General features: G+C 31.7%; 3 protein-coding genes across 12 annotated transcripts; all 3 read left to right on the forward strand.

Moving 5' to 3' along the window:
• Positions 1-14,306: 14,306 nt before the first annotated feature.
• On the forward strand, positions 14,307-23,765 carry LOC129807553 (cytokine-like nuclear factor N-PAC). Its single transcript, XM_055856908.1, has 9 exons — positions 14,307-14,536; positions 14,908-14,944; positions 15,346-15,431; positions 15,487-15,613; positions 15,675-15,806; positions 15,994-16,494; positions 17,955-18,315; positions 22,325-22,414; positions 22,476-23,765. The coding sequence occupies exons 1-9, from the start codon at positions 14,496-14,498 to the stop codon at positions 22,673-22,675; spliced, it is 1,575 nt and encodes a 524-aa protein (XP_055712883.1). The 5' UTR covers positions 14,307-14,495; the 3' UTR covers positions 22,676-23,765.
• Positions 23,766-23,920: 155 nt separating this feature from the next.
• Positions 23,921-45,988, forward strand: LOC129807514 (AF4/FMR2 family member lilli). 6 transcript variants are annotated; one of them, XM_055856820.1, is made up of 17 exons: positions 23,921-24,420; positions 26,743-27,037; positions 31,459-31,573; positions 31,661-32,044; positions 32,115-32,453; positions 34,714-34,772; positions 34,843-34,911; positions 34,979-35,085; positions 36,118-37,153; positions 37,224-37,362; positions 39,852-39,986; positions 40,076-41,046; positions 41,205-41,417; positions 41,494-41,574; positions 42,727-42,892; positions 42,979-43,126; positions 43,819-45,988. In XM_055856820.1, exons 2-17 carry the CDS (start codon positions 27,024-27,026, stop codon positions 43,935-43,937), a joined length of 4,095 nt encoding a protein of 1,364 aa, XP_055712795.1. In that variant the 5' UTR covers positions 23,921-24,420; positions 26,743-27,023; the 3' UTR covers positions 43,938-45,988. The 6 variants fall into 6 exon arrangements, with proteins under 6 accessions (XP_055712795.1, XP_055712793.1, XP_055712798.1 ...); XM_055856818.1 differs by having other exon boundaries at positions 23,921-24,417; XM_055856823.1 differs by having other exon boundaries at positions 23,921-24,417; positions 41,223-41,417.
• A 4,617-nt stretch (positions 45,989-50,605) lies between these two features.
• On the forward strand, positions 50,606-59,339 carry LOC129807595 (ELAV-like protein 2). Of its 5 annotated transcripts, XM_055856975.1 has the most exons (5): positions 50,606-50,848; positions 51,204-51,270; positions 58,029-58,381; positions 58,781-59,038; positions 59,278-59,339. In XM_055856975.1, exons 3-5 carry the CDS (start codon positions 58,177-58,179, stop codon positions 59,322-59,324), a joined length of 510 nt encoding a protein of 169 aa, XP_055712950.1. In that variant the 5' UTR covers positions 50,606-50,848; positions 51,204-51,270; positions 58,029-58,176; the 3' UTR covers positions 59,325-59,339. The 5 variants fall into 5 exon arrangements, with proteins under 5 accessions (XP_055712950.1, XP_055712949.1, XP_055712952.1 ...); XM_055856974.1 differs by having other exon boundaries at positions 50,606-51,270; XM_055856977.1 differs by lacking the exons at positions 50,606-50,848; positions 51,204-51,270 and adding an exon at positions 51,539-51,553.
• Positions 59,340-59,659: the final 320 nt, after the last annotated feature.

A 59,659-nucleotide genomic window follows, 5' to 3' on the forward strand; every position in this document is an offset into this window, starting at 1 on the left:
AAAACAAAAAAGGGCGGTATTCAAAATGGTGGAAGGAGGGGTGGGGGGTGGGTGTCAATGCACCAAGTTGCAATTTTCATACGATATATAACCTTTTCCGAAAACCGCAAGTCGATATCTCTTTTAGTTTAGGAGCTATTAAACTCCTCGGGAACGTAACTTAGCCACCCATATATTCGTGATAAGGAAGTGATGAAACACATTTTGGCCAAATTTGAGGTCGATCGGACGACATGAAATTTTGTTAAGATTATAGTAGGTGAGATTATTAAGAATCTCACCTAATAAAAAGATCGAATTGATCCAAATGCGATCCTTTTGCAAAGGATGGATCGAATTTACATATTCTGTTATGATAAATGTGCATTCAACGTTTGAGTTTGAACGTGTTTCTGTCAGTAAATTTACATCACGGATATTTTGATTTAAATTAAAAGTTTCCATTTTTTCAGAAATTTGATTCCAAATTACTGTATAATATCTTAAGTTCGCAATCGAATTTGCATGAAATCCGAGTTTGCTCACGATAAGAATCTCACTTACAATAAGCTAATGAAGGCTTATCACTAGCTTTAAAATGTGTCGAATACAACTGCATACTGGTATACTTTATTAATTTAAAAAAAAAAATAATTGTTTTTTTCAAGAAAAAAAGAAGGTGCTCGTCCACCTGATACCGTATTACAAAGCATATAAATTAAAAATATCAACTTACGATCTGTGGTGAACTATCCGCATAAGTCGATGTTATCTAAAACCATCCTTTGACATTGTGTTCCCCATTAACTTGGATGAAAAAAGGTGTTTTGTATACATATTTCTTTCGATTTTGTAGCGAGGATTTAAAAAAGTTTTAAAGTTTCGATATTAATGGTCAAACCGGTCAAAACCTTCTTTAATGCGTGTTGACAATGTTGTTCCAGTGAAGAATCCAATATGTAGAATATGTATGTATAATCTGACTATAACATAATTGCACAACTCCAATAATACCGCAAATACATTCGTTGAACTTTACTTTAAATTTATTTTTTATTTCACGAAAATCTACACAAATCTTACTAAAAAATTTAAAACTAACAGTTTAGTTGACTTTTCACACTTATTCTTTAGGTATGATTCCTTCTAATTACACCTATTTTATTATCTAATAGTTTGCAAATACTCTGAAATGTTTTTTAGTTACTTACATTGTTAGAATTGTTAGCATTGTTAGACTTTATTATGACAATTTTAGTTTTTAATCCTTTGTAAATTATAGGAGTTAAATTATGCATTGTTGAATAAATTCACATATCTTTCTTGACACCTTTTATGGATGACTTGAGATTTATATAAATCCCTCCTGACAACTTGTGAGGATTATACAATTCATCCCAATTAGAACGCAACTGAACTAAAGCATTTTGACATTAGAGAGTGTTCTAAGATAACTCAATATTTAATAAAGGGCATAACGTGTGATTTCTCAAAGTGCTATAAATAATTTAGTAGTATATGCAGAAATGCGATTGATAATCACAAGCTTAATTGTATTATCTAAGGCAGTTTAATCAAGGCAGTGGTCAGTGTTACCATATACCTGGTTATTGTCTCACAATCCAACAATTATACAAATTATCGACTCCCTTGCGATCTTATAATTTATATCTTCCTGAATAGTTCTGGTATATTATGTAATAGTTTAACACCATCAATGAATTCTTACCACACACAAGCGTTATACACATCCCTATTTAAGCACGAAGAAACATTAAGTTAATTACCCCCTTCGACCCCATCTCATTATGAAACATTTGGTGAATTGTGGGATCTATCCATATACTTTCCTGCCCTCTTTGACGATTGACTGATGTGTTTCCACACTGAAAATATATTATATTGTATATTTTTTATGACCACAAATATATCAGAACAAGTAAGGGGCATTTGTATGTCCTTTAAATGACCACAAAAACAAAACACGAAATATATGGAGGATACAGCCTGTCCAACACATTCTGTCGAGTGTGCTCCCTAAGAGGCTACAAAAGCTTCTCATTCTCAGCCCAACACATAATTGCTTTAATTTAATGGTCGTGACAGAAGGTTACTTTTGCCACTTTCACTTCACTAGTCTTCGACCCCGCCTTTTAGTCACACTTAACCTTACTGCCAACGTTAATCCCTACTAACCTTATTTGCAATAAACCCATTTAAGATTTAACTCATTTAAATGTGTATAAAACTTGTGAATTCCAATGTATTTAACTCATTATTTTAATTAATTTACTCTTGAGGGGGTAAGCTTTTCATGCTATTGGTTTGAATTTGAAACTAACAAAGATTTCCACCTGTGTTTCTGGACTTTTATTAAGTTATTCGAAAGGTCTTATTTTTACACACATTCATTTTCTACAAATTGTTGTGTCAACGATCTTAAGGCATCTGCAGACTTGTACAATTAAAAAACTGTTTTTTAAGTATCCCTTATAGGGCTCATTATATACTCCTAAATAAATTTTGAACAGCATTTAGTAATTATATGTTTGAATAGATATGTTATATAAGCTGTTACTCTATATACAAGAACATGATGGCAAAATCTGTCTGAAGTAAAGAGATTATCCTTCAAGTTGGGTCGGACCATTAATCTAATCAGTCCTTCATATCTTATTCTATTCCTCTGTCTAGTGTTTGATGTCTGTGAAATCTCATTGGAGTATTATACATTTTAATAGGATGAGGAAGCTCAAAGGACTTGTGGGACTTGTGTTATCTAATACAAGAATATCGAGGTAAGACATTTTCAGTCATGCAATTTAGAACACCTTGTTTATTTCAATCAAAGCAATTGAATATTTATTACCGTGGTACTTATTTCTCATGTGATGAAAATTAAACTTGTTAGACTGTTTATACATTTATATAATATTTATAAATTACATTAAAAAAAACATTCTGAAATAATTTAAACTCCACAAAGAGCCTTTTTCTTTGATTTTAAGGTGCAAACAAGTTTATAAGACGTTTATTTCAGTTCATTTTATTAAAGAGCCGTTCATTTAATCATGAAAAAACAATATTTCGCTCGTATTTCGAAAAATATAATACAAAAACGATAAACAATAAATTATAAAATTATTAAATCCACAAATAAATCAAGAGAAAACTATGATATGTTTCACATAGAAGCAAAGATTTTATGAGCGTTGCATGATATGGTAGAAAGAATTAGAAATGGATGGATGAACCATAAAGGGTTTGAGCAACATATCCTAAGGGAATAAACTATGAATGTACAAGTAATTTATGAAGCAGAATTAATAAAAGGTCCATCGAGATCAGAAGTATATTTTTATATATGAAAACAACTAAGTACCAGTGAAGTAATATTTCTGAATGTCTGTTACAGAAAAAATACCTTTAGAAATCATAAACATAAATTTTGCTGAAAAGGTACTAACACTCGTCTTAGTATCAAAGAAACTTATTTGCCCAGAAATCCCAAAGTTGTTTAAGAATAAAGATATTTAAATATAGCATGAATGGGAAAAGGTACAAACAACTTTTGTAATTTTACTACTAATTAATCATTTGAAATATTATATGAATGAAAATGCTTATTTATCAAGTTAATTCCTGTAAATTTTTTTGATATATTGATTTTTTAATATACAATCAGGCTAATTAAATAAATAATAACATTTGAAAATTTACTGAAATTCAATTCAATCAATTAAACATGTGTTTCGTCTTATCTCTAAATTGGCCCAAGAATTTTCTGTGTCTTACATTACACTCTACCATGCGTTCGCCGTCATCCCAGCGTTAATAACCAGCCTCCAAAGTAAAACGGCGGAAATGCTTTTTCTCAGACTGTTTAGTCTTTTGTAGTATTAAACGATCTTTTCTCTGAGGTTTAATTTAGCGGTACTCACCGGGCTTTATGGGAAGGAGGGGAACTAGCAAATAAACACATGGGAGATTCGACAACGTCATTAAGGAGCTTGTGCGTTTTTTCTGTGTTAATTAGATTAATATTAGTACTAATTAAATTGAATGTTCTCTAAAAAAGAGTTAAAAGAAAGAAATATTCAAGAATCACGAAAATAAATGACAAGACCGATATAACGACACTGTAAGGCTCACTGAACGATCCGGATCTATGGTAGAGATCGGAGGCAGCCAAAATCCCGAAAAGGCCAAAATCCCAAAAGCCAAAATCGCGAATGTTCAAAATCCTGAAAGGGATGAAATTATATGGAGGATAATGTGTAGAATAATTTCCCAAGACACAGAAAATTTCCTTTTGCCCCCAGCAAGCGCGGGTGCAATCGTGGTAGTAGCTATGACACTTTTAAGAATTCGGGATTTTGGCTTGCAGTATTTTTGGCTCATTCGATATTTTGGCTTCCGAGATTTTGGCTTTAAGAATTTGGACTGGGACCCAGTAGAGATATGTTTTTGAGATAGTCTAAAAATATCAAAAAAGATCAAAAAAGATCAAAAAAAGAAAGAAAACGAGAAAGGAAATTTTAAAATGAATGCTATGTAGATTGAACACTATTTTGATAAAAATGGTCAATAAAAATAAAAATTGGTAAGTAATAAAGAAATATTGTTGGCAAAGGGAAAATGAAGAAAAGACTGGTGAGAACAGATTTTGAATTAAGACCCCTTTTCGTTTCTTACAATTTTTATTCACTACTCGGTACGTTTCGGTAACACGATGTCTCATTTATCAAGTATATGTATAATACTTAAGGAAGAAACACTAAGGTTATATATCGTTACACATGACTTACACTGAGATTGGCGAACAAAACTGAGTCGTGGAGCTTATCACAATGGGAAAGATAAATGCAGAAATCGTTCTCAGCAGCCACTACACTCCACCAGACTTAGCCGAAAATTAGAAAGGTATGAGCGACTTTAATTTTTTATATACCAAATTTAGTAATATACTGACCAAAAATGTTTTTAATTTTCATTATAGCTGTTTTGAAATTTCTATGTTATGTAAGAGATATTAAATTAAATATTTTCCATTTTCTAAACAATAACAAGATGCAGAAATTTATTTCTTTTCAGTCTTAGGGGAAATCATGTATTATCAGTGCCCTGTGAGCAAATGCAGGAAAAGCTTTTTGGGTGAGTTATTAGATCTTTACCCTCTTAATGCAGTGCATGATAGATTAAAAGCCAGTGATAAGCCTAAATCAGCTTTTAAATGTGTGATTCTGTCACTGCAAATTAGATTTGTAGGAAAACTTAAGATGTTTTATTTGTAATTAAAGCTAATTTGGTTTTAATATATTAATGGGAGCCTTGAACGTTAGCAACCCACTTTGAGGCACTTCTAAGAAACAAAAAAATGGACCTCGAAGCCAAAGCTGCATCCCATTTGCCTTCTACAAAACTGATACAAATATTCCTCTTAAAAGTGTCTTGATCCAATTTAAGAAATATATAGATACCCATAAACACAAATGGTTTACGTTAGAAGTATCATGGTTAACAAAAAAGACTATTGCTAGTCTTATTCGTCCCTAAATTCCTGACACCTTACAAGAAAAGAAAGTACAATTCTCGCCAGAGTTAGAATTGGGCATATTAGACTCACTAAGTCCTATCTTCTCTCCAGATCTCCTCAGCCGCTTTGTCCTCCTTGCAAAAAACCCCTCACTGTGGAGCATATTCTCAATAAGTGTAAGAAGCTTGAATTGTTTAGAAAAGAAGTTTTCCTAAATTTTAATTCTATCAAAATGCTGAATTTTTCTTAACAATATCTAAAACTTCTTGTCCATTATAGATGAACTTAGAAAAATAATTACTCATTTGTTTCTTTAAATTAATATTTTTTGCTCTCTTTTTTCCTTTTCTATTCAGATTTTTTCAACTCTTCTTTTCTTTTTCTTTTTTTTTAAACTTATTTTGCTCTAAAAACATATTCTACGAAATTTGTAATAGACTGCCCCTGAATTAAATCTGTTATAAATTATACAGTGCGATATTAAGGACAGCACCTAAATAATGAACAAATAATTAAATAAATTAACTACTTATTATGCAAAATTAGATTATACCCATTCATTGTTCACAGAGTCACTAGCTCTAAATTTTCAGTCAATTGAAGAAATATTGTTATAGCATTGGAGAGATGAGTAAGAAAATAATGCCTGATTCATCGTATTGTGGGTGCAGCAAAGGGACAACATTGGAGGATTTCTCATTGTATAATAATCTCTTTGAAAGGTTGCACCAAAGCAAAGTTTTTGCTACATTCTTCTAACCAACATATCCAATGGTGATCGTTCTGCTAGTAAAACAGCACGGTGAAAATTTATATGTTCGACCCAAAATGTCGATACCACATAAGAGAGAAAATTACATTGAATGCTAAAATACAAACTTAACAAAGATTGTAGTAAGGAGACTCAAGTCTCTCTTGGCCCAGGTAATGGTTTTCATATATATTACACTTCGAAAATATAAGACTTTCCGGCAACCTCATATAATGGTGAGTAAATTCAAACTGCACATAGGAAATATTTCTTTTCACATTTAGTCCAGTTAGTTGAGTTCACGGAAGTGGAAAGCGGTGCACATCCAAGAGGTCTCACGCCTCAGGTCCTCAATTTCGTTATTTACCTTCACATAAGACGGCTTGATAGAAGTGTTGTATTGTGCTCAACCATGAGTACTGAATGACCTGAATGGGAGAAGGGACTCTTCAATGATAGTCCAAATTTTCTGACAATATGATGCGAAACTAAGTAAGTGGAAAATGTGATTGAACCCTTTCGGTCCTTCCTACCATTTCTCTAAGAATTTCCTAATGCCATACTATCTACATTTCATAGCAAAACCGTGGTAATCCGCGCAGAAAGCGGCACAATAAGACTAGATCAGCTTATTGTAGATGAGATTTTTAATATGAGACAACTAGGAATACATGTAAATTCGATTGGGAGAGGAAGTTGGGAAATATTATGCAGTAATTTAGAATAAATAGAAATTTTGTATTTAAACTAAAAATATAGTCTAGGATTTGAATGAACTGACAGAAAAATGACATATAGGGAAAAGTTCCCATGCTTTGCACAATCCCAATCTTCATATTGACTAAATATGTGACTCCTCAATATATTTTAAAAACAGTACACTTTGCCTTAGTTTTTAAAATATGACTGCGATGAGTCACATCACAAACCATAAAATCAGACAGATGAAATAAGTCTGAACAAAAAATTAAGTATGGACGAAATATAAATAAAAATTTCCTCTACAATTATGCCAAAGAAATAATCAAAATCAAAGGTTACAATTAATTTTGCAAATTGTAAATTAATTGTTCGACTGTGATGTCCCTAGCGTCCATCCCACAAAGGTCAAGTGTTCTAGAAAGTTGTAGGGTTTTGTAAGAGCTTTCATTTGGACCTTTACTCATCAAATTCGGTCAAGTAGAACCGACGACATAACATTTTTATATCGTGAACTTGAACCTCCATTTTTCTGGATCTATTGTACTACCACAGCGGACCCCACCACTTTTTGTAAAATTCATAGAATATACTACAATAATCGAAAATTTGATCAACGTGCACAATGGTGTTTTTGTAATAAAATACTTTGAATTTTCACGCTATCACTGCACCAATAGTGGTGAATCTTTGAACTTTAATCAAACCGGACTATTTCTTAATTTGACTCCTTACAGTTTGGGTCATGGGCATCCAAGCACTTCGTAAAGCCTTGGACGCTTTGCCACCCCTTTTTCACTTGCGATTTTTGACAAAATTTTCAAAATGTTCTATTTTAGAAACAAGTTTCTTGCTTCTTTTATTTGAAAGGTAATGTTATTCTCATTGTAATATTTCTTTATAAGAATTCATTGACAATAGTCCTAAAATTTGAGCAATTGTTTTTCACCGTCTGCAGTAGTGAAAGACGTCAAAAGTTGTATTTTTCAGGCGTAGACTCCGAATGATGAAAGTTAGCGTTATATGGAATTTTTAGCCTTTTTTTGTCTTGCTGTAGAAGCGAACAACAATTTTTCGAATCCTAGAACGATCCCCAATGAATTCCTTGGATCCATTTTAAGGGGTATAGTCGTGTATGGTAAGGTATGAACCCTAATGCTGATGCATTATTATTTGAATAAACATTTATTGGATTTATTATAATTACACTTTGTACTTTTGAAGAGAGTCAACAAATGGAGTTGGAAGGAGAAAGATCGTGGCGTTCTCAGTTACCACATGGTGATCCTTGCCAATGTGTATGTGGAAGTTGCGTAGACAAATTTTATTAGTGTTTTATTAAGAAATTACGAAGTTTTATTAAGAAATTCGATTTCTTGTCGGGGGACTTTCTTTGCAGATTTCATAATTTTTAGTGTTCAAATACTTAAAATGAAGTAAAATAACACTTAAGATTGCAAGGAATTTTAATGTCTAAAAATGACCAAGATGACTTGAATAAGGAAATCAAATAGGTAAGCCAAAAGTTAAAATTGAATTCTGATTGAAATATCTCAAGTGTAACTAAAAATTCCATTGACTTACCTTGTCAAACAAGCAAAAGTAAATTTGTGAGTCCAGCACATAGCAACCATTCGAGAAGGCACTGGGGAAATCTGAGAAATGGTAGAAATGTTTTTGAAAGTGTCCTTATTCAATACAGCATCGATTGTATCAGTCATACAGTTCAATCTTGTAATATTTATCTTGCATGCGGGGTTTATCAAAAGGACAAAACCATTCTTTGAGAACTCTACCTTGACTTGATTCATATTCCATCTGCTTGTTGTTAATGAATAAATTATTTTCAATATATTAGATGAGATTGAATTATCAAAGAAAGGAGATAACAAAGCGTCCCAACTTTGCAAAATGCTCGAATTCACAAGTATCTTATCGCTACTTTGCCTCTCGAACTCCATATATACATATATACAGGGGCGTAACAACGGGGAGGGGCAGGGGTACAGTGTCCCCCCCCCAACCATCCTCTACCCCCACCCCTGAGAAGGCCAATCTCTGTTTCAAAATTTGCTAAAATTGTCCATTGTTCTTCGCCAAAATCAAAACTCGGTAAAATATTGCCACATTTTTGTGACAAATTAAGAAAAATGTACTAGTTATTTGGTATTTATGTATTGATCTTTAAAAATATACTATTTTTCAAGTTTCAAAGCAATATATCAATAAAAATTATAAGTTTATGAATTCGAGAGCGCCTTTGTAAAATAAATTCAAAACAAAACTTTTTCAAATTTGTCTCTGTGGTTAAAGACTTCTTTTAATTGTAAAGGCCTCTATACATTATTGGGAACAATTTTCGTCAAAAATCGCATTTTTGACAGAATTTTTACATTTCTATCTACAGCACTGCAGGTACTTTCCTTCAAAAACGCATTTTTTAAGAAAAGAAATGTTTAGAGTTTATAAGGAGCAATTTTCGTCGAAAGCTGTTCTTTTAACAGATTTTTTGTACAATTCTTTCTTGAGGAAATACCGTCAATTTCTTAAAATAAAACAATTTTTGACATACATTACTGCCAGTGTAGATACCTTAAGAAACAGTTTCTTGGCTGATCGATTTTCTTTCAAAAGCATTCAAAGAAATATTTATTAAACGGTAAAGTAAAAAAACGTATTGTTTTTCTATTTCACAACAAAATTTTTGAATGAAAATTGATTTTTTTTAATTAATTAAAAGGTTACACAAATTGTAATTTTTATTTAATATTTTAATTCATATCTAATAAAAAATTTGATAATATTTAATTTTTTCGGAGCAACTCAATCTGTCAAGTATTTTTCTTCATCATCCTAACAATCAAATATCATAATTTCTGCATCTATTTACTCTTAAAAAAAATTTGATATATATTTTTTAAATGTAAATCAAAACTCTATACAATATTCATCTAGATTTTAGCTTTGAGTAGTACAATAAAAAATCAAGAAAAACACATTTTTGCAATTTGAAACCAGGATCAACCCTCAAACAATTATGAAGCCTCTTGGTTTCGTTGTTTTTATTAAAAATGATTTTTGAAAATTTATGTCTAATAAAAATGATTGTATTTTCGAAAATACAGAGACGAAAGCCAAAGACTGTCGAGTAAATTTGCATACACTTGACCAAACATCAAAAATTTCGAAGCACGTGATTTCAAGATTTTTTCTAGTTTTTCTTGGTTTAAATTTGAAACAAACTTACGAAAATCGAAAATTATTTTAATTTTTCTTCATATAAGAATTATCAGATACACATTTCACGTTAATTAAGGGAGCACTGCGACAAAACGCTCTAGTGAAGTTCTTTAGACAGCCATTTTGTAATATATTTCTCGAAAAAAATAAAGACTTGATCGTGTCCTTCTCGTATGGAAAATCGCGTAAAACCAGAAAAAGAAAACTGTTAATTTTTTGTCTCCTAATTTAGACTTTTCTCTAACGCATCGTGAATTAAGGGGGGAGTGTCGATTAGAAGGCCAAAACTTAGCTGTTCTTCGGATTCTTTCTTTGAAGGAGAAGGAAACGTTCAAGATTCTTGAATTTTTCTTGAGTGCCTCGTCGCACTACTCCCTTATTTCAGGAAAATCTGTAGTTCGTAATTTTTATCTGAGAAAAAAATCAATTTCCATTAGTGTATTTCATAGTTAAACTAAAAAAACCCGAAGAAAATTGTTAAATCAGAACTTTTTTTTCAAGGTTTTTGAAAAAATATGCGTTTTTGGGACAAAATTTTGACTTTCACATGCTCTAAAAAAAATGAAGAATAAGTTTTCATCAATTCTTTTAGTTCAACTAGAAGAGAATTTAATTCTGAAGAAAATAAGCCTTTATTCATTTCATTTGGTGTATAAGATTTCTTAATCTTTTCCGAAAATTCGACAAAATTTTAAAAATGAGAAGTGGAGAAAACACGCCTCAAATTTTTGGATGTGCGCTCGAGCGCATGCTTTTCTGATCGGCGCTCATTTGTTTTCGGTTCTTACTTCGAATAAGCTTCTGAAATATTTATGGTATATTCTAAGATAGTTTATCTATTGATTTAAACAAGTCGATTTAAATTTTAAAATAAAAAAATATAGACCACTTTTGATCTTCTAATTTACACTCCCCCTTATGGCCTCTACACGTTAGAGAAACTTATGTTCATATGGGAGCAAATTTCCTATTTCCTACGCTTTTGTAGGAAAAATATGGACATAAATATCTCTAGTGTGTAGAGGTCATTAAGGATGAGTATATTTTCAAAAATTTGAAAAGTAAAAAAAAATTGCCCCCCCCCCCCGTGAGCAAATTTCGTTCCTACGCCCCTGCATATATGTATATATATATATATATATATATATATGGGTCCCGCTCAAAATCCCGAAAGCCAAAATCTCGAATTCTTAAAAGTAACATAGCTACTCCCACGATTGTACCCGCGCTTGCTGAAGGCAAAGTGAAATCTTCTGTGTCTTAAGCTGTCTACACATTAGACAAATTATTGAAATAATAGCATTTCAAAGTGACATTGAAAAGAAATTTCAATATTGAAGCGAATATTGAAACCAATATTTCAATAATTGCATACACACTTAACAAATTGATTTCAATATTAAAACTTCAATATTACCAGTCTACACTAGACTACACCTTACTAGACTACACCAGTCTAGTAAGGGATTCACAGATCTTCTGGGATTTTCTTCCGTATTTTTGTCATGTAAAGAAAAACATATAGGGTGCTAGATTTTTTGCATACAACATCGCGAGAAAACTTTTTCGAAATTTATTCAAACGTTTACAATAACTTGTTTAAAAAAAATGTACATGATAAATGATCATAAAAATTACCCTTCTACAGAAAACGTGTTAATTAATTTTAAGTTACATTTTTAATTTAAAATATTAGTACCGTCGTTGCGGGTGACTTTGCACTCGGGGGGTGACTTTGCACTCTGCTGTTCGTGAGAGTTTGAACAATTCTAGCACTTATTGATAGTCTTCGCCGATCCGGTCTACCATGTCAAAGTATATAGGAATATGTTAAGTACCATGTAAGGTACAATGATCCTCAAGAGGATTCTTGTAGTTTCAGTAATAGTCAATGAAATCCTGGTATAGATATTTTGTCAAAAAACGACTCCGTTAAAAAGTTATCTGAAGGTGCAATTCCAAAATCAATTTCAGAGTAATAAATTGCCCAAATCTATTCTAAATTTATCAGGCTAGAATAATCCACTTCGATTTTGTTCATTATTTTTCGTAAATTCCTTTTTTTCACTATAGTCGTCCTAAGAACGCATGATTTTTATTATAAAATTGCAAATAATGGACTTTCTTAAGCTTTATTATAGAAGTATTTGGCCAAAAATTATCCAATTTTTTTTATAACTTAAGATAAAATGACCGAGATCTACAAGATCGTGTGGTCGTCATCTTGATTTGACGATTCTGTCCGCCATTTTGAATAACTGTCAAAACAAAAAACTTATCCGATTGAGCTGAAATTTTAGTATGTTCTAGCTGATGTCAAGACCTTTTCAGAATATATATAAAATCCGACCTAGGTCAAGCGATTGTCTGGATACTGGGGCTCTAAGTTCAAAATTTTGACATTTTCATTAATACAGAACTACGGAGAGCTTCTTTTATCGAAACCATCACAAGAAAGGCAGTATTATCGTTAGGCGATGAGATCTAAATAACAAACAAAAGGAAAAGTAATGTTTTTCTTTATAACAGCATATTATTTGAAGATGTGAAAAACTTTTGCAAAGATGAAAAAATAAAAAAAATAAATAAATGCACTTTTCATTTATTTTTTTTAATTATGTAAGGGTAAATAAATATATAAAATAAAAGCCTCAACCATTTCTACTGGTTACTGAGGCATTTCGTTTAGGTTTTAAAATTCAGGATTAGAAAATAAAGATCGCCAAAATATGAATATTTCAAATTTTTAAACTTTGAGCCTCTGTATCAAGGTAAATACTTGACGTAGACCGGAACATAGGTACGTTCTGAAAAGGTCTTGATATCAGCTACAACATAATCTCAAAAGAAAATTTTGATCTAAAACAAAATAAGCGACAGAAAATTAAAATTGGTCAACAAAAAACGGTTTAAAACTTCCTTCTTTTGCACATTTAAGATTAAAGTGAAGAATGGTTAAAGATATTCACTTGGAGTCTTTGGACGACCTCCCATAAGTCAAATGGAAGATTATTAATACGACCCTCATTTCCATCCGACCCTTCCCCTTAATCTTCTGACAAAACCAGTATGGTGATTTTCTGTAATCATAAAAAAACGATTTTAGCGGTGAAGGGGAGGGGCAGGGAGGAAATGAGGATTATATTAATAATCCTCAGGTTGACTTATTAGGGGGTCATCCGAAGAATCATAGTCGATATCTTTAACCTCTTTAACCATTTATCGCGCATATTACATAACAAGAAGAAAATGAGAAAAATTGGTTTTATTCACAGTTTTATCGCTCTTTTTGTGAAGTTTACATCCATGGCATAACTAAAAGAACTTTCAAATTTCTTTTTTTATACACTAAAAGTTTAAAAGAAATTCTATAGTTAATAATATTAATTGCATCAGAATTTTTAATAATTAAGTATCAACCGCAGCTCTTCTAAAAAAAAGTGCAAAAAGAGGACACCATTTCCTTATCTTAACATCGTGGGTGGACCTCAATATTATCACATGAAGAGTAATTTTTACTTAAGATATTTACTAAAACATTCCGTAATTAATCAAATTATTACGTTTGCCCATATATATGATTTTTTTAGGCCAGCGAGTGTAGAATTTATGGGTTAATTAAATAAAATATTCTACTATTGTATTGAATTTATGAATGATCTAGTACAAACATAAAATAATACAATACAATACCCCTTTCTAACAAAATTTCACAGTTTTATTTGTTGATACTCCAATAGAGTCAACAAATCCAATATAGTCAACAGACCTGAAAATAATTAGTTGACTCCGTTGACTCGGTTGACTCTATCGAGGTCCCACTGTAAATTCGAGTAAAATGTAATTTCATCAGACGGTGGAATAAAATTTTCACTCTTATAAATCTTACATAGAAAAGAAAATATTTTTCTTTTCAGATTCGTTTTCAGCTCTTCTTAATAAAAGATTAAGAAATACAGAAAATATATAAATATTATTATTTTTTTATGTTATCCGCCAAAAATTTGAAATTCGCTGTCAACTCGACGAAATATTCGTCAAATTTTAGCCGCATGAAAAGGCGAATATGACTGTACTCCTTGCCTATTTCAGAATTGTCCAAAGACATTCAGCATTTTCATCTTCAAACAGTGGTTATCGGGATGACTGACAAGCGACGCCATTTTTAGCATCGCGTCTGCTAAAATTTGTTTAGAAGTGAAAAACAGCAAATAAAATCACTTTTAATAAGCAAAAATTAGCAAAAGAAGGTTTAGCTTATTCAGAAGATTGTGCAAAATTTTGTGTAAGATGTCTGACTCTGGTACATTTGCGCTGAACGACTTGGTGTGGTTAGTATTAACTTTTTATATTTTTCTGCTTTAGATGTTGCAATAAAGCATGTTTACAAATTATTTTCAAGTTAAGGCTTTTCTTTGATGTGTAAAGTAAACTTAAAAGATATTTCCGGCCTAATTTATCTGCCTTCGATGGGCCTGGGAATAAATGAAATTCTCTAACCTTAAACTTTAACCAACCCCCCTTTGCATAATTTCTCGCCATCAAAGCACTGGATTTTCACCCGCAAGAGTGCTCTCGAATTAGACAAGGTCACTATAAGCCTCATGTTGGCTTCAAAAAATGTATCAGCATGGTTTTGAAAATCGATTTCAGGAGACCCCAGTATGATGACTTCATTGACGCCCTCTTTTCTCTTTTCCAGGGCCAAAATGAGGGGATTCTCGCCATGGCCCGGCCGGGTAAGTTAGTGGAACAGAAGTTGCATATTGACAACTCCCTACTGATTTGGCGCCATTACAAGGATAGTTGAGCTCGTTGGGCTAATGCATATTGTAATTTTTGAGATCGTAAGATTTGATGAAATAGTGCGATCTTAGATTATTAGTTAACAATTCCTGTACTTCTGAGTTTCATTTCCCAGCCTGACTGCTCTGTTTTACACGTTTCACATGACGCGGAAAAATTGGCGGGAGTTGTCAAAAATTGCTTTTTATCTAGTTTTCTATCATTTTTTTTTCTATTAATACACCTGACAATACTATGCGCTGTAAAAACAATACATTTGTGTAACAAAATAATCAAAATTTCTTTGAAAAAAACAATAAAAAATATTTGTAAACCTTTCAAATGTGATATTTAGGTAGTTGACCCTCCACCAGAATTGAAGAAGATTGCTAAGAAGAATATTCCGGCACAGTGCATTTTCTTCTTTGGCTCCAATAATTAGTAAGATATACAAGTTTTCTTAATTAAAATAAATACTCATAAAGTCCTCTTACAGTGCATGGATCGAGAATTCTTTTATTCGGCCATATGAGCCCTTCAAGAGTAAATTCATTACATCGTACAAAACTGTGGCATTCAAGGAGGCAGTTGAACAGATTGAGAAATATATCAAAGATCCAGAGGTATGTAAACTCAATTCCGTTACTGGATATAAAGTAATAATAATAAATGAAAAATTTACAGACTTTTGAAGCTTCGCTGAAGCAAACGGTACCGGATCCTAATGAGCAGTTTGATAAGCTAAGAGAGGAGGAGGAAGTCGTGGAATCGCCCAAGCCGGTTGTGACGCCCAAGAAGTCAACTCCTAAAAGAAAAGTATGTATTTTACGTGTTGTAAAAAGAACTTATTTAGTTCAATTAAGAATAGTCAATTGATCTTTTTCATATAAAGTAAATTATTTTACAATATTTATGCATATATATTTTTTTATTTGAATTTCTGCAAAGAATTTTGAAAATAATTACCAAAGATGCTTTAACGAATTGTGTTACATCTGTTCAGGAAAAACCAAAAGCAGCTACTCGTAATTCCATCAAAAAGGCTGACAATGACATTATAACACCACCGGATCGTAAACGTAAACGCACGTCGCACTCCGTGGAAAACAATGATGAGAGCCACAATGAGATTGATGGATCATTTAGCCATAGTACAAGTGGGAGGCGCAATGTTGCCGCTACTGGACTCCTGAACAGACCTGCACCGATTCCACGACCCGAAACTCCAGAAATCGATATGAGTAAAGTGTCTCAGACGCTAAAATCCAAGAATATCACCCCATCGTCGCTACGCTTTGGCTTTCTCGGTCTTGGCATTATGGGGTGTGGGATAGTGAAGAATCTAATCAATTCCGGACACAAGGTAGTCGTTTGGAATCGTACATTCACTAAGTGTCGCACCTTTGCTGAGGCTGGAGCCCAAGTTGGTGATACGCCATCAGATGTTGTTGATGCCACGGATATAACATTTTCTTGTGTGGCTGATCCCCAAGCAGCAAAGGACGTAAGTAGTTTAAAACTTCATCTAGGTCTCAAATATGTACTTATTCTAAATTTCTGTGGACTTTTTTTCAAAAAAGAACCAGTTTATTAATTCTGCAACATTTCTATTATTTTTTTTTTAATTTTCAAACTTTAAGTATAATTGACAGATAAACCTAGGTCAGTTTATTGCAGGTGACATTCTTAACGTGAGCAAACTCGGATTGCATGCAAATTGTAACAGGTTATCATAAAGCAATATGGAATCAAATTTCTAAGTAATTGCAAATATTTTATGTGAATCAAAATATCCAGGATTTTAATGGACTGACAGAAAGATGATATTGGGTGGAATTATGGCCCAGAATGTACTCTATAATTTGCCCCAAAACTAGATCTTATCGGTAGGTCTGTAGAGCAATAAATATACTAGATTTCTGTATAAATAACTTTAGCCTATCGGCTCTGTGACCAGAGTAACGGTGGTGGCTTCAAATAGCTCCATATAAAAGACAACTTACCATGGAGGTGGCTGGGGGAGGGGGATCAATGTGCCAAGTTGCAATTGCAATTTTTTACCTTTTTTGCCGAAAACTTCATGTCGATATCTCCCTTAGTTTAGGAGATATTATTCTCTAAACAGTGGCCGCACAGACGTGACCTTGAAGTGGCCTGGAAGTGGCAAAAGACATTTTGGCAAAGTTTGAGCGGGATCGAAAGACCTGAGATTTTCTATTATAATGGTTTTTTTATATTATAATATATTATTTTTATATTATAATATATAATAAATATTATATTGGATTGTTGAGAATTTCGCCTAATTAAAAATATTCAAATTAAAATTAAAATTATTCAAATAATGAATATAAAGTTGTTATTTTTAGAAATCTTAGCTTCTGTTGTATAAAGAAAAAAACTTTTTGGCTTAAGTATATTTATATACTTCATGAACGGTTTGGCCAAATCTAAATGATGTATTAGTAAGTATTCTCCCCATGCAACCAGAGCAAACAATTAAGGGTATTGATTTACTTTTTTCTGTAAAAATCATAATACCAATTGGATTGATAAAGTTTAAATAAATATTTGTTTATTTAGATCTCAGAAGATGTCATTAAAAAAAAAATTAAATTTTAGTATCTCATAACTGGGCTTTAAATCATTCCATTAATCGAAATTTTAGTATTAATACTTATAATATTTGGAATTTTCACACATACGAGTTTCAAGCCCTCTGAGTCATTTTTGCACATTCAATTCTTTTTAATAAGCATAGATAAGCTGAAATTTGAAGAGTATAACTACTTATCGTATTCTTTACATGCAACGAAGTTTTATTGTAACATTCGTCTAAATTATCATCTTTTTTAGGAAAATTCTTTGAAACCTAAACAGTTTACGAATATTACGCAAATCTATGATGCTTTTCTTTCCATTTTTTCTTGCATTTTACAATACATTTACTCAAATTTGTTGCAGATGGTGTTTGGAAATTGTGGAGTGTTACAAGCAAGTTCAGTATCCGAGGGAAAAGGCTACGTGGAAATGACAGGCATTGATTCGGAAACGTCAACAGATATCGCTGATGCAATTGTCTCCAAAGGTGGACGGTATCTTGAGGCTCAAATTCAGGGTTCCAAGGCGCAGGCAGAGGAGGGCACTCTAATAATTTTGGCTGCTGGTGAACGTGTGCTTTTTGAAGAGTGCCAGACTTGCTTCGAGGCAATTGGAAAGAATTCTTTCTTCCTCGGTGACGTAGGCAATGCATCCCGAATGAATCTTGTGTTACAAATGATTGCTGGAATTTCATTGGCGGGCCTTTCTGAATCCATGGCACTTGGTAAGTTAAATCTCATACTTTTTCTACACTAATCCCATCATAGTAAAACATTAAGTCTTAAATTAAAATCAGCCTATGTGGTAAGATGGGGTAACTTGGAATCATATTAAATTTGGAACTGTGGGATTTCCTAAGATTTTTAGATGGCAAAAGAAAAAAAAATAAGATTGAAATACTATTGAATGTAAAGTCTTGTACTTCTTCACAGTTTTTTTGTGCTCTTGACAATTAGAAATAGTGAGAAAATTTTAAAATTCCAAAATAGACATGATTCCAAATTACCACATCTTACCCTAAAATCTGATCCATATCCTATGATAAAAAAAAAATCCTTAGTCTAAAAGTCGCAAGACTCAAGGTTTTTAAGAAGATCGTAAACTAATCATAAATGCAGAATTGGCGGCGATTTTAAGTTTATTGAATCATAGTAAACCTAGAAAAAAGTTCCTCACTACAGTAAACTCTCGCTCAATCGTCTCTTTTTCAATCGGGCACAAAATTTTGTTGAAAATTAGGTGTGATTCCTTCTAATCACACCTATTGTAATCCTCGGATTTTCTCAAATTTCTCCGATCGAGCTGAAATTCACAGGGTATATGTTTTGAACATCCCTGATGCCGAAAATCATAAGCCGGCAATTTCGGGTCCGGCTGCCGTCCGGCCGTCCGTAGTACGCAATATTTCTAGTTTGGACAGAGATATTTTCATAAATTTTTTTTTTTAAATATATCTACGCGCGCGTACGACGATTTCTGCGCTATTAGTTTTTTTGAAAAACCGGTTCTAAACTGGTTAAAAATCACGTTTTGTAGTTTTTCTCGAAATCTAGGTATGCGAGGCTCTAAATGGATGTAAAGTTTGAGGCCTCTATCTCTCATAGTTTCCGAGAAAATGGACTTTAATAACTTTAATAATCATTTTCTTCATTAATAACGATAATATGTTACATACGGTTTAAACGAAATTTGCATTATTTATGTATAAATATCGTTCGAGTTTGCCACAATCCAAATTTGCAATGAAGGAATCGCACCTCTATAAGCTGATCTAGGCTTATCACTGGCTTTTCACGTTCGAATTTAGAGCAAATTTGTTCAAATTCGCTGTAGGTCGCCTTGTTTTATCGCGATTCTTTATATTTGAGCGTTTTTTTGTGGAATTTACAATGATTTTGATGCCCAAATCTCTCGATAATTTGGATGACATTTTGCCCCATATGCCCGATTGAAAGAAAGTCTACTGTACCTACTTTTTTGCATATTAGAAAGTTGTTTTCTGTTCTACCTTATTCTATTCTAAATAATTTGATCACAGAAGGCCAACAAAAGAAAAAGAAAGTTCATTGAAATCGGTTAATAAACATTAGAGATACAATCTGGTCAATTTCGGTATAGTAAGGATCAGGTCGGGATACAATGCAGTGGGATAGGTACAGAAGATGTGACCTATCGTCAGAAAGATCTTGAACTCAGATACAGAGTACTAAAATATAATGTAAATGCAACCCACCGTTTAAAAAAGCTCGTGATCTCAGCTACAAAATAAAAATTTCATCAAAATTGAAAATGGGAGTTCCGAAAAGGACAATATTTCATCGTTCCTAAAAAAAAAATTAAGGAGTGAAGGAGTGAATTAACGTCAGTTGCAGAATTTCATCTATGAGAAAAATTTACAATTGAGGAATTGATGAGCAAACAGAAAGATCATGTCATCAAGGTCATACGCTAATTTTGACATTCAATCGAATGGCCACCGGGAGTCAAGGGCCACCCCATAGGAAGGTCCTTACTTCAGCGAAGGCAAATTATCGCCTTCCACTGGGGTTTTAGGCTTTAGTGCACAATCACATTGATAATAAAATGCTCGCCATAGCCTCACCGTATTTCGTTAATTTGCGCATTTTCATTGTAATTCTTACGCTAATTTTGCATTACCGTATTACCTTATCTCATACTCGGTGGCACTAGGTGAAAATAATATAAGGAAATTGAAGAAATAAAACGAAAATTCGATAAACGGTAAGCAAAAAAAAATCCAGTTTATATTTTGCTCACAGTTTATTGCATTTTCGTTTTATTTCTACAATTTTCTTTTATTATTTTCACCTCACTAGGTGTATCACATAAGTTAATACGGTAATCGAGAATTTGCGTAAGAATTGCAATAAAAATACGTAAATTAACGAAATGCGGTGAGCATTTTACTGTCAATGTGATTCTGCCCTTAACGCGAAAATGAATGCCAATGTGTATTTGGAAATTGTCCTAGAGGATTTATTAAACCCGTATGCATACAAAAATTTCAGTAAGGGGTACTGGAAGTTCGAACAAATATAGACACTGTCGCAGAAATTGTGCACAAAATGAGATTTGGCCAAAAAACAACATTTCGTTGTTCATTTTGGGAGCACAATAACCTCCTTGATCTCTGGATACAAAATAGCTTGACATCTCCAAAAGTTATATTTTTATTGGTCAAATTTAAGACTAAAATAGCGGAGAATTCCGAAGGCTGACAATCGTGCAAACTGCAATGTATTTGTCGACAGACTTATGACTATAATTAAGTCAAAATAAGATCGTCTTAAGATTCCCCAAAAAAAGCTATGTAAGCTATTATGAAGAGGCTTCGACCTCGAGGCAGACCTAGGTTTAAAGATTAAATTTTAATTTAAATTTAAAGATTTTGATTTCTCAATAATGGAAGGGGGGTTGGTTGACGAAACCCGTTTGTCGATATATCTCTAATGTTTTTTTTTTTTTTTTGTAAGGGGACGGACGGAAGGGCCGTTCACGAAAATCGATTTTTACCGCATACAGTAGACTCTCTCTCAATCGGGAATATGGGGCAAAATGTCATCCGGTTTAGCGATAGAATTGATCGTTTTGTAAATTCCACAAAAAGCGCTCAATTATAAAGAATCGCGATAAAATAGGAAGAACTACAGCGAATTTGAGCGAATTAGCTTCATAATTAAACGTGAAAATTGTCAACAAAATTTGTCGCCTGATTGAAAAAGAGCCGATTGAGTGAGAGTCTACTGTATAACTTTCGTCGTCTATGAGTGTCAAAACTTGTAGATCCAAAATATGGACCGCAAAAAAAGCTGGGATTGTACAGCATCTCATTTAAAATGATTTGCATTCTAATTTATTAATAAATTGCACTTTACATAAAACTACTTAGGGTAAGTGTGCCAAATTCCGGCCAGCTTGCAATTTCGGCCATCTTTTTTGTTCCTCGAATTTCCATGATTTTTTAGTTTTTACATACTCTAGAGATTATACAATGCAAAAAAATAACAAAAACTGTAGCTTCGACAAACGAGATGACGTGAAAAAGACATTTGAATAATTCCCAAAGGGCAAGGAACTATGGGAATGAAGGTGGCCGAAATAGGACACCAAAGCTATGTTTACATTTTTATTCATTTTAAAATGTATTAAGAAGGTTTTTTTTAAAGTAAATAAAGACGATAAACTGTCTACAAGGTTCCAATCAACACTCCTTAAGAAGAAGAAATAAAAAAATCAATTTCTATTAAAGATATTACATTTCAAACTTGAGACTTTGGGGCTTGCATGCAACTATGCCGAAATTTGGCACACTTACCCTATGTTAGTTACGTTTTTTTATGTTAAGCAAGCTAGAATAATGTTTTAATTTAGGATTCGATGATATTTTTTCTTACTTGTTTTTCTCTACACTACAAACTAGTCCTTAGGGAAATTTAGAGTTCGAGATTTTTTATCTGGTTGCGTTATTTAGTCATAATTCTCAATGATGGAAGGAGGGGGTGGAGGGTAAATCTGACATCGTGAACTTCTAGCCACCTAATGACATTTGACCCCATTTGACGCCTCGTCTACTAGGAGAGTTAACATTTTCAGTTTTTTTTTTTTTTTTTTTTTTAATTGACCTATACCTCTGTAGAAGAGTTAGTTATTCAAGAAATTAAATAGAAGTTAAATATTGGGCTTTGTTTTTTTTTAATGATAATTCATTTCAGCTGAACGTGCTGGACTGCAGACAAAGGATGTATTGGAGGTCTTAGAGCTGACAAATATGGCTTCTCCTCTGATTCTGGAGAAAGGACATGGTATGGCATAACGCAGACCTCCGTTCAATTTGTATACTAATTAATTATTCAATTTTTGCAGCTATGACGAAAGGGGAATATCCCACACACCACCCATTGACACATATGCAGAAAGATCTTCACCTGGCGCTGAGGATGTCGGAAACCCTGGAGCAATCACTCCCTATAACGGCCAGTGCCAATGAGGTGTTTAAGCACGCCAAGCGTCTTGGGTATTCTGACCACGATGCAAGTGCTGTCTACGTAAGAGCTAGATTCTAACGTTAGGTGTTTCGTGAGCGCCAGAGAGAAACCTTTCTATGAAATGCGCTTTGAGACATCTTAAAGAAGAGCTCCAATCGGACACATAATACGCACTAAATGTTGTTTTTAATATCAAACGATGCATTTAAAAACAGAAAAATACTATGAAAATGAAATTGTTTTTGGTTTAAAATGCATCAATATTTAGGACAAAAAAAAGTTGTAAAATTGAAGTCGCTATAACAAAGTACGGGCATCTGGATAAAATTATTTTACCCCATAATCTTTTCTAAGAATTTCCAAGGAAAAATTACAGCAATTAGTGCGTATTAAAAATAGTACATTTTATATTTTAAACAATAACATTTCTTTCATTTTATAAGGAGTAACTGGATTAAATTACGTTCAACATCAAAAGGATAAAAATAATTATCTTCTATGTTAAAGAAAAAAAATTAAACATGATTTTCAATATGCAGTATGAATAATAAGTGAAACAAACACAAAAATTAATTGCAGATTTCGCAAGAAAAAAAGAATAGAAATAGTTATCGTAGGTGAAACTACAATAAATTTCTATAGATTTGAAAATTATTTTAATAATAATCAAATCCCTAATTTGTGAACAACTTTTAGTGTAACTTTGAAGTACCACTGTTTTCTTATTGATTTAATGTTATAAGTAACTGAAACATGTAGTGTTTCCAGGGTTATTAACGAAGCACATGCTAAAAAAAACTGTTTAATGTTTTTATTAAATACATTTTTTCTTCATAAAATTTTCTCAATTACCTATAAATGAGTTAGAGCAATTTTTAGTTAATATGTAAAAGTGGAATTAACATTATGGACTTTGGAGAAACGTGTTCTTTGAAATCCCTAAAAGAAACAACAATAATTGTCGCATTCTGCATTACATTTAAAAATATAACTATACTTTTTTTTGTCTTTCCTCTCAAAAAAAAAAAAAACAAAACTGTGGAACACAATAGAAGTTAAGGTAAAAAAAAAATATGAAAGAATTGAAGTAAGGAATTACAATGAATATACAAATATATTGTGTAGTTTTAATATTTTATGGAAAATAAAGAGGTTTTCTTGAAAAAAATATGTTATGGTTTAAATTGAAACGACGGAGTATAAAATCAAAAAATTTTAGGTGCTTCAAAATTTTAGACACAGGACAGTCAATACTCATTTTTACATCGTTTTTTACACATGCAGTTCGGGTAATATTCGGACGTCCGATTGATGTACTGTCACTTATGTCAAATGATGAAATTTAAGATGGCGATCGCGTTAAATTAAAGTCTTATTTATTTTTGTGGTGAATGAAAAAATGGACAAATTTGATATTGTGAATCAATGTAAAAGAACTTTGATATATATGTGATACTGAGGAGTTGTGTGACGTATACAGTGTGACTCCCCATGTACCCAAGACTGCCCAAAAGCACCACAGATCCACTCGAACATTTTTTCAATGAAAGAAAAGTGTGTGTTCTTGTGACGGAAAAAGAGACGAGCAAAAAATTTCTTTACTTTTTTCGCTCAATTTATTGTGGAATCTTACATCCTTTTCGTGTATCATCTCTACAATCAATAATACAAACGGTGGCCCATCGACGATTCCCTCTTCTAAATATCATCCAGAGATAGGCGTCGAAGAACGCAGCGGAGAGAAAAAAGAAAAGATATTTCATTACCCATAGAAGAGACACACACGGAGAAGACGCAGACGGAAGAACAAATATGTGGTGGTGGTGTATTTCCTCAATTATTATTACAAATTTTCAAACGTAGTTGATCGTAGTTATAAATTTCACTTTTTTTGTCAATTCTTGTACAAAAGACATTTAAAAAAAACTAAAATAATGCTCTCCTTTCTGACAAAAAATATTACAAGAGAGCTTAATATTTTAATGTTAAAAATTTGCTTGTCCTAAAAGAAAAAAAAACACTAGAAAGGAGATGGAGAAAATTGCTAGAGGAATACGCGAATGGCGCTTTATAATAGATTTTAAAACTTCTCTTTTTTTTAATCTTTATAATTTGCATAGAAATATTTCAAAATATTAACAATTTGTGAAAACATCACAGATAAAATACATACAAATAAAGATATATGAGTTTGCAACATTAGAATGTCCCTTCGCTAAGAACTTTAATTTTGCTATTATTCTCTCTAGGAAAATCATAAGCTTTTACTGTTTTATTTGTCAACAGATTCGTCCACTTACCTGAGATTTTATCTAAAATTAACTTTGTTAAAAAGTTGACACTTATTCCAATTTCGCATGTTGATCAAAATTGTATAAGAAATGTGGCAACACTTTTGTTTTAAGTTACATTTTTAATTATATCAATTTGTTTATTGATGCTATAGACACATTTACCACTTAAGCCGAGAGACGGCTTAACGTAATTATAATCAAAATAATGATTTGACTGAATTCCCATCTAACTCTTTCGTCTCTTTTGGGATTCTGTGTACCCAAAGCAGCATATGAATATTCTGTGAAAAAGACTGTTTTTTTTTTTAATTTTTCAGTTCAGAACTGATAAAAATCCAATTTTTAAGGATGCTTACAAACTATAAGTATGTACAAGTGTAAGATATTTTTTTGTAAGACCTCAATTAATCTCTGAGCTAAGATATTTTTGATTAAAAAATGGTGAAATTGGCTTGCAGCATATGCTGCGGTCCGGAAAGAGCTAAAGCTCTTTTTTTATAAATTTTTCATCTTAAGCTGAGAGATGGATTAGTCAAAAACTGATGGAAATGTATTGTGATCGTTATTTTGATTAAAATTACGTTAAGCCGTCTCTTGGCTTAATGCCCAACGCACAATAACTTTTGTTTTGTAAACATGTTTTTGACATTTCAATGAGAGTGAATGAAACCGAAATCTAGTTATCTCGCTCTCTCTCATAGGAAATTTTGAAAACATGTTTGCAAACAAAAGTTATTGTGCGTTGGGAATAACCCTTTAAGGACGATTGGAACACCGGTGTCCCATAAAGAACATAATTTTTCATGACTACCTAAAGGTATTTTTTTTCTTATATTTGCACGTAATTGCAAAGTAGAAGGTTAAAGGGATCTAGAATATTTTTTGCAAGTCTAGCTATTTGCTATGCAGTAAATATTTAAGCTCAAAAATGGCGAATTTTTAAATTCTCAAATTCATAATTGATTTTATTTATTTCTCATACTTCTAATTTTTTTTTAAGCAAAACCCTTTTGGCAATAAAAACTACAATACTCATACGTAATATTTTTCATTAAAGCGAAAAATAATATTCATTGGTATTGTCAGAAAAATTACTTAAATTTTTGGACTATTTTTGTCCCTATCGTTCATAAAAGCACAAAATACAACGAACCAGACTTTGTTAGACTTTCCAAGGTTAGATGTAAGACTTATCATTGATTATGTTTCTCAGTTTAACTTTCATTGTTGATTTTCAGTCCGTAAAAAGTGTCTCGTCGTTAAATGGTTAAGTCGTAAGTGTGCCTAGGGCATTACTTTTACTTTTAGGTAGATTTGCTTCGAAAAAATCTTGAACTTAATCAAATATTACAAAATGTAATATTTATCAACCTTCTAACTCATATTAGTGGAATTAGGGAAAAGTGCGTTACCTAGAAGGCGACAAATCTAGGATGACTCAATTTTATCTATGCTTTCTGTAAATTTGACCTATAAGCCATATCTATTCCTATGCATAATATACATTTAACTGAAAAAGCCATGAGTCAAGTTCATTAAGAACATAGCAAATAAAGAATCGTTCAAAGAATGAGCTGTCTCAAAAAATATTAAATCACTCCACTTTAAAAAAAAAAAATACAAGAAAATCCACAAAAAAAAAGGAAATATTCAAATTTTCTTCCGAAACATTTCATGTGTAGTTATCTAATGTCTTGAAATTCTTACTTCCTTTTGTGAGATTATTTTCTTTTAAAGTTTCTAATATTTTTGTAGTGTGTATTTTCACTTATTTAAATTTCTGATTTCTAACTCGTCACGTTTCCTCACATTCTAAATCCTTTTATTTGCTTTTTTTGGTTAATACCTTAGTTGAATGTTGTGCGAGTTGTGCATGCAAGCACTCTTCAGTTGCCTATATCCTGTGCTCAAGTTAAGTGACAACACAACCATCAAAGGGCATAAAAGCGTATAAATAGTGCCCAGGCGAATGAGGTCCGAACCCCTGCAACTCACTCGCCAGATCACCATCCCCCCCTCGGGAACAACACCTGTGATAGGCCAGGCAAATCGCGGATCACGAGGAGTGCGAGGAGCACAAATTTGGTGCTGGCCAAACACCCAACTATTTGTATGGGTGATATGTGACGAAAATGTCCAGAAATAGGTAAAAGCGTTATAAATTTTTTTTTTTACTTACTTCAATAAACATCTTTATGAATTCATCTAAAATCTAATGAGTCTGAGGAGTCTAAGAAAAATTATCCCTGATTTTTGTTTTGATTTATTTTGATAAATACTACATATTCAAATATGTATAGATTTACAATACATACTTGGACAATACTTTACAGAAACGTAGGAAATTTAGATTAAATATTAAATGCAATTAAACAAGTCAGTTATTAGATTCTAAAGCATTAAATTTAAAAAAAAATGTTACGTAAAAACTAAATTTTGTGTTTCGAAAAATTTCTAACAAGTATTTTCTTCTGTCAGATCAATTTACTCCTAGTTATGATAATTCTTTATGTGAAAAAGCTCTTGTTGGTTATTTTATAATGCTTTCAATTGTGTGCGGTTTTAATTTGGGTAGGTATCCGAACTGCCTAAGAAATAAATTCTATAGAGAACTTTCATTTTTATTACACCTTGAAGATAACAGGAACTAATATTTTATTTTATTATATATTCTAGCTTGAAATTCTAATGATTACAATATCTAACGTCAGTTTATCTAATGGAAATTCTAGTTGGAAGCTGGAACAAACCTTGACATATAAATGAGAGAATTATCCAGTTAAAATATTTATATGGGAAATTCATTATTTTTTAGCTCTGCCATATAGATCACTTTCTATCTTAAAAATAAATGGGGCTTTACAAGTCTGTCTCGTTTTTGGCAAAAAAAAAATTCTTCAGTCGAGGAAAGGCAGAAAAGGCAAGGAGCTGAATGCATAACACTTAGTGCATATATTTTACCGATTTTACCACTATAATATCAATTTTTAATGATAGAATTTCTCGAGGGAAAGTTTAAAAACTTAGAATGAATGCTTATTATGCGGATACAAATTATTCTGAAGACTAACTAATTCATTAATTTTGTTAAAATTTATTCCCCCGTATTCCCTAAAATCGAGCCTTAAAATTTTCTACTACTTTTTATCCACATTTTACCCCACATGTCTCGAATAAATAAAACCATATTGTTATGATGTCCTAAGAACCCGAGGTCATCAAACAGGAATACTGAAAATTTTAGATATACATATTCCAAAAATTTTAACGAAATATGTTCTCAAAATGACACCTAACACTTTCATCTTCAATGGCTTCAATAATGATTATTTGTTTTTTTTTTCTACTGAGCCTTATAAGGGGTTACGTGGGTCAAAAAGACTGGAAAGCAGTATATTTCCTCTATTTTTTTTTCTCAACATAATAATTTTTTATATTATTTTAAGTTGTTTATTATATAAAAGTACAACATTTTCAGAAATTTTCTTTAGCCGTTGAAATCTGATTTTCAGTAACCTTATTTGAAAAAAAAAATAGTTTTTGGTGGACAAGATTTCCCAGAGTATATTGATCTGAAAACAAAATACGAACACAGCTGATAAGTTAAACTCGTATTTAACCGTATGTTGTTTTATCTGAAATTTTAATTTTTTCTGCGTATTTTACACCACGTTTTGTCTTCTAAAATAAGTTGTTATGAAGGTAAAAGAAATTAATTAAAAAAATAACGAGTAGGGTAGGAAACAGTAAGAAAAAGATAAAATATCATCGACAATAGCAAATAGTCACAAATTGTGTACTTTTCATTTCTTTTTTTTAACTTCTCTTAATATTACGTCAAATAATTTTTCGTAAATTCCATATTACATAAAAATAAAGAAGATGCTAGATAAAAGATAAAAAATACTTCGCATAACATTAACGCAAACATCTAAATTAAGAATATATTTTTAATATTTACATGATCTTTCTCGATGCGACAGTTTGATAATGACTCTTAAAATCTCCTATTGCAGAGCTTATCTTTTAATTTCTGTGCTGTGTGTGTGGCCTGTTCGTGTATAATATAGTATTCAGAGATAATAGTATGTTGTCCCCTCAAAACAGTGAGAAATTAGAGTAAAATTTATGACTAGTAAGAAGTTAATATGCTTCCTAGTAATTATCATATGATAAAATTTGTTTATATCCTCATAGGATTCTGTCCTAATAGTTTTTATTCTCTCATTTAAATATATTTCTTTAAAAAATTAATAATAAATATCCATGGTAAAATAATACTCAGTAAAATCTCATATATTTTTTAATTCTTAATATTTGTTCTATCTGCACGACTAAGTGCATTATTAGGATGTAAATAACAGTAGTGGAGACCGGGGTAGAAATAATCACCAAATGATTTTTTCATTGCGTTTAACTCTTTCGTCTCTTTTGGGACTGTAGTACCCAAAGAAGCATATGCATCTTCTATCAAAAACAATGTTTTTTAATTATTCAGAACTGATAAAAATCCGATTCTTGTGGATGATTACAAACTATAAGGATGTCCTAATGTGAAATATTTTTTGTAGGAACTCAATTAATTCCTGAGCTTAGATATTTTTGATTAAAAATTGTGAAATTGGCTTGCAGCATATGCTGCGGTCCGGAAAGAGTTAATTCGTACAAAAAATGTTTGTATGAGGCTGATAAATATTTCAATGAATAGGAAGGGAAGTATATATTTATAATAAAGAGTGGTTTGCCCAATATTCCTTCTCAGGCAAACTATAAGATACCGCTATCTAATACTATACGTGGCTAATCTGCACCGGTCTCCCCTTGTAAACCTAGATCAGGTTATCTTGAATTTGGGTAAATTTAGTCCACTTTTTTAGTTTGTGTTTCTTTACACTTGATTTATATATACTTCACGATTGATTGTTGTGATACATAAAATTTTGAAGAACGTCCCAAACCAAAGTAATGTCTAGTTTCTTATCTTATAATGGAATGCGTCTGCAAATGGTTCCGTCTTCGCAAAGTCCCTTAATTTAAATCATTTGCAAAATAAAATATTCGATTTTTACTACCTAAGGTCAGGATGGGACATTTCTCTATATTTTTTAATAGTTTTTTGATAAATAATTAATACATCTTAAGAAGGGGTTACGTGGGTCACGCAGACTAAAAACAGAATCTGTCGTATATGTCCACGACATCTTTTTTCAACATAACTTTAAAAAAATCCAAGCTCTTAAACATATAAAGGTGTGTGCAATATTTTAATTATATTTTCTGAAATTTTCATTTCAAAATATTAAAAAGTCAGTCGTTTCAGTCAGTTTTTTTTAAAGCGATTTTTGAAAAACAAACATACTTTGCGGTGGACAAGATCGCTCAGATTATATTCATCTGATTTCAAAAAAAAAACTAAATATTCCCTATTAGCTGATGAGTTAAACTCGTACTTCAACGGTAGGTTTTTTTTTAAAGATTTATTACAATTTATTTGACAAGACAAAACGTGGTGTAAAATACGCAGAATATTATTTTTGTTTTGTTGTATAATATACTGCCAAAAATCCAAATTTCATTTTAAAGATAATTGTACCATTCAAGTACAAGTTTAACTCATCAGCCAACAAGAAATATTCAGTTTATTTGACGTCAGCTGAATATATTCTGAGAAATCTTGTCCATGGAAAAGCATGTTTTTTCAAAAAAGGTCTCCGAAAATCAGGTTACAACGGTTGAATTTTTAAGATTTCTAAAAGAAAATTTCAAAAAAAAATTAATTTAAATGTACTTTTATTATGTTTAGCATCTTGAAATAAAATAAAATTTTATTATGTTGAAAAAAAAAGAATTAGAGAAAATATGGTGTTTTCCAGTCTTTTTGACCCGCGTAACTCCTTTCGGTAAAAAGTTTTTTTTTTCTTAAAATATGAAATATTTCTACTCATAAAAGTTCTATAATTTCACATTTTATTTTATAATTATTTTACCCTATACAACTAATATATGATTATTTAAGTAAATCTCCTTCATTTCAACTCATATTTTTTATAATGATGTGTATACATGTATGAATTTATCGCGTGTCTGCCATAAATTATTAAAGCGTTGCAAAATTGATATGCAACTCTTCTTTTCTTCTCAATATTTCAGAGTCATCTGGGTTTAATACGAAAAAGTCTTTCTCTTGAGCCAGGAAGAAATTATTAGTTATTTGGATTTATTTTATAATAAATAAGCAAAGATATTGTTTTAATTATAGACAATAATTATGAAAGCACATAATATTACCACATTAATCTTACAAAGGTTTAAATCACTGCAAATTTTTTAAAAGTTGTTTTTTTTTTCAATGCAAGTTCTATCAAATGCTAGTGTTATGATATTTAGTTTAATTTCCTATACAATAACATACTTTTTTTTCTAATTTTTGTGTGTTCAGTTTAAAAGCAGAATGGTTGTAAAGAAAGATTATTTTGTTTATACTTGAATTTTATATAGGAAATGAAAATGATGATATTAAATGGAATTTGTTATTATTGTTGCAATTTTTTTTTGTGTGTGTTACAGAATGGATGACTCCGAAAGGATGGAGCGCAGAGAAAGGGATAAACAAGCCAGAGCAATGCTTTCTGCCCAAATACCAGAAACAGAATCAACACAGCTTTTTGCTGCTCCGGTCCGAGTACGTGTCATTTCCTTCTTTATTTTGTGATTAATCTTAATTTTTTTTATTAGTTTGACTATATTGGTATTATGTTGAAATTTACAGCTATCCCCATCTGAGGGTGATCGTCGGATACAGTCGAAATTGGGTGATTTTTCTGTGGCAAAACACCTGATGGAAGAAAAACGTCTGTTTGGAATTTCTCAAACGCCACAAACACCGCGTCAATTTCCACAGAGTAGCAATTCCTCCTTGTCTAACCAGTCGCAACAGCAATTAGGAACGAGTAGCAGCAATAATAGTTGTGCAATGATGGGATCAGGACCTACAAATAGTGGTAACAGTAACAATGGCACAATTGCAAGCAACCGTGCCTCTTCACATCACTATCAGCAGCAACCTCCACGAAATGTGTTCTTGAAGCCAACTGATAGCAAACCGGCCTACAATGGTAGAGGAGTATACCAAGGACAATTCGTTAAACATGAAGTATGTGTTCTTGAATATTTTTTTTTGTTTATATGCCCGATGCAATTATTCTTTGTTTTTTTTTCTCAAGCAGATGCATTCAACTGCCCCCAAAGGTCCTGGACCGCCCTCACTCACGTCCCAGCAACTGAATTCTCATCTGCAAAATGGACGTCTTATGAGTGAAAAGCAATCGTCAACAATGATGCCAAACGGTACCCTCAGAGGCACTCTGAAACCGTCACGGCTCCCTATGACCTCCATTCCGGCGGGAAATCCCCTCAGTACTCCAACTAGCGTGGGTGAGGTGAGAGATATCCTCAAGGAAATGACTGAGACAGTGACACCAGTTACGGGAATTGCAGCAACACCTAGAACGGAGTTTGATACAAAGTTTGCATTCGGTGCTGCAGGATTGCCTCAATATAAGGTACATATTATTAGATTTACAATAACAATTTAAAGATATTGTAATTGCTTAATTTCATAGTACAGTAGACTCTCGCAAATTCTGCTCTTTTAAGATCGGGCTATTTTTCAATTCGGGCAGCAGTTACATTTGAAAAAAGTTTGTTGACATTTTTCAGGTTTGATTATGATCATCAAATGATACAAATATGCTCAAATTTCGCATGGTTTGTCTTAGTTTTTAATGTGATTTTGCATTATTGAGGGATTTTCATGCAATTTACGTTATATATGAGTGTGTAAACTCAATATCTGTATGCACATGAATTAAAAATCGTTGCTTTTCAAAAAGTTTGTCGCCCGAATTTCTGTCTAATTCGGCTGACATTTCGGTCCCATATGCCCGAATTTGAGAGAGTCTACTGTATTCTTTCCATCGCAATTAATTTATAAAAGTTTACTGCTCAAGCTCAAAGAAAGAGCATCTATTATAATCCCCTTCTTTCAATTTGCTATCGTCCTAGAGCTTAAACCTTAAAAGATATCAATTTCTAGTCTTCAGTAATCCCCAATAAAAAAAAAACAATATCTTCAGATGTTCTTATATACTTTTCCCCCAAACCACCCACCAACCCTTCCGTTTAATTCGAAAACGGCTTCTACGATTTCTTATTTTTGGATATGTTTCGAAGGAGGTCCAGAAAAAGTCGTTTGTCTTTCAATGCAGCAACCTTCAAATATTTCAATTTTTCTCTTATTTCCCAAAGCAAAAATTCTAGCAAAAAAACTATACTTCAGAGTAGGGGAAACTGGGGCACCACCAAACACGGGGTAGCACCAAACACTGCGTTTTTTAATCAGATATTTGATTTCTAAGGACAAGACCTATAGGAATTTATAGGCACTATAGGGATGCTTGTTCACTGAAGAAATGGTTGAGATAGTCCAAGTAGTTTAGAAGCAAAAATTAGTGTTTGGTGCTACCCCGTGTTTGGTGGTGACCCAGTTTCCCTAACTGTTTTATTAACTTCGATTATTGAAATAGAATTTTTGCTTTGGGCAATAAGAGAAAAATTGAAATATTTGAAGGCTGCTACATTTAAAGGCAGACGACTTTTCGCTACATCAACACACCCTTAACAAGAGTAATCTTGTCGGGCAGCCACCACCAGTTGTGCTGCTCTGCCCGCTGTCCAAGTCCTAGGTTATTTTAATCTCAGACTTTTTTTATATTTAGATTTGTTTCTCCGTCAGAATCAGAATTAATAAATTTTAATGTAACTATTTAAAAATAACGTTTTATAAAGATTTAAAAAAAAAAATAAAATAATTTTGGTGATCATAAATATAATGTCATCGAGTAAATTTTTCATAACTTTATTATTTTTTTTTAACTAACACAACACAACTCTAATTGTGTAGAAGACTATTTGCACTACTATATTAGGTGAGATTCTTAACAATCTTACCTAATTTTTAGGTGTGATTCTTACATAATCACACCTATTTGAATTCTTTAAACTCTAATAGTGTAAAAAAGCGTTGGAAACTTTCAAGGTTGGATGACTTTGAAAATTATAAAATTTTGAAATAACTTATTGTATTAGAAATGTGCTGTATATTTTTTTTAAAGCGGTATTAGCTTTTTAAAAAGAAAAATATACAGCAATATAAAGAAACTATCAGGATTTAGTTAGCTCGAATTCACTTCATTAGTGATAAATGAAACTTGAAGAAAACTACAAACGTCTAAACTACCATGCTCTTCTCTGGACATGTTTTTTGTGTTATAAATCTAGCAATATATTTTGTAGCCTGGGGGTCCGTGGTGCAATTGGTAAAATTGTTCGACTCTTGGGCAGTGTGACCCCTGGCTCGACAGTCACAATTGTGAGTCCGAGTTCCGCCCGGTGCAAATGAAAAATAAATTTGTAAATGAATAATAAATTTGTAAACTCAGCAATGTACACAATAACAATATAAGCCCGGTACATTGAAAAAAAAATTGTAGCTTTATAAGGGTATAAAACTTATGTTAATAGATAATCGGTGGCATCGGCTGTTGTCGTATTTGCATTTCTTTTGTATCTGATTTTTGACTGTCAAACGATCTGTTGTGTAATATACCTACAAATAAGATGTTAATTACGATTTTTCGGACATCAATATTGAGAATATTGATAGTATGAATTTGTTTATGCTAAAATATTGCGATCGCTGTAATTTAATTTTAAAGTACAATATCTATATATAATTTTTTTCATATTTCCTCTAATTTACAGTATACGGAACTACCTCCACTATTTACACCTACCGTCAATCGAAGTTCCTCAAGACCAAAGTAACTAAAATAGTCATACGATAACTCTGAAGAGTATCTAATAATAATGAAAATATAATTTTGTTTTCAGTGATCTCGTGAATGAACCTAATATCTCTGACAGCGATGATGGGGAACGCAAGAAGCAACATACCGAGACGTTAGTATTTATATACGCAAAATATTGACCGATTGTATTTTCTAATATGACAATTAATGGCTTTTAGAATGTCTCCAAACAATGATAATTCTAGTGAAAGCGATGAATCTGCATCGAGTGGTGAATCATCAAGTGAAGAGTCAAATAACGGTTTAAAATTAGAATCAACAGATCGTAAGTTGTGACTAATTTTTTTTATATTTCATAATAATTTTATAATTATTATTATTATGGGAAAAAGTATGATTAGAAAATAAATCCAATGATAACTTTTACTCCATTAATCAATTTTTAATAATTATAAGATACACATTAGTTTTGTTTTGTAAATAAATATGTTATAATTAAACCACGAATGTGACAGATGTCTATATGACTAAGCCAGATCTAATAGGTATATTTATAAGTAAAATAATTAACCCTCCATCAAGTAAGATCGTCTCAAGACGGTCATCACAAAAATCACATTAACTGCGATTGAAAAGTTTCTATTGATTTAAAATTGCTTTTGTCCATTTATCTTACCGACATTTCTTCTCAAAGTAAGGGCCTAGACAGACCTGAGGATTAGCCGAAAGACGGCTTAGCATAATTATATTTCAAATAATGATTAAACTTCATTTCTAACATTTTTCATTAAGTCGTCTCTCGGCTTAAATCGTATGTGTGTCTAGGGCATAAATGTAAACTTAAATGCAGTAAAAGTGTGTTCTCGAAGCGAGCTTTGGCACGTACGTGGTAACTGTTAGCGGGTTAATTATAAGTTATATCACAACACTTCATTTATATTTTTATTTTGTATAAGAATTTAAATCTTTGATTATGCAGTGCAGTGGATAATAATAATAATAATAATAATAATAATAATAATAATACAAGTAGGAGAAACTAGGGCACCACCAAACGCGGGGTAACACTGCGATTTTTTATTCAGATTTTCGACTTCTGAGGACAAAACCTATAGAAATTTACAGGCATTTTAGGGATGCTTTTCCACTGAAGAAATGCTCCAGATAGTCCAAGTAGTTTAGAAATAAAAATTTGTGTTTGATTGTGCCCCGTTTTTGGGTGGTGCCCCAGTTTCCCCTATTCTATAATATGAACGTACTTGACCCTTATATTTATTTTTCAAAATTTTGAATTTTAAAACATTAATTCAGTATTGCTTAATCGATGTAAATAATTTTCTTATTTTAATTTGTGTAGAAAATAGTCCTTCATCGAAACTTGAACAGTGGAGCTTGATACAATTTGTCAAGCCACATGTACAAAATGACACATCACAACCTGCAACACAGGAACCATCCCCTTCGATGGCAATTAAAAATGAAAGGGATGAGGAAAATCAGGTATATCATTCTCAAGCACATCATATTAAGCAGGAACTATATCAGAATGAAGCAAACGATGACGGTGGTCATGAGACTGCTAATCAACATACGCAAATGAGTATAACCAATCTAAGGTACGAAACATCATCTGTAGTGACTCCAGTGGCTAAGAGTCCCTCAAAGAGTCCTGATAGACGCAGCAATTCCGATCCCTTTGAATCTGATGAGATTGAAAGTGTTTTGGCCGAAGTGAAGCAAATTGCCACCATAAAGCCCATTTCAAGTTTCTCAGACACAGATGACAAAGTGACGGAGAAATGTGTCAAGAAAATACGCGACAAGCGAAGGAGACGCTCTCATCAAACAACAACACCACATAGTGATTCAAGTGACGATGATGGTGGATTTGGTAGCACAACACGTCGTAGTCGGTCCAAATCGACGGAAAAGGAGATGAAGAGGGTGCGAGGGAGACCACCGAAGAAGAAAAGCTTACCTCCAGCCATAGTATCGACGACCAATACTATAACTAACACAGTAAAAAATACAGTGCCTAAAACAACCCCTCCACCAAAAAAGGATGCATCCAAAGGTGGCAAGAAGGTGATATCGCGACGCTTAGGAGCACGAAGAAGCTCTGTGATGAAGAGTCGCGAGATGCTGGAAACAACATCATCATCGAGTGACAACAGTGATAACAGTGATGATGATAACACTCGCAATGACGATGATTCAGAATCAAATGGTGCAGAGGGCATCAAAACGAGAATGCCTTGCAAGCCGGCCATTGCCAGTAAGCACCATCCAGTTAGTTTATTGGCAATCACGCAGAATCGTCCGTCATCGCGAGGCCATCCAAAGCAATCCAACGATGACAATTCATCCGTGTCATCAAACACCAGCCGAGAAGAGTAAGTGGATTTTTCATCAAATCTCAAAGATTTATAGTCAAAAATTAATTTTTGTTTTTCTATTTAATAGACACCACTCTACACCACGAAGTGCTGCACGTCCTTCAGTGTCACCTGCCAATCGGCTGATATCCCCCATCAGTAAACTTTCGTCGTCCTGTGATGAAAATTCAGATGCAACTGATAGCGATAGTATTCGGGAGGAGAGGGTAAGTTGAATTCTCTTATCCCTCCGATCGTACCAAACTTTCATTAGCATTTTGAACTTTTGTATTTGAAAATCTTCAAAATGGAATATTGGGAAATAGAGGTGGCGAAGCGTCACAGACTTTGCGAAATGCTCGAACTCGTGACTTAGATGCTATACCTCAAAAGTACTCATCAAAATCATTCAAAAGATCCTCTCAAATTGTTTTAAAAGTAAATAGAATTGATTTTCGGATAAAAATTAGTTATCGGATATGAACCCGATCATTACCGGTTCAGAACCGATTGAAACCGGTTCAGTTTTATAGGAAATTCAAAGACCTTTCCAACGAGCCTAAACATGACCCCATTCGTTTGATAAATGAACTCTATAGGTGTTTTTTTTAACGTTTGACCTTGAAAAATCGTTATTACAAATGATTCAACGGTATTTTCGTCTAAGGACGAAATGTCCGTCTGGGTAATCTCTAAAACAATGAAAAAAAAACCGCACGACGCGTTTTCGAGCAATCCCAAAAAAAAAACAGGTTACCTCAAACTCCAATGGAGTTTAATTATTGGTGGATATTCTTTAACATCTGCGTGAGGTCTATTAGCGATTTAAGTCCCAGGGACCACATTAACCTTTATTAGATTTGTTGGTTGTATATTAATCCTTCCTTCATTCAGATGCATGAATTTTTTGAATCGTCTAACACCTACTCGATTATTCTCGATGCCTAGAACCCTCGATTTTCTTGTTGATGAGAGGGTATTTGTTTGGTAAGGCTTTAGGAATACAATACCTAGAGTTTATTTATATAACTATATTATATATTAAAGTTTATTTTATATAACAATCTTCCTCCTCATGATACTTGCAATTCCTCGTGAAGCATTCAAAAAGGCACTTATAGTCTGGGCTTTCTTACTGGATTCCCTTTTCTTTTCTACTATTAGGTGTGATTCCTTCATAATCACACCTATTTTAATCCTCGAACTTATACAGGTAGCAATTCTATAATCCGTTTTTTTTTCTAACTTTTCACCACTATGGAACTCAAATGGTAAAAGCTAGGTTTTTCAGGAGAATCTGGCCTTCCGGTGAGCGTCGATATTTATTGATCAAATCCTATGAATCAAACACACAATTTTACGAGAGTTTTCGAACGGACTGCTACTCAAGTCCGTACCAGTCCGTTCACTGTGTAAAAAAAGAAAGAAGAAAATTAGCTCCTAACCAAATTCAAAACTGATGCATAAGAAAGTAGAGGAATTAGTGACAAAAATCCTAAAGAAAAGACCAACCAATAACCACCACACCAATAAAATTGTGTGTTTGATTCATAGGATTTGATCAACAAATTCCGACGCTCACTGGAAGGACAGATTGTCCTGAAAAACCTAGCTCAGTTACACCACTGTCGGCTATCCCTTTATATAACAAGTGGTAAAAGTGGTAAAAGATATAAATTTCCGGTTTTTGGTGACCCCCAATAAAAATAAATGATCTTCAGTTTTTTTTTTAATTTTTTCCCCTCACCCCCCTCCAAACCCACCAAATCTATGTTTTTTTTTTAATTTATTTCGAAATCGTCACTATAGATTTCTTTTATTTTTTTTATTTATTATTATTTTATTTTGGATTTTTGAACGTCATAGCCGTTTTGGTTTAATTTGGATTTTTTGGATAAGTATTGAATTTTCCAACTAGGCTATGTAAGTCCCAATGCGGTAGTGAATTGATCAAATAATCGATTAAAATGAGTAATAATTTATTTTAATCGATTATCCCATTTCATATGTGCGTGCATGTGTTACTAATGTTAACTAATGTACACTTCTTAACAAATTTTCTAGTTTGGAATTAATTTATAATTTGTGAATCAATTTAATCGGTAATAATACCCCGGTTTATACACCCAAAAATCATGCAAAAATTTAAATCAGGTATAGCTCTATCTCGTGAGTTCGAACATTCGAGCTGGGACTCTTTACTATCTCTTTTATGTAATTTTATTACTATTTTTGATTCATACAATTTTTATATTTATCATATATTTGCTTTTTATACATTTATATAAGTAGGTTGCAAGCGAATTGTGATTTTTCTTTAAATTAATTGAAATAAAAAGAACAAATGTACCTAATGATAAATGGTTGATCCATAATGTGTTTTCTCTTATGCTCCAAAACATTTTTTTTTGTTTGACAAGAATACTATCTGCAATAAAAAAAAATAGGAAATTCATTTAAATGTTATCTAAGTTGTACATGTGTACAGCATGTGCAACAATGTAAAAATTTTTAAAATTACTTTTATAGAGAATGTGAATCAAATTAATAACACATTACTTTAGTTATATTTCAATGAAATTTCTTTCGTTTACCATTACAAAGGAAAAGTTTAACAATTCTTCTCATAAAATTTTTCTTTCATTAGATTTTCCAACAGATTTAGATTTTTAGGCTACAAAAAATTTGATACATATAAGCTAATTCATCTTTTCAGAAAATTCGAGATAAAACAAAAAGTGATAAGAACAAAAGTGATACTCTTCGTAAGCTATTTTCTGGCTTCAAAGGCGAAGGTGGTGCCAAAGGAAAGGGCCAAGTGGTGATTGTGGATCACTCAGAAGATTCTCATGTAAGTTTCGTAAACCGATATATATACATATGTCTATATATACTTTATTAGGTAATCTAAGAAGTATTTATTTTAATTTACAACTTTAGATTCAATCTAAAGACGATTCCGGTGTATCAGAAAAATTTCTTTCACCATACTCATCAAAATATGGATCGAATACGAATATTAGTGGGAATTTGATGAGATCGAGTGATCAGAGTGTATCTGCAGCGCGACAATTACTATGCAGAATTGATTTGTTGCGTCTTAAGCGGATACCACACCCGCCCAATACTGTGCAAATGCACAAAAGTCCACGAAAAGGGAAATATCACTGTGATTCAAAGAGTCCCGGTGCCACGACATGGAATGCAGCAACAACATGCGGTGCAAAAAATCCCAGTGGGGATGGTGGTGGTGGAAAGATAAATGCACGTCTGGAAGTAAATCAGGTGGAAAATGGGCGTCTCACAGGAACATACAGTCAAATGAATTCACATGAGAATAAAACTGGAAACAATCAGTCAATACCGAATCGTGTTAATTCGACAAATGTATTAACAGGACAAGTTGCACAGTCACCGAAGAATCTGCCAAATGATCACAAGTCAACCAATAATAACAATAACAGTATCAAAAGAGAATCTATCAAGTCTGAGTATACAAATGTTGACATCACTGGCAATTCGCCACGAATTGATGATAAGGGTAGTTTATATGGTGGGAAGCTTGGTACCTTCAATGGTGGCAGTATAAAGAGGGAGAAATTGAGTGAAACAAAGTCTGATTTTTACACATCTGGTGCATCATCAGAGATTGATGTGAAGCAGAGTAGTGGCAAATTGACTACTGAGTGTTTACCTAAAGAGAGAAAAAAGAGACGATCGAGCTCGGGTAGTGGTCCCATTAAAACTGGCAAGAAACGAAAGAATGGCTCACAAAATGAACTTATTCATGAAACAACACCACCAACGAATCATGACAGGATAGAAACTGTTGTGTACAGAGATGTTGAGAAGAAAATTTACTATTCATATTTTGAATGTACAAATGAGAGTGACAGCGGAAGGGAGGATAAGTAAGTAATACCATATATCATTTCACCAAATATCCATCACTAAATAATTATCATGATTCCTTCAAATAATCTATTTTTGTGTTTGAAACACGTAGTGTGTGTTTGATGCATCAAAATGTCCATTACAAGAAATCTCTAAAATAATATGAAATTTTTAGCGTCAAAATTAATTGTAGGGGCCAGAGTACATACCTGTTGGAAGCACAACGTTTGAAGCATGCTGCTGACAAGGAGACAGAACATTTGGCCCAAGCAATGACATACTTGGAGGCAGTTCTCTATTTTCTATTAACAGGAGATGCCATGGAGAAAGAATCTCTTACAGAACGGTCAGCTTTTACAATGTACAAAGATACCCTAAAGCTCATAAGGTATATGCTCCGCTAATAAATATTTTGTCGATCATAATGAACTATATTACTAACGTCTATTTTTAAATATATATAGGTACATTTCCTCGAAATTTCGCAGTCAACAACAGGTTCACACGATGCAGGGTAACATTCACAGCAAAGTTGCCATACTAAGGTAAGCATTCACAGATATTTATAAATTATGATTTGAATTATATCATCGCTTCAAATGCCATTTTATTTCAAAAAGAGTACTTTTTAAAAAGGTTTATTTGAAATTAAAGCCAGTGATAAGCCTAGATCAGCTTATAGAGGTGCGATTCCTTCATTGTAAATTTGGATTGTGGCAAACTCGAACGATATTTATACATAAATAATGCAAATTTCATTTAATAATTCTTAACCTGCATGTAACATATTATCGTTATTAATAAGGAAAATTGGATGAGAAATGCATAAAAGTGTCTGAAAATCTTTAAAGTCGATTTTCTCGGAAACTATGATAGATAGAGGCCTCAAACTTTACGTTCGTTTAGAATCTCTGTCAGCGACCCGTGAGAATCCGCGAAGATATTCATAACCCACGAAAAATACGCGCCACGTGAAAATCCGCAAAAAAATTCGTGCCCCGCGAAAATCCACGAAAAAATTCGCGCCCCGCGAAAATTCGCGAAAAAATACGCGACCCGTTAAAATCCGCGAAAAAATTTATCGCCCTGCGAAAATCCGCGAAAAATTTCGCGCCTCGAGAAGATCCGCGGGAGACATCGCGGATCGTGAATTGTATATGCCACTTTACAAATCTTCGAATATAAAAATTAAATTTGGGTCAAAAATCTTCTGTTGTTAGAGGCCAAAGGAGCTACGATATTTTGGCAAAAATTAATGCAAAACTTTAGAAAATGGAACTTAATTTATTAATTATAGTTAAAAATGAAATTATTAATAGATATTAACCTAAATTTGGTAAAAAAAATAAATACCCTAGCGCTAAATTTATTGAGTGGAATTATACTTATTTCCAGCCTAAACAAAATTTTATTATATTTCTAAAACTACTCAGAATAAAAAATCAAAATGTCGATTTTTTATGTTGGCATGAAAGGACGTTATGGACTACGTATGAATTTTTTCCGACATTTCTTTTTTTTTGTTGAGTTTCTTTAGGGATTAAGGGGTGGAATTATACTTATTTCCACCACTGTAATAAGTTATTTGCTTAATGACGAGATTGTCAAAGATGCAAAGCTTCTAGAAGACTAATTTAGTGATTCCAGTATAATTATTTCAGTAGTACATTTCTATTTATCCTTATTTTTTCTTGCAGTTTACGATGTCAATCATTGCTGTATTTGAAATTGTATCGAATGTGTAAAGCAGAAGTTAGGGAAGTTCAAAAGATTATAGGAGAGCATACGACGAAACGGAATGCTGATTTACCAAATGGAAATACCCCATCTCCAATATCACCATCGACTACAATTCAAGGACAAGTAAGACTTTTTCTGAGACAATAACTTTGAGGTTCAACTCATTGTAAATAATTCTGGTAATTGTGTGTTTCTATGGTAATTTTCAGAATATTGGTGGAACAACTGGTGGTCAAATGGTGCCTCATCAGACATACAATGCATTTCAGCGACAAAGCACCTTTCTCCATTATTTAGTCAATTGCCATGATTTATGGGATCAAGCTGACCTTCTTGTTACGAAAGGGAATCATACAGGTGAGTATTTTTTGTAACATTTCTACAAGTTTAACTGTTTCAGATATCTATATTAAAAAAAACCTGAGAAAAAAACAAATTTAATGATCATATTTTTTTTATTTATCAATTATAGCTAAATTGATTTTTTTTACAAAATTTGAACAATTAGCTAACAATCTTAAAATTAAAATTTCTTATATTGCTACATTCATTCATTTTTAACCGCTAATCCTTCTTATCTTATTTTTTTCTAAATGTTACAAAAGTAAAATTGCAACATTCAGGATTTGTTGTTCGCTGATATAAGCATTTTGCTTTTAAATGCCTAATGCCCAACGCATAATAACTTTTGTTTGTAAACATGTTTTCAAAATTTACTATAAGAGTGAGCGAGATGACTAGATCTAGGTTTCACTCACTCACACTGAAATGTCAAAAACATGTTTACAAAACAAAAGTTATTGTGCGTTGGGCATAACGCACAATCACTTTTGTTTTGTAAACATGTTTTTGACATTTCAGTGAGAGTGAATGATATCTAGATCTAGTCATCTCGCTCTCTCTGATAGAAAATTTTGAAAACATGCTTACAAACAAAAGATAATGTGCGTTGGGCAAAAACCTGTAACAGTTATACACTTGTGTTACAATGTAACAAAAGAGATATTTTATAAATGAAAATGTTTATATTTTCGCTTTCTCTGGTATAGAATTTTTTATCAACTTGGACCACGAAAACGGGCCTATGACATTGCACAGTTCAATATCAAGTGCTGTTAAGTATGTGAAAGCCGGATTGCAGAAATTGAGACAAACATGTCAAGTATGAAATTATATTGTCTGTTTCTCAGAATAGTTTTTCTTTTTTTTATAATCTGAATTACTAGTATAATTTTGGTGTTTCTTTTACCTTTAAACGTTGATTTGAATGTAAATCACACTAGAGGAAAGATGTTAAAACCGTTTTTTTCATATTAGGCAATTAGAAATTCAATGAAAATCACTTAAATGGACTTTTGAAATGAAAGACATGAATCCTGAAGAGCTGTGGGATGGTATATAAACATGTAAACAAATGTGGAAGAGATAGAAAGTATATTTTATACTTTAATATTTTGTTATGTAATTTATTTTATTATTTATATGGAAAGAAAACTCAATTTCTGTATAATTATTGTATAGAATATAATACTTATTGATTAGCAATGTAATTCGAAAAATAGTAGATACTTTTGCCAGATGAAAAGTATATGTAAAAGTGAAGTTAAAATTTATAATATACACACTATTTAAAAAGGAGTCGTATGGAGTGATTTTTTTTCTGCAAATATACTTTGATATTGAAGACAAGATTCACTAAGTATGTATAATACGTTGTATATTCTTAGTTTAACGAATTTTGTAATAGGAAACTTACTTTCTTTTCTTGATGAAGCAATAGTAAATGAGAAAATAATAGTTTTTTGTGTAGAAAAAAAAAAGCAAATGAAAATTAATTGGTTTTGATTTAGTGAAAACAAAATTCAAATGAAATTTAAAATCAAAAATTGTTATCAAAAGTATCGATTTCATAAAACAAAATAAAAAGAACACGATTTGATCTTTTAATTCAATTATGTCTTTTTTCTTAAATATTTCGTGTATAAAGTACATATACATACTAATGCAGTTTAGGGAGAGACAATAAAATCAAACATTTAATTTGAAAACAAAATAAATCTGCAACAAGTACAGTAGACTCTCACTCAATCGGCTCTTTTTCAATCGGCGACAAATTTTGTTAACAATTTTCACGTTTATATGAAGCTAATTCGCTCAAATTCGCTGTAGTTCTTCCTATTTTATCGTCATTCTTTGTAATTGAGCGCTTTTTGTGGAATTTACAAAGGCTTTGACGCTCAATTCTATCGCTTAACCGGATGACATTTTGCCCCATATTCCCGATTGAGAGAGTCTACTGTACAGTAGACCCTCTCAAATTCGGGCATTTGGGACTGAAATATGAAAAAAATGTGAAATGCAACGACTTTTTTTTATTCATCTTCACATTCATTAAGTTTATTTACTCATATTTATTGAAAATGTCATAAAATTTCCTGAATAATGCAAAATCGCATCATTAACTAAGGGCCTTGACAGACATGAGGATTAGCCGAGAGACGGCTTAGTGTGATTATACGCGACATAATGGGTTAAACTTGATTTCCATCGTTTTCCACAAAGTCGTCTCTCGACGTCGTAAATGTGTCTAGGTCTAGGGCATAAAGCAAATTTAACTCTTTCCGGACCGCAGCATATGCTGCAAGCCAATTTCACAATTTTTAATCAAAAATATCAAAGCTCAGGAATTAATTGAGGTCCTACAAAAAATATCTCACATTTGGACATCCTTATAGTTTGTAATCATCCACAAAAATAGGATTTTTATCAGTTCTGAATACTTAAAAAACATTATTTTTCACAGAACATTCATATGCTGCTTTGGGTACTCTCGTCCCAAAAGAGACGAAAGAGTTAAGCATATTTCCTTCACTCAATTACCAAGACAAACTTTAAAAATATCAACAAACTTTTTTTCAAATATAACTGCTGCCCGAATTAAAAAGTATCCCGATCTTAAAAGAGCCGAATTAGGGAAAGCCTACTGTATTTCTATTTTGATAAAAATAGGTGGAGATTGTTAATAATCTACACTTTTGTGCTTATGACGACATCTTAATTGCAATCAATTTCAAAATTAATTTTTAGTAAAAACATTGAGCAAATAATTTTTTTCCAATGCCGAAATACATTTACAACATAGTGATAATTACTTTGTTAATTATTTTCTAGCAAAATGTCGAAAATAGGAACAGTTTTCTACTTTTCAAAACAGAAAAATCTAGCAACAAGACAAAACACATAAAGCGTATCTTACAAAAAAAAAAATTTACGCCAAGAGTGAGAACATATATAATGGTAATAAAATAATAGAGAAAATGCATTCTAAAAAAATATAGTTTAAAAGAAAATGAATTGTGAATGGTGAAAACTGTTATTTGTTGTTAAAATCTTTCATTGTTGATACATTTTTTTCTTATCTTTACAAGTGGGGTCTATTTTATTTTGCAAGTTATTTCGAATTTGTTTTTTCTCATTTTTCTCTTACAAACATATTATTTACACGTTTATATATATATATATATATATATATATATATATATATATATATAAAACTTTAAAATATGATATCCTAATTCTTTATTATTTTTACTTCTACCATTATTTTTTCTATCATATAAAAGCTCCTTATATGTATATATATTTATATTTTTGTTTTGTGTTTAAGGATTTTACCATCTTTTTATTGCTTTGAAACGGGACCAAATTTTTTTTCGTCATTTACAAACATTATTTTGATTTTAATAGTCAATTTATGCTATGTTTTTCCTGAAACCGTACATAAAAAAGAACAATTTGATAGGGGAGAAATAATAAGGAATAGTAAGGATACCTTCAAAATTAATAATGAATACTGAAGTATGTCAGAGTAAGAAATACCAATTCAGTAGAAAAGAGTGACAAAACTGAACAGTTAATCAAACACTGTAAAATTTTGGTATGAATTAGTATTATAAAAAATTGTAAAAACTAATTCCTTAACTAAGAGATATTGTTAACGGTGAACTTAAATTATTATGAGAAATCGGAAAGAGGAAATAGGAAAAGAAGAGGAAAGAAAAGAGAATATGATGTAAGTGTAGTTATAACTTTTATATTAAATATTGAAACATAACAAATGTGAAATATGCAGTAAAAAGAATAAGACCTAAAATTAATAAATGCATTCAATTATAAAACATAGAATAGAATAATTTTACAGTCTATACTATATATATATATATATATATATATATATATACATTATATATATTAAGAGAATTGAATGGAGTGAACAAATAAGAAAACAACAATATTGTAATGTAAATGAGGAAAGATAAAAAAAAATGACGAAAGAAACGAAACAACATTTAAAGAAAAAAAAATATTTTTATTTGTACAAAGTGATTTTTATGCAATTTAAATAAAAAAAAAGAAACAGAAATAAACTTAAAAAAAACTAATTAAAATAATCTTCTCAAAAAATTGCTAGTAGGGGAAAGTGCTAAATTTTTCGTACGTTTTTCATTAAATGTGACTCATATCATCCATATTTTAAAAACTAGGGTAAAGTATCTTGTTTTTAAAATATATTGCAGAGTCGCATTTATTCAGAAACATAGGAAAAAAAAATTATAAAGCTTGGGACCGTTCAAAGCATGGGCACTTTCTCCTATAAGAACAGAAAAGTAACTAATTAGGGGAAAGTGCCCATGCTTGATACCATTGGAAGCTTCGTAATGACTAAATTTTCTATATTTCACAATATATATGTGACTTATTGCAACCATTTTTTAAAAACTATGGGAAAGTGGCCAGTTTTTAAAATATATTGCGGAGTTACGTTTATTGAGAAACATAGGAAAAATTTAGTCATTACGAAGCTTCCAATAGTATCGAGCATGGGCACTTTCCCCTATGTTTGTTATAGGGATCAAATTGTGGAAAACAGCTATTTTATTTATACAAGGTTTCAAATGATCGGTATTATTTATATTCAACACATTTTCATAGGAAATTTACTTCTCAAAAATATTGCCTAATACCCCTAAAATAATTATTCTCTCTCTCTCAAAAAAAAAAACTTTCGGGCCATTTTCTTTATTTTCCAAAAGTTTTCAAGCATGTTTGGGAAAATATCGACAGGCATGGGGGGTAATTTAATACATTCTCTTTCGCTCTATTACGTGCTCTCACATATGAAAGAAATATAAAATTAGCATTTTTCCGAATATTCCTCAAAATAATATGAACATATGTCCAAAATTTTCTTTTTAGGGGAGACCGGAGTAGATTAGCCATGTGTAGTGGGTGTTAGATAGTGGGGTGTTACAGAGTAATTAACTTTCTTCTAATTAATTATTTAAATATTTATTAGTCTAATTGAAACCATCATCATTCTTAACCGCTTACTAATTAATCCGTATTGGGGTCGCGGGCTTAGGCCATGCAGGTTAGTAGCACACGCTCGCCGATACTTCGTCACTTCTGGAAGGTGTTCACGGCCAATCCCTCCCAAGGCGCTCCCAGGTAAGATCCTGAATTTGATTCAACCATCCTGTCTGCCCCGATGTCGACGCCTCTTCACAATGGCTTGCATAGCTTTTCTGGGGAATCTTCTCTACTTGAAACATGTTTTTCACAAATTATAGATAAACAAAAATATTATTTGCTGGCAAACTGCCCCGGTCGCCTCTATTTATATTTTTTCTTATTGATTTTCATTCATGTTGAACAAAGAATTATAATCAGTTTCTAATTAAATCCTGCGAAAAATTAAGTATTTGAAACGAATGCGCAATATAAAAATCTTGTCGTATTTTTGCTTCCAGGAAATTGATTATGTCGAATTGAATTTTAAATAAAGAATTAATTGAAAAACCAATAGTTAAATAACACAGTGATTTAGTTTCTAGGTCCCATCACTGTAACTGTCATTAATAGCTAGCTTTAAAGTAATTTGGGTTGGACAGGAGAAATATCAGGATATTCCAGTAAAGTAAGTAGTCTTACAATACCTACACTGAGAGAAATCCGAAAAAGTTAAAATAACATTCTGGAAATGTTAATTTTACCCTGCATTATTGATCCGAAAAGGGTGTAAATATTACCCTTTTTAGGTGTAAAATTAACATTAAAAAATGTTGATATATTTTTACACCCAAAAGGTGTTAAAGTAATGACTAAAAAAAGTTAATCGCAGCCTTTTTTTCTCAGTGTATGTAATATCAAATTGAAATACGCACACTCATCACAGATTTCAAATTGTATGGGGAGACAAACCATTTTGGGTTTTGAAGTTATGTTAATAAATTTTCGGTTGATTTTAAATTATCCACATTTTTGACATGATGCATACAATTATTTTATAATTTAAGTACACCATAATATCATACTCAATCACTTAAACAAAACACTGCGTTTATAGATTTCCCACAAGCACACACCCCTCTTATGGCTTCTACACTCTACAGTCTACACACTAAAGCAATTCATATCCATATTAAATATACAATTATAATTCAAATATTATTGTTATTTGTATCTTCTGTTTGATCATAAAATTGCATCTCTTCACGAATTGGTATTTCATTCATAAGTAATGCACTTTATGCAAATAATCTTTAGTTTGTGAGTTGTCTATTCGAATCTTAACATTTTGCACAGTTAAGCCTATATTTTGGGAGGGCAACGCATATGATTTCTCCTATAAAGAGACCAAGTGTTTGCAGTATTGAGACGAAGGTAAATTTTTATAAATTAAACATATCTAAAAATCTTCAAATTTCCTTACATATTTGCCTTACATATTATATTATGAGCCGCTTTTGCTAGATCAAAATAAAATATGTTTTTACAAAATGGTCATATCACTGAATTAACATTAAGTACATAAACTTTCGTCCCTGTTGTTTTGGGAGAGTATCGCACATGGACTTTTCTATACAGAGAACCAAAGTAACTGAATTTGCGTTTAAGCAGTTCAGATTGATACACTCGCTTACCGCTTGAATTGAGAAGAACCTCATGGGGTTCAAAGGGGGGGTTGAAGAAATTGTTTGAACTTTCAACATTAGCCAATTTGCCTTTATATATCTTCAAAATTCCGCGGCTAGTTAATTTACCTGTCTTGTAAACATTTTTGAATTCTTGGAACTTTCTTGGAACATTCTTGGAATTTGGGAAGAAGAATATCTTCCGTATAGGGATGATGTATAATATGTGAATGATTTTTTACTAGATACACTGATGAAATTACATAATTTTAGGAGATGAACTTAATAGAAGGCAATCATATATCATTAAAGGTAATTAATCTGATAGGCTTCTTTTAATATCGGAGTCGAGGGCTGCGATACAACAATATATCCTACGCTATTGTCCGGATTCTAAAGTTTTTATTTGCAATTTTTAATTCATCAAATTTCCAGTGTATTTTGAGCGGAAATTGGGAATTTTGTGCAGTGCTTCAACTGTCTTCTGACAATTTCAAAATAAGCTTGTTATTTTTCAATATCTTCTCCCTTTTTAGAACTTACGACAGTTCCTTAAATAGACCATAAAATTTTAGAAAAAAAATCTAAATTTGTTTAAACTAAAAATTTGTGCCGGCTGATTGGTGTCTTCGTAGTATTTCTCCGTTTCCCATTGATTATATGGAAGTATCTGATTGTATCTAATTTTCTTAATTTTCCTGTTCATGGAAAATATCTAATTCACAATACACATTTTATTGTGTGTGTGTGTGTGAAAAGGTGTAAGACGGGGTGGGTGGCACCATGTGCGCTTCTGTTCTAATTCGTATAACACAAAATATCCCCTATTCTAGGGGCAATTTTTCACATTCACCACTGAAAGTCCCGTCAGTATAAAGCTCATCCACCTCATTTAGTTCTCATCACTATATAGAGAAACAACTTGTGTTTTTTTCCCTTGTATTCTTCATCACAATATTATTTGTGTAGTTGCAAGAGCTACAGGGTCAATAATATATGGCTTACTGAAGCAAATTATAGCTTCAAAATGGATATTTTTGTCAAAGGACGTGAAAATCCTGCGTGAAAAATAGTGTGAGTTCATAAAAAAGGATAGCCTCGAAAGGTGTGTTCACAAGTGAAAAATTTTACTCAATGCACCTATAGCACCTATAGAAGTGAATATAAAAATTTTAGCTTATAAAAAATAGTTTTTTTCTTTCTGTAGTTTTTTTACTTATGGAAAGTATTACAAAAAGACAAATTTATTGCATCTCTATTTGAAAACGATTCGAAATGAGTTATCGTGAAATTTAAGACATTTAATGCAAAACGGGAAAACAGTCACTAATAAAAGTACCCACCCATTTCGCTAGACCTGTACAAATGTCGTATTTGCAGTTGTCAGAGGATATATAAAAGACAAGAAAGTGTGGACTTTTCCAGTATTGATTTCAGTTTTTTTCTGCAATCAATTTCAGCTGTGTATATAATCTTCTTCTACAAAACAAACCTATGACCAAAGAAAGAATTAATTTCTCAAAAGTGGTAAGAAAAAATTAATGCAAAAAATATATATTTGAATGTTTTTAAAGTCAACTGTTGTTGTTTTAGACAATTAAGGAAAAAGGAGTTGCTTTCTAGTATTCCCTTTCAATTCAGATATGATGCGCATAGGCAACGTTCAAATCCGGGCATCGCCCAGTTTTCCCACCCTGCAAATTATCCCAAGCGAACATAATAGCTCTTGCCTGGTAAAAAATTATAAGTGACAAAGTTAATCGTAGTTTGATTTAGAGGCCCAAATAGAGTGAGACTCATCCTTGAGCCGGTAAGGTTGTTAGTAAAGTATTAGGTAAAGGAAATTTATACAAAGGACCTCTAATCGGTATATGAATGGCTGTGATAAATCTTTACCGCCAAATTCTACAAATTACATACATATATTCTCGAGGATCAGCCCAAAATTATTTTGGCCCTTATGGCCTCTACACATTAGAGAAATGTATGTCCATATTAAAGCAAATTCCGTAAGCTTGTGTAGGAAAACTGTTCAATATGGACATAATTCCTCTAGTGTCCAGAGTCCATTAGAAATGCTTAAATATATATATATATATATAACTTAATTTTGATTACTTTGTTTAAGATACACTGCGGTAAAACTAAAAGGATCAAATTTGGAACAATTTGATCCTTTTATTTTTAACAGTGGAGTGGAACTTTGTTGAAGATGTTGAAGAAAACAAATTATACGTCTTACGCATAATTTTATTTAAGAAATTTATCCTAAACTGATTTATATACTTTAATAAAATTAATAGGAGAACATTAATGGAAGAGTCAATGTTTTAGGTCTTGCCTATAAAAACAGCTAGTGAACTATTGAGACTGCAGACTTGTCTACTCTGCTACAAACTATTATAATTATATTATAGTAACTATTATAAAAAATGACGCTTTATACTAATTTTGATTAGTGGAATTATATGAAGTATTCTAATATGATTTTCGTTGAGAAATTTTAAGAATTGCGATTTTTAGAGCAGATTTTGCCTTTTTTAAAACATTAAAAAAACTCCCAAGGTAGGGGTTCATGATGACTTCTGGTGAAAATTTTTCGAAAAAACAATTTCAACTAATGATATTATTTGATTTGTGGAATTATTTGAAGTATTCTAATGTGATTTTCATTGAGAAATTTTAAGAATTGCGGTTTGTAGAGCAGATTTTGCGTTTTTAAAACATTGAAAACTCCCAAGAGGGGTTCATGATGACTTTTGGTGAAAATTTTTCCAAAAAAAAATTTCAATTAATTATTAGTACTCATTCTAGTACTAAAATCAAATAGTAGTACTACTTTTCATTAGTTCTGCTTCATTAATAAGCTGGTTTCCTGGACCAGACCTCGCCGTCAATTCCACAAAGAGCATGAAACCTTAAAAAAAAAACTGCAGATCAGGGTCGTCCACGTCCCTGTTAACTAAATGATCATATCTTTACAAACTTATTGAGATATATTTTCTTAACACTAACATAAATACAATTCTAGAATCATTGATGCTTGAAAAGATTTTGTGCGGAAAAATTCAAAATTTTGCTGAAAAGTTGCCGTAAATCCCTATCAAACGCATCAAGTCTACAAATTGGTTGCCTAACATCTATCTTAGACACCCAATATGCACTTTTTTTGGTGTAAAGACGAATAGAAGACCTGAATTTGCCCTTGTATGATTCACGTTAGTTTTTTAATACATCACTGGGATTAGCATAAAGTACTAATTATTCTGTAAAACTATAACTTTTCTAAACTAAGCAGTTGAACTTAAATTAATAGGGTATTCTCTTCTTTTTGTCAAAGAAAGAAATATAATATATTCCTTTAAGCACTATTATTTCTGAGCGACGCCGATTAATGTTAAAAACTTGCCCATTTCTAGAGGGATATCGTATAGAGAGGGCAGTGCGTAAGTCAGTTCAATTCTAATATATCCCATCGATCCCATCTATATAACAAATATAGTTCCCATCACCTATAAAGATTTACAGGTTTTATCTCGACCTTACAATTTGTATTATCACATAGTAGTTTTAAAGAATCGCAGCAAAGACCCTTATACGGGTTTCAGACCTAACTGTATTATCACACTTGCACATTAAAATTTTAATATGATTCACATTAATTGTCGCTGGTGAGAGTCCAAATGTGTAATTTGTGTGTTTGAATCTTTTTATATTCAAAATTTGATCTATTTGTTGATAAAAAGGTAGACTTGGTCCGCAAAATTTGATATAAATTGATTTATAGCATTAATACGAAAAATTAATGCGATTTTCTCTTTAATTTTTTAATGTGAAAAATATTTATGCTTTAGGTAAATTTAAACTTATTTTTGCAGGCCAAGTTCACTTCTTTATCAATAAATAGATAAACCACAAATATTAAGTGACTCAAAGACACAAATAACATATTTGGACGCTTACAAGCGACAATTAATGTGAGTCACATTAAAATTTTAATGTGCAAATGTGATAACACAATTAGTCTAGCTTTCATCAACTCATTATTATATTAATTTAGATAATTTCACAAAATAATTTTACTCTTTAAATGATTACGATATAATATTTATGAGTTTTGCTAAACTCAATATAGATTTTTTTTCATTAAATAATATACCTCAAACGTATCATCAGACCGATTAGATATTTTCCTCATATAGAAAACTAGAAAACTGTTCACTTAACAAATATACGCATTTACACGATGGTATTGTTGGCAGAGAAAGGCGCGCCGGCGCGATGCTGCTTGCTGAATCCCATATAAACCAGAACCGCCTTTGGGGTTCATTATTGATAAAAGAAAATGGAATATTATTGCTATTACTATATAACGTCTACAACTAATAGAATTTTAACTGACCAGCATCAGTGTAAAAAAAAATAAATTGGGATTTATTTTATAGTAGAAATTGGAGTGAAGCCCATAATATCTCAACTTCGTCATTGAAGTATTAGGTATGCTTCCTACTTAATAACCCTGATTTAATGATATAAGTACTAATATAAGTATAAAAGAGTTTTTTTGCTTTATTTGAAAATATGTGTGGTCAATGTAGCCAACAAACAAGTACTATTCTTTGGAATTTTAAAAGCCGTGAAATCGTTACGAAAGCTTTATCCAAAAAATCTTCAATATCTCTGCAACTTGAATTGCATTCTTGATTGTTAAAAATTGCAATTAGACCATTTTTTTTGTTTTCTTTTCACATCAATATAAGTATTTAAACGACATTTGATTTTCTGGCAGAATATCTTTTAATAAAAAAACTTTCACTTTAAACAACTGGACTCACACTGTGTACGCACATATATCTGAATATATATTTCTTTATTCAAACTATTACCTAAATCCCAACCTGGACGATATGGTAATGACAAAAAACGACGTCGACGCCGATGAAGAGTAATCTTCTAAAGATAAAACGCTCGTACTGTGCGTCGTTGAATTTTCCGAGTATAATTTTTAGTTCGATTGGAGTTTCCGTGTCGAGTTGAAAACGTTTTATTGCTCTGCGATTAATTTTTTCTTTAATTTTTTATTATTTCTTTTGAGTTTTTTTTCTTTAATTTTCTTTGGTTTATCATTTGAATTTAAATATTTCTCTTTATTCATATAATAATATTATTTTATGTATTGTTCCATCTTCTTTTTAAATTAACATTAATTTGAACCATTACATGAAAGCCGAAAAATTGTAAAAAATTGTAAATTTATGAGATTCAATCGCGAAGCTGGCAACAGTTTGTTTAAAGGCAAAAAAGAACACAATTTCGTGTGAAAATCTATTATCTCCAACTGTAGTTTATCGATTTTTCGCATCCACCGATATTGTTGTAAGAAGATAGATTTTTGTACAGTGTTGTGCTGACACAAGAATTAAATAGAAAGATAGGTAATATAAAAGAAACAAATTCTTATTTTTTTGTATTTATTATATAAATGAAGTTCATTATCAGTTCAATTAACTGAAAGTTAAAACTGTGCTGCAGGACAATTATACTGAAATTTGGAGAAAATGTATCAAAAAAAATTCCTTAGTTTATTTTGATTTTTTATGAGGTTGAGTGTGGTTCGAACGGGAAAACATTTGTTCTAAGCAACTGCCTTAGTTAGACGCTGATCCCCCTCTTCACTTAGAAGTAGGTACTCTTTAAGCATTGGCAGAGTGAAAAGTGAAAAGTATTTTCGTATATGTGTGAGTTTTACCGTCACAGACTGGTTCTGTAAATACAAGAAGCAGCCTTTTTAGAAACATGTATCAAAATTTATGTAATTCTTAGTTTCATATAATTAACACCAATGTATATACATTACCAGTATAACATATGAAATCTAAATTATAAATAATATGAGACTGTAAAATATAAATATATATTAATTTGGTTATATAAAGGTCTAGGATGAGTGAGTTAAGTAAATTGCATAGGATTTTTATAATTGAAAAGAATTAAAGTAAAAACTTCAAATTTGCATAATTGAACGAAAAACTAAAATTAATGGCTTACCTGTAAAATTTATACATCATCTTATCATCATTTTCAACCGTTTATCCCTATTGGGGTCGCGGGGATCGCGGGCAAAAAATTTAAATATCAAAATTTAAACATCACACGTCATTAATAACATTAAGAGAAAAAATCATAGTCATTCCTTAAATTTTATGCTGTTAATACTGAATATGTGAAAGTTGTGTAGAATAATATGAGGAACCACCTTGTACAGTGGCACAGTACGGTGAGCTATTTTCGTAAATTACTGTGTTGGTGGTGCTTCTTACAAAATTTTATAAACAAAAATCTGCAATCCACAAAGCCAAGTAAGAGGAAGATGAGCTTTTAGATGATACTGAATTCAACAGTGTAATGCTTAAAAGTAAATTTATACATCATCACTGCATTCTTAAAAGAATATTATTTTTGGCATGGAGATTTCGCAACTTTTTACCACTCTAGACAATTTCGATATTCTTAGAACATGAAGATTTCTGACAACTATGCAAATAACTATAACGCGCTTTGAATTTTTTTGATAGGACTATTTATAGATTAGAAATGGCAAGTGGTTTTACAAAAATATATAACATTTTGTCCCATTTGACGTATATTCTTCCACCTAATGAAACTCAACGCACTGCACTTTTAGTTCAGAAATTCTACCATAATTAAATTTTAATCTCCTGGTCCAACAATTTACTGACGTGCTATATAATCTGCTTTTGGATATTATTAATCAAACTCTGTAGAGAGAGCATTATTCACACATTTGGGATACGCAATTTTATGATATTATAATAATTTGCTAAACAAAAATTAATGTTTGATCCTGCAGTTCACTATCCACGTACTACATATCTTATAGTGAATTCGAGTAAATATATGGAATTCCAATTTTTATTTAAAGATGAGATTACACATTAATATATGCGTGAATTAATTTTATGCAAATGTCAGCTTCTTATTAGATTGTTTACGAATGTGTAATAATACACAGTTATTGTTTCTTTTTCATTATTTATGATTTAATTGGACAGGAATTGTGTAAAATTATATAGAGCAATTTTGTATTATTTACCAATTTCCATAAAATACTGATCTTATATAATAATTTTTATGTAGAGCACAATCCACAACTATATTATATATTATATTATACTATATTTGAATTTCGCTTTAAATCACTTAAAAATTTCATATTTTGGCTGGCGTGCACTCACGAACGCAAGTGCACGTGGGTCACTACCATAAAAAGTATTGTTGGATAAGCCTATATTATACAAAAAAATATTAGGTTGATCCGACTTACAGACCACCCACACCACCCACATATAGGTCCGTCCCTATTTGAATTTCGCTCACTGTATCCTGTGAATTTCAGATCGATCAGAGCACTTTGAGAAAATCCAAGGATTACAATAGGTGTGATTAGAAGGAATCACACCTAAAAAAAACAATATCTTCAGATGATTATTTAAGAGTTTCTCCTAGCATTGGGGATTTGGTTCAAAATGGGCATACATTTCTCTAGTGTGTAGAAGCCATTAGTGAATTTAAAAAATGTAGGGACATTCATGTTATATGTATGAATGAATTTATATATTAATGAATAAATAAATATATTTAAATATCTTTCTTTTTGTTTGAAAACTGACTGATTATAGAAACCGAATAAATTTTAAGCCAAGATATTCTAAAATCCCACTAGAATTCAAAGAATCATAATGACTATTCCATTTTAAATAATATAAGAATTGAGGATTCATATAGACGAAGGTAGGGTTATATTGAGCTGTTTGACTACATTGATATAGGGTCGGAGGAACATCTGTTCGACAGGGAACCCCTATTGATACTTTTGTCAGAATGTTGAAAATTATTTAATGTATCCAGTAAAATATAAGTAATATAACGTTTTTTCTGTAATATACCTTTTACTATAGACAGAGATGTTCAAATTCAGTTCTTAAAGTGTCAATAGACGTTCCTTTCACCCTACATTTTTTTCATATATTTGTAAAAGACACTAAGCTTTAACGAAATATAATTTAGATAGACAACACAATTGTGGTACTAAATTATAACAAAGTCCAGATTCCTTTAAAATTAGAAATATGCGAAAAACCGTATATCAATCTAACCCCATATCTCAAAGTAGACCCACCTCCCCCTAAACCTATAATAAAACTATTAAATTTACTAAGTTTTTTTTTCATTTTAGTAATTCTTTATCCTTTCTACTATTGCAGATAAACTAGTAAAGTGTAGCTTCTTCTTTTTTTGGAAATTTCGTGCACAAAAACAAATTTGTGCAGATTGAGGAAAAAAAACTACCAAAAACCAGGATAAAATAAGTATCCAACAGTATTACTGATTTCAATTGCATGATAGAAGGACATGACAAACGGCATGATTGAGACCAATAGTAGTCAACAGAACTGCAGTAGCAGTAGCAATGGCGGCAGTGGAAATCAAGAAGAATCCAAAACGAATTTAATTGTCAACTACTTACCCCAGAATATGACTCAAGAAGAGATTCGGTCTCTATTCTCCAGCATCGGCGAAGTAGAAAGTTGCAAATTAATTCGCGATAAGGTTACAGGTATATGAAATATTGTAATTTCAATTAATTATATTCCCTATTAATTAGTAAACTATTATAACGTTTATATACGTTAATGCGAAAATTACTCCCTCCGTTACGTACGACTTTTTTTCGGAACGTTGGGAGTATTTTATACTAAACATGTGTGGTACTAAGCGTAATATATTTTAAATTTAATAACTAATTTACCCTATATTGAAGGAAGATATTTGAGTCAAGTCGTAGGAACATTATTTTAACCATTTTGAAAAATAAATCCTGTTTTTTTTTAGATTTAGACTATTCAAATAATGACATTGAAGTTTTAATAACTGGAGTATTTAATTAATGCTTGATTAAGATATTGAAGGCAGTTACGACCCGACAACATCTTATAGAAAACTTTTAATCTTACAGGACAGAGTTTGGGGTATGGTTTTGTAAACTATCATCAGAAGGAAGATGCAGAAAAGGCCATTAATACACTTAATGGGCTTCGCCTACAGAACAAGACTATTAAGGTGTCATTTGCTCGTCCCAGCTCTGAGGCTATCAAAGGGGCCAACTTATATGTATCGGGACTTCCGAAAAATTTAACTCAAACCGAACTTGAGGCTATGTTTAGCCCCTATGGACGTATAATTACATCACGTATTCTCTGTGACAATATTTCAGGTATATTCCCATGGGAAGAATCAAAACCCGAATTGTAACCATTGTAGCTATTTTCTGGATTTTACCAGAATTTATTTAGTCACATTTTATTTATAGACACATTTTCAATATCCCATTTATCAAAATTTTTCGTCAAAAAATCACAAATACTTTGCATATTGACTGTTGTTTAAAACATACAGCATTTAAATTTAATTTTAAGTTCATTAATTTCCATTTTCTTTTCCTATTGTTTCAAGAATGGCTATTTGTCACTACAGGTGGAACGAGTATGCCGGGTACGTAAGAGTGGTTTAAGCATTTAATTATTGTTTTATTCACATTAATTCGCTTTGTTAATGTTATTAATGGTTTTTGTTTAATCATTTATGTGTGTTTTTTTTAAATTAATTCACTATTTATTAATTCAATTATTTATTAAATTAGTTCTTTTTAGTATTTTTAAAAATTAATTTCTTTAAAACACATTTACTAACAAATTGGCACAACTACTCATGTGGCATATTGATTTAATAAAACATTGAATCTTTTAACAAGTGTATATATTACTACAAAGTTGATAATTGTGATAAAATGGGTGAGATTTAAATGTACGAAATAAATAATCTCACTGAGTATTTT

Source organism: Phlebotomus papatasi, chromosome 3 (assembly GCF_024763615.1).
Source record: "Phlebotomus papatasi isolate M1 chromosome 3, Ppap_2.1, whole genome shotgun sequence".
In the NCBI taxonomy this organism is placed as follows: domain Eukaryota; kingdom Metazoa; phylum Arthropoda; class Insecta; order Diptera; family Psychodidae; genus Phlebotomus; species Phlebotomus papatasi.

What these genes read in the sequence shown, in the direction of transcription:
- LOC129807553 (XM_055856908.1), top strand. Translation starts at nt 14,496, where the DNA reads ATGTCTGACTCTGGTACATTTGCGCTGAACGACTTGGTGTG. An exon ending in GCGCTGAACGACTTGGTGTG is followed by an intron (nt 14,537 to 14,907) that starts GTTAGTATTAAC and finishes TCTCTTTTCCAG; the next exon opens with GGCCAAAATGAGGGGATTCT. An exon ending in AGTCAACTCCTAAAAGAAAA is followed by an intron (nt 15,807 to 15,993) that starts GTATGTATTTTA and finishes ACATCTGTTCAG; the next exon opens with GAAAAACCAAAAGCAGCTAC.
- LOC129807514 (XM_055856820.1), top strand. An exon ending in TTTTTGCTGCTCCGGTCCGA is followed by an intron (nt 31,574 to 31,660) that starts GTACGTGTCATT and finishes TGAAATTTACAG; the next exon opens with CTATCCCCATCTGAGGGTGA. An exon ending in GATACCCTAAAGCTCATAAG is followed by an intron (nt 41,418 to 41,493) that starts GTATATGCTCCG and finishes AAATATATATAG; the next exon opens with GTACATTTCCTCGAAATTTC.
- LOC129807595 (XM_055856974.1), top strand. Translation starts at nt 58,177, where the DNA reads ATGACAAACGGCATGATTGAGACCAATAGTAGTCAACAGAACTGCAGT. An exon ending in AATTCGCGATAAGGTTACAG is followed by an intron (nt 58,382 to 58,780) that starts GTATATGAAATA and finishes TTAATCTTACAG; the next exon opens with GACAGAGTTTGGGGTATGGT. An exon ending in TCTCTGTGACAATATTTCAG is followed by an intron (nt 59,039 to 59,277) that starts GTATATTCCCAT and finishes TATTGTTTCAAG; the next exon opens with AATGGCTATTTGTCACTACA.